This window comes from Heterodontus francisci, chromosome 29 (assembly GCF_036365525.1).
Source record: "Heterodontus francisci isolate sHetFra1 chromosome 29, sHetFra1.hap1, whole genome shotgun sequence".
Taxonomy (NCBI): Eukaryota; Metazoa; Chordata; class Chondrichthyes; order Heterodontiformes; family Heterodontidae; genus Heterodontus; species Heterodontus francisci.
In genome coordinates this window covers 10,531,261-10,598,824 of record NC_090399.1, presented here as the reverse complement: position 1 = coordinate 10,598,824, position 67,564 = coordinate 10,531,261, and the positions used below count along the sequence as shown (strand labels likewise).

Below are 67,564 nucleotides of genomic sequence, written 5' to 3'. Positions count from 1 at the left end.
CACACATATACAAACACAGACACGCACAAAGACATATACATACACAAAAACACACATGCATACGCAGATCCACACACATGCACAGAGACAGATACATACACATATATATAGGAAAGAGGGACTCTTCTCACTGTGTTAAAAAGGTCACTAACACACAGATACACACACACACACACACAGACAGACAGACATACGTACACACATACAGATACACATGCTTACACAGACCAGAGGGAATCTTCTGCTGAGTTTTTAATGTCACTAACACACACATATTCAACACACAGAGCAGAGGGAACCTTCCTGTTGAGTGTATAATGTCACTAAGACACACACAGACACAAACATACACAGAACAGAGGGAATCTTCCCACTGTGTTTATAATTTCACTAACACACACACACAAACAGATACACAGACGCACAGATAGACACATACACAGACACAAACATTTACACAGATACACATTCACACATGCATACACGCACAAACATAGAAACATAGAAAATAGGAGCAGGAGTAGGCCATTCGGCCCTTCAAGCCTGCTCCACCATTCATTATGATCATGGCTGATCATCCAACTCAGTAACCTCTTCCCGCTTTCCCCCCTTCCCCCCATATCCTTTGATCCCTTTCACCCCAAGAGCTATATCTAATTCCTTCTTGAAAACAGACAATGTTTTGGCCTCAACTGCTTTCTGTGGTAGCAAATTCCACAGGCTCATCACTCTCTGGGTGAAGAAATTTCTCCTCATCACAGTCCTGAAAGGTTTACCCCTATCCTTAGACTATGACCACTGGTTCGGGACTCCCCCACCATCAGGAACATCCTTCCTGCATCTACCCTGTCAAGTCTTGTTAGAATTTTATAGGTTTCTATGAGATCCCCCCTCACTCTTCTGGTCTCCAGCAAATATAATCCGAATCGACTCAATCTCTCCTCATACGTCAATCCCACCATCCCAGGAATCAGTCTGGTAAACCTTCGCTGCATTCTCTCTCTCACAAGAACATCCTTCCTCAGATAAGGAGACCAAAACTGCACACAATATTCCAGGTGTGGTCTCACCAAGGCCCTGTATAATTGCAGCAAGACATCCCTGCTCCTGTACTCGAATCCTCTCGCTATGAAGGCCAACATACCATTTGCCTTTTTTACCGCCTGTTGGACCCGCATGCTTACCTTCAGCGACTTGATATACACATATAAAAACACACACAGAGAGTCATATACAAATATACACACATACAGATATACACAGACACAGATACACATGCACACATAGATAGTTGGTTTAACTTCCTGTTTTACTGCACTTCTTAATTGGTTTGCATTAAAACCCTGTATATGACCATTTGATCTGTTTACATTGGTGCTGTATGAGAGAGGAATGTTGCCCAGGGTACTGGGAAAAATCCTTGCTCTGTTTTGTAAAAGTGCCATGCGATCTTGAACATCGATATACAAACAGGATCAACATCTCAGTTAGATGTCGAAAATTCTTACATGTAGCTATCACTTGATAAGGCTCTTGGGTTCCATTTCAAACTTCCTGCACCAACCATTCAGAAACCAGACTGTCTGGTCCAAAGCGCGGTAGATTGCTGTATGATCAGTGATTGATATCCTAAGACACAGGCCTATTCTTCCAGTAATAAGGCTTTCATAGAATCAGAAGGAGCCATTCAGCCCATCCTGTCTGTGGTGTCTTTCAGGTGAGATGTTAAACCAAGGCTTCGTCTGCCCTCTCAGGTGGGTATTATCTCAAAGAAGAGCGGGAGCGTTCTCCCAGTGTCCTGGTCAATATTTATCCTTCGGCTAACATTACTAAAAGTGGATGATCTGGTCATTATCACACTGCTGTTTGTGGGAGCTTGCTGTGCACAGATTGCCTGCCATGCCTCCTACATTACAATAGTGACTGCACTTCTAAAGTAACTCATTTGGCTGTAAAGTTCGTTGGGACACCCTGAGGTTGTGAAAGGTGCTATACAAATGTAAGTCTTGTCATCTTTCTTTGACAGAGCTATCGCATTAGTTTTATGCCCATAGGCGTTAATTTTGCCAACAAGTCTATCATGTGGTGCTTTGTCAAGAGGAAGTGAAATGGGGGATTTTTTAAACTCGCCCTTTCATGCCCAAGACTGGAGAATCCCAAGATGTTACTCATGCCTTTTCTGGGAGAAAATGGAATGGAAAATGTGAATGCTTGACACATTGCAAATTTCCTTCTTTTTCCTCCCACGCATTAATTCCTCTCTGCCTGATCTTTCCCCTCGTATCTGCTTCTGTCCTGCAGTGGCAATTCCATGTTGGGCTATTGCTATGTGTTCAGCACTGATTGGCCATGCCCAGTGCACACTTTCTATGGGAAAACCTGGAGCAATGTGACTTACCGAGGGCCAAGTAGCTCGAGATCAGCTGCCAGGCACGTCCAGAGGTGCAGCCTCCATTAAACTGCATGGAGCTGTCTGAGGGCACAGGAATCTTCGCCATTACAAGATTGCCTCCCTACCCCTACAGTCTCCTCCAGTCTTTCACGACACCTAGATTTCCACACTGCTCCAATTCTGGCTTCTTGAGTATTGGTCATATTCATCGCTCCACCATTGGTGGCTGTGCCTTCAGCTGCCCAAGCCTTAAACACTGGAATTCCCTCCCTAAACGTCTCCGCCTCACTCCCCTCATTTAAATTGCTCCTTAAAACTTCTACGAGCAAGGTTTTGGTCATCGGTCCTACATCTTACATGGCTCAGTGTCAATTTATGTCTGGTAACGTTCCTGTGAAGCGCCCTTGGAAAGGTTTACTATATTAAAGATGCTATATAAATGCAAGTTATTGTTGGTTAAGCCGCCGGTTTAAGTCGAAGAAATATATTTTAACAATACAGTACGTACAAGTTGTTATTTGGAAGACAATGAGAAAATATGAGTAAGAAGGAAGGCTCGAGAATTTATATGACATCGTTCATAGCCTCAAGATTCCTTGAAGGTGTTCATAGCTAGTGGATTCTTTATGAACTGTGGTCACTGGTGTTTTGTAGGCAGACATGGCAGTCAATTTGTACACAGCAAGATCCCACAAACAGGGATGAGATGAATGAGCAGTTAATCTGTCTGGTTAAGGGATGGTTGACCAGAAAGAAAGATTACTGTTGGTGAACTGAAGAATAACTCCAGGGCTTGGAAACAGGAAGTAGAAGCATGAGCTGCTCCAGTAAGCCAGGAGTTCTTTGAAAGAATGACATGGATGAAGAGAAGCCCGTTGATGTACTGTACATGGATTTCCAGAAGGCATTTGACAAGGTGTCACATAATAGGTTATTGTTCAAAGTAGGAGCTCATGGTGTAAGCGGTAACATATTAGCATGTATAGAAGATTGGCTGGCTGGCAGAAAACAGAGAGTATGCATAAATGGGTCCTTTTCTGATTGGCAGGATGTGACGAGTGGAATCCCGCAGGGGTCTGTGCTGGGGACTCAACTTTTTACAAACTATAACAATGACTTAGGTGAGGGGAGCAATGGCATGGTCGATAAATTTGCAGATGACACAAAGATAGGTATGAAAGTATGTTGTGAAGAGGTCATAAGGGGCTTGCAGACCAATAAAGATAGGTTGAGTGAGTGGGCAGAAATCTGGCAGATGGAATTTAATATGGGAAAATGTGAAGTTGCTCACTTTGGCAGAAAGAATAAAAAAGCAGAGTATTACTTAAATGGAGAACGACTGCAGAATTCCGAGGTGCAGAGGGATCTAGGTGTTCTAATGCACGAGTCACAAAAGGTTAGCAAGCAGGTGCAGCAGGTAATAAAAAAGGCTAATGGAATGCTATCATTTATTATGAGAGGAATTGAAAATAAAAGTAAGGATGTTATGCTTCAGTTATACAGAGCATTGGTGAAACCACATCTCGAATACTGTGTACAGCTTTGGTCTCCTTTATTTAAGGAATGATGTAAATGCATTGGAGGCGGTTCAGAGGAGGTTTATTAGATTGACATCTGGAATGAGCAGGTTATCTTATGAGGAAAGAGTGGACAGACTGGGCTTGTTTTCACTGGAGTTTAGAAGAGTGAGAGGAGACTTGATTGAAGTTTGTAAGATCCTGAACGGTCTTGATAAGGTGAATGTGGAGAGGATGTTTCCTCTTGTGGGTGAGTCCAGAACTTGGGGTCACTGTTTTATTATTAGGGGTTGTCCTTTTTAGGACAGAGATGAGAAGAAATGTTTTCTCTCAGTATGTTGTACGACTTTGGAACTCTCTGCCTCAGATGGTAGTGGAGGTGGGGTCATTGAATATTTTTAAGGTGGAGGTAGATAGATTCTTGTTAGGCAAGGGAATCAATGGTTACCGGGGGTAGATGGGACTGTGGAATTCGAGACACAAACCGATCATCCATGATCTTATTGAATGGTGGAGCAGGCTAGAGGGGCCGAATGGTCTACTTCTACTCCTAATTGCATGTTTGCATGTTCGTATGTTCGTAATAAGCTAATCAAGAAGTCCTATATCATTATGTAGCTGCGAGGCTAGCAACCTGGTAGCATAGCGGTTATGTTACTGGGCTAGCAATCCAGAGGCCTAGACTAATCAGCCAGAGTTGAGTTCAAGTGCTATGGTAGTTACAGGGAAATTTAATTGCAATTAATTTGGATTAAAAAAAAGCTAGTGTCTGTAACGGTGACTATGAAGCTACCGGATTGTTGTAAAAACCCATCTAGCTCACATAATGTCCTCTAGGAAGAATATCTGCTGTCCTTACCTGGTCTGGTCTATATGTGACCTCAAACCTACAGCAATGCAGTTGACCCTTAACTGCCCTCTGAAATGGTCATTCAATGAAGACTGCTCACCACTACCCTCTTGAGGGCAGTTAGAGATGGGCAATAAATGCTTGCCTGGCCACTGATGCCCATATTCTATGCATTAATAAAAAGGATAATGTGGCACCCTTCCGTCTGTTACTTTAATGGAGGGGGGGATAACACCCTAGTTAAAAATTATATAGACCGTTCAACACAGAAACAGACCATTCGGCCCAACAGGTCCGTGCTGATACTCGTGCAACAAGCGAGCCTCTTTGCACCCACTTCATCTCAATCTGATCCTTCTATTCCTTTCTTTATCATCTACATATCTAGCTTTCCCTTAAAGGCATCGATGCTATTTGCCTCAACCACTGCCTGTGGTATTGAGTTCCACATTCTCACCTTCTTTGGCCTCTTTATCTCGAGAGACAATGGATACGCGCCTGGAGGTGGTCAGTGGTTTGTGAAGCAGCGCCTGGAGTGGCTATAAAGGCCAATTCTAGAGTGACAGGCTCTTCCACAGGTGCTGCAGAAAAATTTGTTTGTCGGGGTTGTTACACAGTTGGCTCTCCCTTTGCGCCTCTGTCTTTTTTCCTGCCAACTGCTAAGTCTCTTCGACTCGCAACACTTTAGCCCCGCCTTTATGGCTGCCCGCCAGCTCTGGCGAACGCTGGCAACTGACTCCCATGACTTGTGATCAATGTCACAGGACTTCATGTCGCGTTTGCAGACGTCTTTAAAGCGGAGACATGGACGGCCGGTGGGTCTGATACCAGTGGCGAGCTCGCTGTACAATGTGTCTTTGGGGATCCTGCCATCTTCCATGCGGCTCACATGGCCAAGCCAGCTCAAGCGCCGCTGACTCAGTAGTGTGTATAAGCTGGAGATGTTGGCCGCCTCGAGGACTTCTGTGTTGGAGATACGGTCCTGCCACCTGATGCCAAGTATTCTCCAGAGGCAGTGAAGATGGAATGAATTGAGACGTCGCTCTTGGCTGACATACGTTGTCCAGGCCTCGCTGCAATAGAGCAAGGTACTGAGGACGCAGGCTTGATACACTCGGACTTTTGTGTTCCGTGTCAGTGCGCCATTTTCCCACACTCTCTTGGCCAGTCTGGACATAGCAGTGGAAGCCTTTCCCATGCGCTTGTTGATTTCTGCATCTAGAGACAGGTTACTGGCGATAGTTGAGCCTAGGTAGGTGAACTCTTGAACCACTTCCAGAGCGTGGTCACCAATATTGATGGATGGAGCATTTCTGACGTCCTGCCCCATGATGTTCGTTTTCTTGAGGCTGATGGTTGGGCCAAATTCGTTGCAGGCAGCCGCAAACCTGTCGATGAGACTGTGCAGGCACTCTTCAGTGTGAGATGTTAAAGCAGCATCGTCAGCAAAGAGGTGTTCCCTGATGAGGACTTTCCGTACTTTGGACTTCGCTCTTAGACGGGCAAGGTTGAACAACCTGCCCCCTGATTTTGTGTGGAGGAAAATTCCTTCTTCAGAGGACTTGAACGCATGTGAAAGCAACAGGGAGAAGAAAATCCCAAAAAGTGTGGGTGCGAGAACACGGCCCTGTTTCACACCACTCAGGATAGGAAAGACATGACACATTCTCACCACTCTCTAGGTAACAACGTTTCTCCTGAATTTCCCATTGGATTTGTTCGTGGCTCCTCACAAGTGAAAGCATCTTCACTATCTCTATGCTATCAAATACCTTTGTATCTTTAAAGATCTCCAGCAAGATCACATTTTGATCTCTTTTCTGGAGAAAAGAGCCTCAGGCTGTTTAATCTTTCTCAATAGTACTAACCTCTCAGTTCTGGTATTCTTATAAATATTTTTACATCTTCTTCTGTTTTTTCTATATCCTTTTTGTGATATGGAAACCAGAATAGCACACTGTACTCCAAGTGTGGTCTAACCATATCACAGAATCATAGAATGGCTACAGCACAGAAGGAGGCCATTTGGCCCATCATATCCATGCTGGCAACTCACCTAGTCCCACTCCCCTGTCTTTTCTCCATTGCCCTGCAAATTTTTTCTCTTCAGATATTTATCTGATTTTCTTTGCATTCAGATAGAGAGTGTTTAATTCTGCCTTTTTACCATTTTTCCTGACTCTGACCCTATATGTTGGTGCATTCTTATGTTTGTATGCTCTGTCCCTTCCTGCCACAGTATCGCTACCCTGCAATATTGACTTGTCCTTTTGTGTTAACATTCTAAGTTTCCCCCCACCTGAACCCCCTCACTATTTAGTTTAAAGCCTTCTCTACCTCCCTCAATATACGACTCACCAAGACACTGGTCCCAGCACGTTTCAGGCGAAGACCATCCCAATGGTAGAGCTTACTCTTTCCCCAGTACTAGTGCCAGTGCCCTATGAATCGAAAGCCATTCCTCCCACACCAATCTTTGAGCCATACATTCATCTCTGTATCTTGTGGCTCAGGTAGTAATCCAGAGATTATTGCATTTGTGATTCTGCTTTTTAATTTAACCCCTAGCTGCTCATACTCCCTCAGAAGAACCTCTTTCTTAGTTCTACCTATGTCGTTGTACTCACATGGACCACAACAACTGAATCCTCGCCCTCCCACTCCAAGTTCCTCTCCAACCCTGAGAAGATCTTCCGAACCCTGTGTCGAAGAAACTGTAGTAAAATAAACAGACTTGGCACGGCGAGTACTCGCAACCTACTTTATTAACTTGTGCACAAGGAGAACAAACACAGTAGAGCTCACATTGAGACTCAGTGCGATGTTCTGAAGAATTTCAGTAAAACAATGGCAATTATACTATTCTGCAACCAATAATCTTACAACAATAGTTCAATCTTTAATTTGCACTCTAAAGCACCAATAATATTACAATTCAGTTTTTGCTCTAAACGAATAAGATACAGTAATTTTCAATCCTTCGTTTACATATCTATCTCACCATTGGCCTTGCAGCTGGTACAGTGCAATAACAGAAAGAGACATTATGCTTCAACAACACTCTTCTTATCTCATCACCCAGATATGACACATTCCTAAGGAACACTTAGTGTGAGAAATATACTGACCAGGCAAACCCACACCCCTTGTCCAAGGGTGGCTCGCCTCAGGTTCCACACCTGCCACAGGGCAGGCAACACAGCCTTCAGGACTCTCACTCTCAGCTGCAGAGAACAGTATCTATCTCCCTAATTATACTGCCCCCTACTACAAATACATTCCTTTCCTCCCCCCACTCCTGCACCACAGTGCTGTAGTCAGTTTGCTCATCCTCACTGCAGCCCCCACTCTCATCCATACATATTGCAAGAACTCAAACCTATTGGAGAATTGCAAGGGCTGAGGCTCCTCCATTGCTACCTTCTCAATCTCCATACCTCCCTCACTCGCAGTCACCCCCCTCCCCCCCCGCCGCCCGCCCCCGTCCCTGACCATGGACCGAATCAGAAGGCCCTAGTCTAAGGGATGTAACTGCCTCCTGAAACAAAGGGCTGGATTTTATAGGGGCCTCGATGTCAGGATCTGTGATAAGGGGGCATGAAGGTTGCCCCGGATGAGGCACGCCGCAGATTTCGACACCGGCAGGGCCCGTCCTGCCGTAATCAGGGAGGGTGGTCTGCCCCGGCCATGTTAATGAGCTGCCATACATAAGATCGCGGCACCTCCGCGAAGTGGAACCCGCGCCAGCAGGCCGCCATCTTTTATAGCCGCCGCTGAGTACGGCGGCGGCAAGATGGGATCTAGCCCAAAGTGTCCAGGTAACTTTCCCCCTCCCTGGTGCATCGCAGGGTCTGAAGCTCAGGCTCCAGCTCATTAACTCTGAGCCGGAGTTCCTCAAGCTGCAGACACTTACTGCAGATATGGTGCCTGTATCGTTACCACATTGATGTCCATCAGCTCACACATACTACAGCTGCAATACATCACCTGCCCCGCCATCTGTATTGTCTTTTATTTATCTAATTAAGGTTTCAAGTTTAGAAATATCACTCAATGATAATTTGTAGTTATATTAAGTATTTAACGAGTTATGCTATAAAGTTGATACAATATTGATATCTCCCCAGTACTAGTTTAAACTATTGCCCCAGTTTAGTCTTCTGTCCCTGCCACAAATTCCACTCCCTCGCCACTGACTCCATCCCTTTTCCTGGCAACTGTGGGAGGCTGAATATGACTGGTCATGACCTGGGTATCATAGTTAAACCTGAGCTGAATTCCCTGAGACATATCCATGCCTACACCAAGACTGCCTGTTTCCAATTCCGTAACATCAGCCGACTCTGCCCCTGCCTCATCTCTTCAGTCAGTGTGGAATTCTGATAAATTGATATCAACATTGACGTCACAGTGAATATGGAAGAGGAACTCTGAGGATGAGTATACCGACGAGTCAACAGTACTTCCCTTAGATACAAAAACAGTCTTTAAATGGAGAGCCCAGAGGTAAGGAAGTACGAGGTGATTGGTGAGTAGTGGTAAGTTTTTTTTTGTCCAGATCAGGGACAAGTTTTAAGTTTATTTCTGGTAATTTTGGCCAGTCATCTAATAATTTTAGCTAGGAGGAAGGATTGGATAGGCTGAGTTGTTTTCAGAGGAGGCTAAGGGGAGATTTAATAGAGGTGCATAAAACTATCAGGGGCCTAGATAAAGTGGATAGGAAAGGCCTATTTCCCTATGCAGAGAGGTCAATAACCAGGGAGCAGAATGTAATTGAAGGAAGGATTAGAGAGGAGTTGAGGCGTATTTTTTTTCACCTAGAGGATGATGCGGGTCTGGAACTCATTGCCTGAAAGGGTGGTAGAGGCAACAACCATCATCCCATTAAAAAAAAACCACTTGGATATGCACTTGAAGTGCTGTAACCTACCAGGCTACAGACAAAGAGCAGGAAAGTGAGATTAGATGGGATATCTAGTAATCTAGAGGCCCAGGCTAGTGCCCTGGGGACACGGGTTCAAATCCCACCATGGTAGCTGGTGGAATTTAGATTCAATAAAATAATAAATTCAATTAATTAATAAAAATCTGAACTTGAAAGTTGTCTCAGTAATGGTGCCACTATCATTGATTGTTGTAAAAACCCATCTGGTTCACTAAGGTCCTTTAGGGAAGGGAATCTGCTGTCCTTACCTGGTCTGGCCTACATGTGACTCCAGACCCACAGCAATGTGGTTGACTCTTAACTGCCCCTCTTAAAGGGTCTAGCAAGCCATTCAATTGTCAAGGGCAATTAGGGATGGACAACAAATGCTGGCCTTGCCAGCGACACCCACACCCCATGAAAGAAGGAAAAAAAGCTTTTTGGCCAGCACAGACATGATAGACTGAATGGCCTCCTTCTCTACTGTAAATTTTCTATTTTTCTAACTGCTTCTGAAACTCCCACCCAGGCCATTCTACCTTCAGACGTAACTGTTCTGATGCACTCCGTCATAGAGTCATAGAGAGATACAGCACTGAAACAGGCCCTTCGGCCCACCGAGTCTGTGCCAACCATCAACCACCCATTTATACTAATCTTACATTAATCCCATATTCCCTACCACATCCCCACCTTCCCTCAACTCTCCTGCCACCTACCTATACTAGGGGCAATTTATAATGGCCAATTTGCCTATCAACCTGCAAGTCTTTGGCTGTGGGAGGAAACCGGAACACTTCTGGCCAGTCTCCCACATTCTAACCTCTATAAACTTGAACTCATCCAAAACTCTTCTGCCCATGTCCCGATTCACACCAAATCCACTATCACCCCTGTGCTCGCTGACCTACATTGGCTGCCGGTCAAGCAATTTAAAAGAAAATTCTCATTCTTTTTTTCCAAACACCTCCCTATCTCTGTAATCTCCACCAGCCCCACAACCCTCCTCGATATCTGCACTCCTCTAATTCTGACGTCCGGAGCATCCCTGATTTTAATCACTCGACCATTGGTGGCCGTGCCTTCAGCCGTCTAGACCCTAAACTCTGGAATTCCCTCCCTAAACCTCTCCCAGCCTCTACTTCTCTCCTCCTTTACCATGCTCCTTAAAAATGACCTCTTTGACCAAGCTTTTGATCGCCTGTCCTAATATGTGACTCAGTGTCATATTTTGTTTGATAATCCCTCCTGAGAAGCACTTTGGGACATTTGTCAAAGGTGCAAGATAAACGAAGGTTGTTATTGTTTTGCCTTTCGATAGTCATTTAAAGTGACAGGATTACAAGGTGCAGCAGCACCACCTGGGGGCAAAGAGTAGGAATTACACCAATACACTCCTCCTTAAAACCAGGGCCACTGAAAGTCACATAACACTCGGGTGAATCGTCAAATACCTTCAAACCAGAACAACCACCAAGTTTTAAAAAATCATAGTATTGAATTTAAACAGGCATCAGGGTACCAGCTCAAAGCTTCATTTACTTGCCTGTACAGATCAGATATGGGGTCAGCACAGAGACTTCCATTCAGTCCTTCTAATGGACAGACAACCATGGGTGGCAATGTGTAACGGACAGACCCTGACAGGAATCAAGTAAAGGCCAGCGAGTGACAGCGGGAATTCTGACTTTGGGAAAGGTACCGAGCAGTCGGATAAGTTGGTTGGACGGCGAGGGGGACGGGGAGGGTGGGTGGGTGCGGGCTGGAAGCCTGGGGCACTGTTGCAATGTAGGAAGCGTGGCAGCCAATTTGTGTAGAGCAAGATCCCACAAACAGCCATGTGATAAATGGTCAGATCATTGGTGACTTAGTGACGCTTGTAGAGGGGTAAATATTGATCAGGATGGGATCTTTAATGTCCACCTGAGAGGGCAGACGGGGCTTTGGTTTAATGCCTCATCCAAAAGACGGTACCTCTGACTGTGTAGTGCTCCCTCAGTACTGCACTGGTTGTGTCAGTCTAGACTTTGTGCTCAAGTCTCTGGAGTGGGGAATTAAACCTTCCGACCCAGAGTCAAAAACATGACCCACTGAACTGACGGAAGAGAGCTTCTGGGTGGGATGCAGAGTGGGCGGCCGATTCTCTCCTGCCTGACATCGATTTACTCCCCACCAGATTCACGCCACTGAGCAGCATTCGAGAAACACAAATGAGCCGTCAGGTCCAATTAACATGTGATGGCCACTCCTCAGACCTATCCTTGTTATCAGCCAGTTAGAGTTCTCCATGTCAAGGGAACATTAAGAGTTACCATGATCGTCAGTGAGACCCTTTTAGAGGCAGGGGGCCACGTTTATTTTTAACAGCGATAAGTTTCAAGCAGATTGGCCGTCTTTAAGCTGAAACTAAACAAGTATTTTGAAGCGAGTATACATTATTTGTTACATTTCGGTAAGAAAAACATAGTATTCAGAAGATAAGAATCTAAGTGGGGTAGAGGAGTAAAGGGATCTCAGAGTAAAAATACACAAATCACTAAAGTTAGCGATGCTGTTGATAAGGGCATTTTCTTAAAAAAGCAAATCGAGCACCAGAGTTTATTTCTAGCGGGAAATAATTAAAAGTTAAGGTAATTTCACTGAACTTGTGTACAGTTCAGGTCACCATGTTATAAAAAGGATATAGAGGCACTGGAGAGAATGCAAAAAAGTTTTACAAGGATGATACCAAAGCAGCGAGGTTACACCTATACTAGCTACCCCTCACAGGTGAGGATGATTGTGTTCCATGAGTCCAAAGATGTTTGATGAGGCCGATTTGGGATCTAAAGACTTTATTGCATGTGGACATTTGTTGTCATGTGGGGTGTCTGGTCGTGTATTATTAGTTGGGATCATGGCTTGTTCTTTTCGCTGCTCTCAATTTTCCTCTTCAGTTTGTCATCGTTGGGTCTCAAAATGCTGGGATCCTTCCCACAGATCCTGCCTCCATTTGGTTCGGTCCAGGGCGATGGTCTCCCAGGAGTTGACGTCAATGTTGCATTTCTTCATGTTGCCTTTCAGCACCTCCTTGAAGAACTGCTTCTGTCCTCTGGTGCTTCTGCCCTGCCTGAGCTGGGAGAAGACCACCTGCTCTGGGAGCCTGGTATCTGACATTCAAACTATGTGACCAACCCAACGAAGCTGCTGGTGGATAATCATAGCCTCGATGCTTGTGGTACCTGCGTGTGACAGGACACTGATGTTGGTGAACCTGTCCTCCCACTTGATATGTAGGATCTTCCACAGGCAGATGAAATGACTCCAGTGCTTTGAGGTGCCTTCTATGTTATCCATGTTTCAGCCCATAAGGTAGGGATCACGACCGCATGGTAGACCATGAGCTCGCTTTCAGTTTTGATGTCGTGATCTTCAAACATTCACTTCCTCAGGTGGCCAAACGCTGCACCAGCAGATTTCAGGCAATGCTGGATTTCTTCATCAATGTCATCCTTCTGTGAAAGATAACTTCCACACTTTCCAGGCACTCATCGTGAATCCTAATCAATGGGGCTGGGGCGTATGTATTTGGAGCTTGTCGATGGAGGACTTTGGTCTTCTGAATTACACAGGTTTGGTTTCTTTTCTCTTCAAAAAGGAAGGCTGAGGGGTGACGTAATAGAGGTTATGAAAAGTTTTGATAGAGTAGACCCCGAGAACATGGGTTGGATTTTGTGCTGGAGGCGGGGCTCCCAGCGCTGGGTGGAAAAGGTGGGCCCACTTCTGTTTTTGTGTGCCTTTCACACCCCCAAGCGATCCTCCGGTCTTTTGAAATCTAAGTTTCAGGAACCGGGATCTCCATCCCGTTAGTGACAGAGATCCCACTACCAAGAGATGTCAGCCAATCAGAGGGCTGGCAGCTCAGCAGCGCCAACAGGAGCTTTGGCCACTGCTGGTACTGCAGATGCCTTGCACCCAGGCCCGGCGGTGGAACGCTGGAGCTCAGGAAAGTGAGGCGAGGTCACCGGGGCCAGTACAAAAGGTGAGCAGGCATGGGGTGGGATGGTCTTGCAGTCCAGAAGGAGGAGGGTGCTGGGGATAATATGGTTCCCAGCGGGGTCCTCCGTGGGCCACAGATTGCCCACATAGGAGGGACTTCCCCAGACTTGCAGGGAGGGCATCTCGTGTTAGAAAGCACTCTCCCTACGTGGCGGAGGCCCTCCCCCACCGCTGGTAACATCCCAGCAGCAATGGGAAGAGGCCCTTAATTGGCCGTTAATAGCCATTTAAGTGCTTCAATTAGCCTCTAGGTGGGAAGGCCATCATCAGCCTATCCCACCCCCCGGTAAGATCGCCCGGTGACGGGCCCTCCCCCCTGCCACCCATGTTCCCTGCAGCCTCCAAATCTGCCTCAGAGCGGCCCACCAAATCCAGCCCAATGTTTCCACTTGTGGCGAAAAGCAAAGCTAGAGGCCGTCAATATAAAAAATCCAATAGGGAATTCAGCAGAAACTTCTTTAACTAAACAGTGGTGAGGATGTGGAACTCACTACTATGGGAATGGTTGAGATGACTAGTGCAGATGCATTTAAGGGGAAGCTAGAAAAATATATAAGGGAGAAGTGAATAGAGGGTTACGCTCATAGAGTTAGATGTGTAACAATGACAGGAGGCTCGAGTGGAGCATAAATGCTGGCATGGACTGGTTGGGCTAAATGGCCTGTTCCTTTGCTGTACATTCTATGTAATTCTATATCATATTTGGGTAGCAGAAAAACAAATTTATGAGAGTAGGTTTTCCCGAATGGAAGTACACTGGGTATTTGACTAGTGCTGTGTGTCAGTGGTACACTCTGCCTGTGAGGTGTTACCACCGAGGTGGAGGAGTGCACTGTTATTTCAGTCCCACTTCTCCACAGGTCACAACATATATTGAAATTTTCCCACTTACCGAAACAGTCAATCAGATACTCTCTGCTTCCCCAGAATAAAGCACACCAACCAGGTTTCTTTAATAAACAACAAAATTATCAATTTATTATAAACCAGGTTTTAACCAGTAATTAAATAAAACTTACACACAAATTGAAATATTAAAGACCATTATTTATCCTAGCCCTCACATACACACACACACAAAACTGGGTAACCAGGAAAAAAAGGATTTTTGTTTACAGCTGTTGCAAAGAAATAGAAGGAAGAATAAAAACAAACACTTAGGAAGAAAAAAATTTCTGGAAAGATGTTCTTTGTGTTGGTTCAGCATCCCAAATGCGAATAGGTGGGTGTCACTAGGATCTTCCAAGAACAGTTCCTTCCAGGCGATGTTGAAGATCAGTTTGAGTAGGCTTTCCAAGAGTGCAGCAGTTAGGTCTTAGAGCAGAAATGTAGCAGTAAAGGTTTCTTCAAATACAGGAGTAAATAGAAAATACACTTGGATGTAGGATTTCTTTTCAAGAGAAAAAAACTGAGCTTCTTCTGTTTCAGGCAAACAATTGGCTTTTTTAACAGTTCAAATTGAAACCAAAACTTTCCAGAAATAAGCCTCATGACAACCATAAATCTTGGCTTGTCATTGCTTTGTAAACATCTCTCCAAGTCAAAAACAGCCCCTGATGTGTTATTTGAAAGCAGGTGCCTTCCAGTAACTGTTTACAGTTCAAACTCAGTCCCAAACCTTCTGGTGAGCTCCTTTCAAAAAAAAACACCCAAAGTTCCAGTATCTATGGAATCTGTCAATTTTAAAACACAAATTCTCAAAACTTAACAAAAAAATGGAAACACTCGTTACAGAGGACACGCTTGCCCTCATCTTTCCTCCCGACACTCGCGGTTTAGATGGCCTGGCCTCAGCCCAGTTACAGTCCTTCCACCTCGGGCTGGTCTGAATGCCTGGTTATCGGGCATGGAGTACGGGTGGAGCTGTAGCCCCAAGAGACCCAAAGTTGTGCTCTTGAACCCACTACCCTTGCGTCACACCCACTGCTGCTTTCAAGAGGCAGCAGGGGGCACCAAGGGCTATTTTTATCTGTTTTGGCTTTAGTCTTGCCCTCCCCTCCGAGAGGACCAGGCACAGCCTCCAGTCATGGAGATTTAGGACAAGAAAAAAAAACCTTTTGTAAACTAATTCATGACAAAATGCATGACTATATTACCCATCATGCTTTGCAGTGCAATGAACTGGACTGAGAAACCGATTCCCTTGTTTTTTTCAGCTTTTTGAAAATGCTGAACTAGCCAAGAGACCAGAAAATTGACTGCACGAGGCAATGGAATAATGGAAGGTTACTGGAGAAAGTGGAAGAAAGAGGGAATGCCTTCTGGGCTGATTCAAATCACAGTTTAAACAAAGAACGCAGAATATAATTAGGTACTGTGCTTTTAAAAAGAAGCTTCATAGGCCTCTGTGGCCTGTCCATTTAGAAAACTAGCCCCATCCCCTGAGAAAGGTTATAAAGGTGAAACACAGAAGAGTTCTTAACTGCAGGGGCAAGAGACCACCACTGCAGTTGAGGGTAGAGTAAACACGACTGAATGCCGGGAGGAGGAATCCAACCAAGCATTGGAAGCCCAAGCGAGCTTCAGAAGTAGAGTCTGCAATCAGCAGGAATGGCCACTTTGGGTGATTGTACGACTAGTTCGTAACATATTTGAGATTTCTAATGCTAGATATTGTTGAAATATTTTACTTGCTGGAAGAACAAAATAAAGCTGTTGTTTTTTTTTCATTATTACTTTCTTTTCTTTCTCAACCTGTTAAATCTGTAAGCATTTTCATTTTTCTGTAATCGTTTTAAGTAAATCATAACCCCATTAAGCATAGCAACCTTTTAACTGAGTCACCAGTTTGCTCTCTTGTAATTCAAGGGTCAAAACCAACTATAAGTCTGTGCTGGTGTTTTCAATACCTACAGAGGGCCAGGGGACAGGCCCTTACACTAGTTTTTGGCAGGAGACACAGAGATCACTGTCCTTTTGTTGGCTGCCCTGTCTTCAGGCAATTATTACAAGCAGGTGGAGAAGTTGCACAAACATTGACCACAGGTTAAATTGTCTTGTGACAACAGCAGTGTGAGAAATTGCCCGTCTTCCTATTGCTGATTTTTCTACTGCCTCACCTCAATCACCACAATAACAATCTTCTCCTTCAGTTTCATGATTTATTGGATGAATTTGCATTCTTGACACAGTGTGAATCCACAGAGTCAACAAAAGTAATTTGCATTTTCATTGCACACTATTTTTCCTGCTAGCTAGCTAATACAGTTGTGCCGCTCTCTATTGATGTTTGTATGCTTAGCTACTTTATTCATAGGGAGAAATGTGTTTTAAATCAGACTGTTTTGATGGCAGTAGATTGGCTATATGTTTTATATTCAGTTTAATTTCCCCCACATCTGTGGTTGGGGAAATAATTTTGTCAAATGCCCATGGTACAACATGTTGGCGCCTATCCCTGCCATAAGGAATAAGATGATAGGAAGTGGTGAGAAAAGTGATTGGGTGGGGATGGGAAGAGAGGTACTGAACAAGACATTTTCCTTGCAACCCTACTGGGAAATGTGGCCTGCGGCCACCAGCAGCTCCTTTCCCTTTGGTAATGTCCCATGTCACTAACCAACCCTCAGGTAAAGGAAAAGAAGGAAAAAAACATAAAGAAGAAGGAAAAGAGTCAGAAAGTGTTAGAGAAAGGCAGTGAGGGCCATCAGCAGCAGCAGTATTACATTCAACCACAATCTGTAACCTTGTGGCACAGCATATCCCCCACTCTACCATTATCATTACGCAAACCCAGGTTCAATGTGGAGTGTAGGAGAGCATGCACCAGGCATGCCTAAAAATGAGGTGCCAACCTGGTGAAGCTACAGCACAGGACTACTTGCGTGCCAAACAGCAAAAGCAACATATGATAGACAGGGCTAAGTGATCCCACAACCAATGGATCAGACCAAAGCTCTGTAATCGTATCATATCCAGTCGTGAATGGAGGTGGACAATTAAACAACTAACCGGAGGAGACTCCTCAAATATCCCCATCCTCAATAATGAGGGAGCCCAGCACATCAGTGCAAAAGAAATGGTTGCAGCATTTGCAACAATCTTCAGTCACAAGTGCTGAGCGGATGATCCATCTTGGCCTCCTCTTGAGGTCCCCAGCCTCACAGATGCCAGTCTTCAGCCAATTCGATTCACACCACCTGATATCAAGAAACAGTGGAAGGCAATGGATACTACAATGACTATGAGTCCCGACAATATCTCGGCTGTAGTACTGAGGATTTGTGCTCCAGAACTAGCTGTGCCCGTGGCAAAGTTGTTCTATACAGCTATAGCACCGGCATCTACCCAAAGATGTGGAAAATTGCCCAGGTATGTCCTATCCACAAAAGGCATGGCAAATCCAATTTGGACAATTACTGCCCCATCAGTGTGCTCTCAATCATTCATTCACAGGATGTGGATGTCACTGGCCAGGCCAGCATTTATTGCCCATCCCTAATTGCCCTTGAGAAGGTGGTGGTGAGCTGCCTTCTTGAACTGCTGCAGTCCATGTGGTGTAGGTACACCCACAGTGCTGTTAGGAAGAGAGTTCCAGGATTTTGACCCAGTGACAGTGAAGGAACGGCGATATAGTTACAAGTCAGGATGGTGTGTGGCTTGGAGGGGAACTTGCAAGTGGTGGTGTTCCCATGCATCTGCTGCCCTTGTTCTTCTAGGTGGTAGAGGTCACGAAGTGATGCATGGTATTGTCAACAGTGCAATCAAATGACACTTACACAGGAATAACCTGTTCACTGATGCTCAGTTTGGGTTCTGCCAGGGCCACTCAGCTCCAGACTTCATCACAGCCTTGGTTCAAACATGTTAGCATATTCTGAAAAGAGCTGAACTCAAGAGGTGAGGTGAGAGTGACTGCCCTTGACATCGAGGCAGCATTTGACCGAGTATGGCATCAAGGAACCCTAGCAAAACTGGAGTCAATGGGAATCAGGGGGAAAACGCTCCGCTGGTTGGAGTCATACCTAGTGCAAAAGAAAATAGTTGTGGTTGTTGGAGGCCAATCATCTGAGCCCCAGGACATTGCTGCAGGAGTTCCTCAGGGTAATGTCCTAGGCCCAACTATCTTCAGCTGCTTCATCAATGACTATCCCTCCAGTATAAGTTCAGAAGTGGGGATGTTCGCTGAGGATTGCACAATGTTCAGTACCATTCGCAACTCCTCAGATACTGAAGTAATCGTGCCCGCATGCAGCAAGACCTGGACAACATTCAGGCTTGGGCTGATAAGTGATAATTTATGTCACACAAGTGCCAGGCAATGACCATCTCAAACAAGAGACAATCTAACCACCTCCCCTTGATGTTCAACGGCATTACCATCGCTGAATCCTCCACTATCAACATCCTGGGGGTTACCATTGACCAGAAACTTAACCGATATAGCCATATAAATACTGTGGTTGCAAGACCAAGTCAGAGGCTTCTGCAGTGTGTAACTCATCTCCTGACTCCCTTCCTAACAGCACTTGTGGTTCAAGAAGGTAACTCACCACCACCTTCTCAAGGCCATTTAGGGATGGGTAGCAAATGTTGGCCTTGCCAGTGATGCCCACATTCTATGAAAGAGTGGGAAAATGAGAGAAATAATAGTATCAGACATGTGACATGGAAACAAATCGCAAAATGAAGACAGTAGAGACAAGCAAGAGACGGACCCATATTATTCAGTGTAGCCAGGGTATCTGCCAACTGGTTAAAGAGGAGAAATGGATACCCAATTGGAAGGATCACACACCCCATGATCAAAACCACTGCACTGCAGCAACTGATATTGAACATACTGACAGAATGTAGTAGAAAGTAGCATATCATTTTCTTTATAAATTGAACCATTCATTTTTTTCTGCTCAATCACTGGTTTCTTCACTTCTTCTGCCTGGTTATTTGATAAACTTCTTCTAGTGAATTCCAGCCTCCTTATAGCACTAATACAATCGATTTATATTGTGCACTAATTTATGTATATTAACGGTACATTCATGCATGTCAACCTTCAAATCAGCTGCTTAGAATTATTAAGAAACAATTTAGCAGAGATGTTTGATGTTTTATTTGAAGCTTGCAACATCTCCAAGATTAATTCCTATTCCTTAGAGGTCAGTAGTTCATAAGCTAAAATTGTCCATTTTTTATTAACAGAATATTGAGTTAAATCTCCAAGGAGCAATATTATTATTATTATTTTGACATCAGGTATCTATAACAAGCGGATAAAATACATGTTAACTACAAACATTTTTAACTATGAATGTCATTCCGGTACTTAGTTGATTCAGACTGTTGAAAATTTCAGGCGGTTGGATTCTTCATCAGTAGATCATCAACTGAAAGAGAAGAATTGGTTCAATAACAAACTCATAAGAAGCTAATTGATGGAACTGAATTTATAACTTAATTTCTACGCGGATGTAATAAGCTGAGAGTGTCACAAGTGAGTATGACCATTAAACTCTACACTGTAATGTGATAAAGCCATTGAAAAAAAATTCCAATGAGACCCCCTAGCATTATAAATAGAGGCTGAGGTAGGGAGTGAGTGGCGGGGGCTGGATTGAGTTTGGGAAACCTGAAAGAATGGGTTTCCCTCAGACCCTGTCAAATTTAAATAGCAGGATGTGATTAATGTGTTTTTTTTTTCTCTCTGTTTCCCCATGACAGCCAGCCAGATTGATAGGCTGGAGGTCACAGAGTCATACAGCACTGAAACAGGCCCTTCAGCCCAATGAGTCTGTGCTGACCATCAATCACCCAATTATAATAATCCTACATTAATCCATTTTTCCCTCAATTCTTCTACCACCTACCTACACTAGGGGCAACAATGGCCAATTTAGCTATCAACCCACAAGTCTTTGGTATGTGGGAGGAAACCAACGTGGTCACAGTGAAAACTTGCAAACTCTGCACAGGCAGTACCCAGAACTGAACCTGGATCAGTAGAGCTATGAAACTGCGGTGCTAGCCACTGCACCACCCCGGGCTGATTGGTGGAATGGGGTGTAATGGGGGAGGGGAGTGGGGAGCGGAGGCCTGGATATGCAGTGGGAGGCCAGAGTTAGGTGGGAGGGATGGGAGATCGGAGGCAGGGATGGTGAGATTGGGGCAGGTTGACAGGAAATAGAAACTGTCATGGAGGGTTGTGTGATCCCAGGCAGATAAACTGGATTCTGCAGGTAAGTGGAAAATTTAAACTCTCATCACCACTATCACAGGGCAAGGGAGAGGTCAAAAAGATAGCCGCAGTATTGACATTCCTTAATTGTTAGTAGCCTTGTGTGTCATTTAGTCAACTCCAGAATAGAACTATTTTCAAGATCGAAAACATTTTCAAAATCCATCGAGTTCAGGAATTTACCTTATTTGAAACCATTTTTCTATTGGAAAAGTAAGAGACTCGTGTCCAACTACACACACATATGTAAGTGTGTGATCCATGTCTGATAGGGGGATGGTCATCTGACTGACCGTACTATACGTCCCGCTCGTGTCCCGCAACACTGGGAAGTTTGTCACGCTGCCCAGCACTTGCATACCCCTTTCAGTTCTCCAGGTCACGTAAATATCAGCCGGATAAAACCCTGACACAAAGCAGGCCAGTGTCACTGTTTGTAGCCGGCGAGTGTCATCTGACTGCAGCTTGATGGGGGTTATTGTCGGTTGACGGAACACAACTTCTGTTAAAGCATAAATAAGATACTTAATCAATGGATATTGTCCATCAAGGTGCTCGCAGCCATAACATAACTATACAATTGGAGACAATTTTCATTGATTGACTAGACTTGCTATAGCCATGAATATCAAATCAGCAATCCGCTGGAGATGTGTCTAACACATTAGGTAGAAGGGATGATTTCACACTGGTTGCCCACCTGATAGTGAATTCCACTGATGTAGTGGAACTGAGATAGAACATATGGCAGGCTGTCAATGGATGAATATAAGGCGGGATGTGTAACAGGCGATCAATACATGGATATAATGCGGGATATGTAACAGGTTGTCAAATCATGAATACGAGGTGGGATGTGTCTTTGGCCTCCTTATCTCGAGAGACAATGGATAAGCGCCTGGAGGTGGTCAGTAGTGTGTGGAGCAGCGCCTGGAGTAGCTATAAAGGCCAATTCTAGAGTGACAGGCTCTTCCACAGGTGCTGCAGAAAACTTTGTTTGTCGGGGCTGTTACACAGTTGGCTCTGCCCTTGCGCTTTTGTCTTTTTTCCTGCCAAAAATGTGTAACAGTCAGTCAATGCATGGATATATTGTGAGATGTGTAACAGGCGATGAATGCACGGATATGTTGTGAGGTATGTAACAGTCAGTCAATGCATGAATATGAGGCGAGATGTGTAACAGGCAGTCAATGCATAAATATGAGGCGAGATGTGTAACAGGCGGTCAATGCATGAATATGAGGTGGGATGTGTAACAGACAGTCAATGCATGAATATGAGGTGAGATTTGTAACAGTCAGTCAATGCATGAATATGAGGAGAGATGTGTAACAGGCGATCAATGCATGTATATGAGACGGGATGTGTAACAGGCGGTCAATGCATGGATATGAGACGGGATGTGTAACAGGCGGTCAATGCATGAATATGAGACGGGATGTGTAACAGGCTCTCAATGCATGAATATGAGACGGGATGTGTAACAGGCAGTCAATGCATGAATATGAGAGGGGATGTGTAACAGGCGGTCAATGCATTGATATGAGACGGGATGTGTAACAGGCGGTCAATGCATGAATATGAGACGGGATGTGTAACAGGCTGTCAATGCATTGATATGAGGTGAGATGTGTAAAAGACGGTCAATGCATGAATATGAGATGGGATGTGTAACAGGCTGTCAATGCATTGATATGAGGTGGGATGTGTAACAGGCGGTCAATGCATGAATATGAGACGGGATGTGTAACAGGCAGTCAATGCATTGATATGAGGCGAGATGTGTAACAGGCGGTCAATGCATGAATATGAGGTGGGATGTGTAACAGTCAGTCAATGCATGAATATGAGGAGAGATGTGTAACAGGCGATCAATGCATGTATATGAGACGGGATGTGTAACAGACGGTCAATGCATGAATATGAGGTGGGATGTGTAACAGGCAATCAATGCATGAATATGAGAGGGGATGTGTAACAGGCGGTCAATGCATTGATATGAGACGGGATGTGTAACAGACGGTCAATGCATGAATATGAGACGGGATGTGTAACAGGCTGTCAATGCATTGATATGAGGTGGGATGTGTAACAGGCGGTCAATGCATGAATATGAGACGGGATGTGTAACAGGCGGTCAATGCATGAATATGAGGTGAGATGTGTAACAGACGGTCAATGCATGAATATGAGGCGAGATGTGTAACAGACGGTCAATGCATGAATATGAGGTGGGATGTGTAACAGTCAGTCAATGCATGAATATGAGGTGGGATGTGTAACAGGCAGTCAATGCATGAATATGAGGTGAGATGTGTAACAGGCAGTCAATGCATAAATATGAGGTGAGATGTGTAACAGTCAGTCAATGCATGAATATGAGGAGAGATGTGTAACAGGTGATCAATGCATGGATATGAGGTGGAATGTGTAACAGGCGGTCAATGCATGGATATGAGGTGGAATGTGTAACAGGCGGTCAATGCATTGATATGAGACGGGATGTGTAACAGGCGGTCAATGCATGAATATGAGACGGGATGTGTAACAGGCTGTCAATGCATTGATATGAGGTGGGATGTGTAACAGGCGGTCAATGCATGAATATGAGATGGGATGTGTAACAGGCGGTCAATGCATTGATATGAGATGGGATGTGTAACAGGCGGTCAATGCATGAATATGAGACGGGATGTGTAACAGGCTGTCAATGCATTGATATGAGGTGGGATGTGTAATAGGCGGTCAATGCATGAATATGAGATGGGATGTGTAACAGGCGGTCAATGCATTGATATGAGGTGGGATGTGTAACAGGCAGTCAATGCATGAATATGAGGTGGAATGTGTTACAGGCGGTAATTGCATGGATATGAGATGGGATGTGTAACAGATGGTCAATGCATGAATATGAGATGGGATGTGTAACAGGCAGTCAATGCATTGATATGAGGTGGGATGTGTGTTAATGTTCTACTGCCCAAGATGAATTTCTACCCCATTATTACAATGCAAATTTACTGTACCAGCCTAATTTTGCAGCACTTAAAACAGTGTCTGGTTTATATGATTAGGTAACTTAGCCTTTCTCACCCAGTCGTCTTGTCAATATGAGCTGTGCAATTGGAAATTATAACTTTGGATTGCAACTTCCATATCGTAATGTTGTGCTGCAGGAAAAGGAACAGATATTTTGTCATTTGGAAGACGTATTACAGTTGTTTTAGGGATCCCCAAATTACTGCAAAATTGCATAGTGGTTTAAAGCTGATCTTGAGTGCCTGCAATCTGTCCTTCTGATATCCTTGCATTGGCTGCCTGTTATACATCCCCTTGATATCTGTGCATTGGCCCCCTGTTATAAATACCCCAATATCCCTGCATTGGCTGCCTGTTATACATCCCCACGATATCTGTGCATTGGCTGCCTGTTATACACCCCGCCCGATATCTGTGCATTGGCTGCTTCTTATAACTCCACCCAATATCCGTGCATTGGCTGCCTGTTATACAACCCCCCTGATATCCATGCATTGGTCTCCTGTTATACATCACCTGATATCCATGCATTGGCTGCCTGTTATACATCACCTGATATCCATGCATTGGCCGCCTGTTATACATCACCTGATATCCATGCATTGGCCGCCTGTTATACATCACCTGATATCCATGCATTGGCCGCCTGTTATACATCACCCCAATATCCATGTATTGGCTGCCTGTTATACATCCCCACGATATCCGTGCATTGGCCGCTTGTTGTACATCCCTGTGATATCCGTGCTTCGGTTGCCTGTTATACATCCCCCACAATATCCATACATTGGCTGCCTGTTATACATCCTCCTTGATATCCATGTATTGGCCACATGTTATACATCCACCCCCAATATTCATGCATCGCCACCTGTTATACATTACCCCACCCCCCAATATCCATGCATTGGCTGCCTGTAATACATTCCCCCATGATATCCGTGCATTGACCACCTGTTATCCATTCCCCCCCACACCAATATCTATGCATTGGCTGCCTGTAATATATACTCCCCCCCCCATGATATCCGTGCATTGGCTGCCTGTATGACATACCTGCCCCGATAACTGTGCATTAGCCACCTGTTATCCATTCCCCACCAATAGCCGTGCATTGGCCTCCTGCGAAACATCCCGCTCCCCCCATCCCGATATTCTTGCATTGGCTGCCTGTTATACATCACTCCTATAATATCTGTGCACTGACCGCCAATTATCTGCCGCTCCGCCCCCCCCCCCCCCCCCCCCCTTCAATTCCTGGATATCCGTGCATTGACTGTCTGTTATATGCCTAGTTTTATATTCTTGCATTGACTGCCTGTTATCTGTTCACCCCTGCATATCTGCACATTGACTGCTTGTTATCTGCCCTCCACCCCGGAAATATCTGTGCATTGACTACCTGTTATCCACCCAACCCCCCTTCTTTTGGGCCTCCTTATCTCGAGAGACAATGGATACGCGCCTGGAGGTGGTCAGTGGTTTGTGAAGCAGCGCCTGGAGTGGCTATAAAGGCCAATTCTGGAGTGACAGGCTCTTCCACAGGTGCTGCAGAGAAATTTGTTTGTTGGGGCTGTTGCACAGTTGGCTCTCCCCTTGCGCCTCTGTCTTTTTTCCTGCCAACTACTAAGTCTCTTCGACTCGCCACAATTTAGCCCTGTCTTTATGGCTGCCCGCCAGCCCCCACCCCCCCAAAATCCATGCATTAACCATCTGTTATCCATCCACCTGATATCTGAGCATCGACTATCTATTATACATCATCCTCGATATCCATGCATTAATGATCCAACCCCACCAATATCCATGCATTGACCATCTGTTATCGGTGTCCAATATTCAGTTCCACTCCCTGATGTGATCCCACCCCTTCTACCCAATGTGCTAGACACATCTTTAGTGGATTCCTGATTTCATGTTCATGGCCATAAGCAGGCCAGTACTTCTTGAGCAGAAATTTCCTAGCATTCGATATTGGAAAGGCTGAAGCCAGTTTCTTTGGTCCCCGCTGCAAATTCCATTCTCTAGCTATCAACTTCATTCCTCTCCCTGGCAACTGTCTGAGACTAAACCAAACCTTTCGCAACCTTGGTGTCATATTTATCCTTGGCTTCAAGGAGCCTTAGCAAAACTGGAGTCAATGGGAATCGGGGGAAAACTCTCCACTGGTTGGTGTCATACCTAGCACAAAGGAAGATGGTTGTGGTTGTTGGAGGTCAATCATCTCAGTCCCAGGACATCACTGCTGGAGTTATGCATGGTAGTGTCCTAGGCCCAACTATTTTCAGCTCCTTCATCAATGACTTTCCCTCCATTATAACGTCTGAAGTAGGGATGTTCACTGATGATTATACAATGTTCACCTCCATTCACAACTCCTCAGCTACTGAAGCAGCCGAGTCCATATACAGCAGGACCTGGACAACATTCAGGCTTGGGCTAATAAGTGGCAAGTAACATTTGGGCCACACATGTGCCAGGCAATGACCATCTCCAACAAGAGAGAATCTAACCACCTCCCTTTGGCATTTAATGGCATTACCATCTCTGAATCCCCCATGATCAATATCCTGGGGTTACCATTGACCAGAAACAGAACTGGACCAGCCATATAAATACTGTGGCTACAAGAGCAGGTCAGAGGCTAAGAATCCTGTGGCGAGTAACTCACCTCCTGACTCCCCAAAGCCTGTCCACCATCTACAAGGCACAAGTCAGGAGTGTGATGGAATACTCTCCACTTACCTGGATAGATGCAAGTGCAACAATACTCAAGAAGTTCAACACCATCCAGGACAAAGCAGCCCACTAGATCGGCACCCCATCCACCATCTTAAATATTCATTCCCTCCACCATCGATGCACAGTGGCAGCAGTGTATACTATCGACAAGATGCACTGCAGCAAATCACCAAGCCTCCTTCGACAGCACCTTCCAAACCCCCGACCTCTACCACCTAGAATGACAAGGGCAGCAGATGCATGGGAATACCACCACCTACAAGTTCCCCTCCAAGCCACGCACCATCCTGACATGGAACTATATCATTGTTCCTTCACCGTCGCTGGGTCAAAAACCTGGAACTTCTTTCCCTACAGCACTGTGGGTGTACGCACACCTTTTGGACTGCAGTGGTTCAAGAAGGCAATTCACCACCCCTTCTCAAGGGCAATTAGGGAATGGCAAGAAATGCTGGCCTTGCCAGTGATGGTCACATCCCATGAAACAAATAAAATAAATCTTGACCCTGAGATAAGCGTCCAGCCACACATCGGCGCTATCGCTAAGAATGCCTGTTACACCTCCGTCTCATCACCCCATTTCATCCCTCTCTTGGCTCATATGGTCTGAGATCCTCAGTCATGTCTTTGTTACCTCCCAACTTGCCTATTCCAAAGCACCCCTGGCTGATCTCCCACATTCTACCCATTGTAAACTTGAGGTCATCCAAAACTCTGCTGCCCGTGTCTTAACTCGCACCAGGTCCTGTTCAGCCACCAGTCTTGTGCTCTCTGACCTACATTGGCTCCCAGTCAAGCAACACCTTGATTTTAAAATTCTCATCCTTGTTTCCAAATCTGATGGCCTCCTATCTCTGTAATTTCCTCCAGCCCCACAACCCTCTGAGGTATCTCCACTCCTCTAATTCTGACCTCTTGATCATCCCTGGTTTTAATTGCTCCACCATTGGTGGCCATGCCTTCAGCTGCCTTGGCCCTAAACCCCTCTGCCATTTCACATCTTGTTCTTTTTCTAAGATGCTCCTTAAAACCTACCTCTTTAACCAAAGTTTGGTCATCTGCCCTAATATTGCCTTATGTGGCTTGGTGTCTAATATTGCCTCATAATGCTTCTGTGAAGAGCACTGGGTTTTTTTTATTACATTAAAAGTGGTATATAAATAGAAGTTGTTGTTTATACAGCAGGCAATGTTTAGTTATTAAGTCAAAGGATTATCCTTTTACTTGTCAGATTTAGGATACATAAATTTCCATTTTATAACCAAACAGTGAAGGGAAAAAGGAGAAGCATTGGAACAGATTCTGCCTACCCATAGTTTTATTGATGGTTTGAATGATCCCATCGGGCACTGAAACATGCTGGATCTCACACGAATAGACAGAGCCAAGGTTCCACGTCTGAGCAGATGTAATCAACTCGCTTTGGGCACAATAGGTACCATTTATATTTAGAACAGGTGGATAGCTCTTGACATTGTCAACCACTGGACTGCCATTGATGAACCACCGGAAGGAAATTTCCACTGGATAAAACCCAGCCGCCAGACAGATGAGTGTTGCCTTCGTCGTCATGTCAATTTCTTCAAACCTCGGTGGTAAAATATACACCATTGGTGCCATTGGATATCGCTCTAAGTAACAATCAGAATTAGATAGGTGTCATGTCAGGATGTCAAATCAACTTAGCATCCGAGTGAGAACAACCAAATGCAAACTAAATACTTGAATGTCGGAGGCAATTCTAACTAACTCACCCATCAGGAACTGACAGGGGTTTTTACACCCTGCCCACTTTTATTCTCTATCAAAATCCTTGGAGAATAAAACTGAGATCTGGTGGCATTCCCAGCTGGCAAGCTCAGGTTAAAGTTGCAACTGCCATGATTAATTCACACAAATTCAGGAGTGGTCCATCTGATATCACCCATGTTATCCCATCACTGAAAGTTAAAATTACTCCCGCTAAGTTCTTGGAGGATTGGGTTTTAGCCAATTTTATTGCACCTTCCTTTCAAAAATATCCACCCTATGCTCATCCCATTATGGAATTGGAGTTGTTTCTGAAATAAATCCAGTGTCTGGAACCCAGTCACTTTCCCTCGCAAACAGCTGGTGATCACCCTCTCTGTAAGGAAACGTTCCATGATAAACATACCCTCCATGGGCCTTGTCATGTTTCAGATTGCTCTACTGCACAGTTCCAGGATGAGTTATCATCCAGTGTTAGTAACGTTGCTTTAACACAGACGAGGAGAACCAAAGAATTTGGAAATTATCTTGGACAAGTGGTGCAGAATGATCGGGTTGGAGGGCTGGTGGTCTACGGAATCGGCCACTCACTGTTTTCCATAGTTCGAACGCTGGAGATGAATTTCTACCCCATAGTATCTCTAAAGAAAAAACTTGGTGTTTAACTTACCAGTGCTACTTATGTGTTTGGTGATTGGTGAAGGTAGCATTTTATGTGATACTTGGCAGCTGTGAACAGACCCTGTGATCCACTGAGATGTAGCAATGATCAGCTTACTGATCTTTGTGTAGGTGTCGTTGGCACCCAATAGGGAAGCAGAATGTGAGACCCCCGAATGAACCTGATCACCATCCACATGCCAGGAAATGGAAATATCATCCGGGTAAAAGTTTTCTGCCACACAGAGCAGTGAGATGTTCTTCTGTTTAAAAATGTCCTCGGGGTGTGGATTGTGGAGATAAACCAATGGAGAGGACGGTGAGGCAGCTGAAATGGAAATAAAATGGTAACTAATCCACCAGCAACCACGTGTAAATACAACCTGACACAAATATTGACAACATTTACTGTGCCAAGCTTGGATTTACCCCTGCGTTCAATAACTCAAAGCTGACAACACATTAACATATTATTGCTATTAAATCTGGGCTTTCCTGATGGCTTTGGGAGTAAATGTGTTGCGTGGTGCAGCATTAAATCAGATCAAAGAGATTCCAGGAGACCTCCTTGAAGTATGGCGCAGTCACCTGAGGTCAGCGTTTGCAGCTACTGAGATTTCCTGGATGATAAGAAAGGGAAAATTAGCCAGAGAATCCAATTCTGATCATTGCTAACTGATCCACGCTGAAAATCATTGTCCTGTGGTTGGTGAAAAAGACAGGGTCACATTCGCATTAGCAGATGGTTCAAGGACTAGGGGATATACACTGAAGGTTTGGGCCAAGAGATGCAGGGGGATGTAAGGAAGTACTTTTCTACTGAGCGAGTGGTAATGACCTGGAACTCACTGCCCACAGGGGTGGTGGAAGCAGAGACGACGAGTGATTTCAAGAGGAAATTGGAAGGGCACTTGAGGGAAATAAACTTACAGAGCTACAGGGATAGAGCGAGGAAATGGGACGGATTAGATGGCGCTATAAAGAGCTGGCATGGATTTGATGGGCTGAATGGCCTCCTTCTGTGCTGTTATGACTCAGTGACTCTAGTATATGACAGGTGAGTATGTTTTAACTGGAACAGGAGCTGGCCATTCACCCCTGCGGGCCTCTTCCGCTATTCAACTGGCTAATGTAAAATCAAATGAAAAGGAAAATCATGCAGTTTCTACAATAGGTGTTCAAAACAAATGTTTTTGAATAGGGTATAAGGTAGGAGAACAAATTATTTGTAATTACATTCATTAAAAAATGAATGGGCCAGATTTGATTTGCTGACGGAATGTCACTAGTGGGTCTAATGGGATAATTATGTAATAAAAGGAGACTGCAGGGTGTTAGCTGTAGTTCAGGTGGTCGCACTTCTGTCCCTGAACGTGAAGGGTTCAAGTTCCACTCTAGAGACTTGATCATGTAAATCTAGGTGGACATGGTGGTGCTGACTTTTGGATAAGATACCATTCTGAGGCTCTGTCTGCTCTCTGAGGTGGATGTAAAAGATTGCATGGCACTATTTCAAAGAGAAGAGAAGCTATCTCCAGTCTTCTGTCAATCAACTTCACAAAATAACGGTGGGAGCTCACTGTGTGAAATGGGCTGCTGCATTTCCTAAATTGCAACAGTGACTATGTTCCACAAGTATTTATTGGCTATGTTTTGGGATGTCCTGAGGTCGTGAAAGGTGCTAGAGAAATGTAAGTCGTTTTTCTTTATCATTAACATATGCTAAATAGCTAGCACACGTTTTCTCAATGTGTGTTACCAAACCAATTGCTATTATAGAATTATAAAGAATGGTTACAACACAAAAGGCGGCCATTCAGCCCATTGTCTCCCTGTTGGCTCTCTGCGCGAGTAACTCACCTCGACCCACTTTCCCCCACCCCCAACCTGCCTTTTCCCTGTAACCCTGCATTTATTTCTCTCCAGATAATGATCCAATTCCCTTTTGAAAGCCTCTATCAAATCAGCCTCCACCACAATCTCAGACAGTGCATTCCAGATCCTAACCACTCGCTGTGTACAAATGTTTTTTCCTCATATCACCATTGTTTCTTTTGTCAATCACCTCAAATCGGTGTCCTCTGGTTCTCAATCCTTCCACCAACAGGAACAGTTTCTTCCTATCTACTCCGTCCAGACCCCTCAACATTTTGAAGTTATTAAATTAGCTTTATGGTGAATTCTCACTTATTATATCCATGCATACATACAAAGATACATACATACATTAATAGGCAGATAGAACACATAGATACATATATTCATAATTTGTGTTTTTACAGTGTCTGTCAACTCCACAGGATGTCACAAGGATAATTACATAGAATTACAGGGAATCTACAACATAGAACTGATGAAAGCCTCCTCCAACTTTATTTACCCCTTCTGATGAAAGGTCACAGACCTGAAACGTTAACTCTGTTTTTTCTCTCCAGAGATGCTGCCAAACCTGCGGAGTATTTCCAATATTTTTGTTTCAGATTTCCCTTCTCCCTCGGGAATCAAGCCCCCATCTCCCTTGTGTCATTGGTATTTGGAAATCTGTCAGTCTCTGCTTTGGACGTGCTCGGTGACTGGGCTTCCGCAGCCCTCTGGCGTGGAGGATTCCAAGGATTCACAACCCTCTGAGTGGAGAGGTTTCTCCTTATCTCTGTCCTAGGTGGCTTCCCCCTTGTTTTGAAATTGTGTCCCCTGTTCTGGACTCCCCAACCAGGGGAAACAGCTGCATCTACCCTGCCCATCCCTTTTGGGTACTTTGTGGGTTTCGATGAGGTCGCCTCCCATTCTTGGAAATTTGAGAGTACGGGCCCGGTTTACCCGGTCTCTCTTCGTGGGATGGTCCTGCCATCCTGGGAACAAGTCATAGAGTCTGGTGAATCTTGGTTGCACTCCTTTTAGGGACCAAGGCTGCACACAGTACTCCAGGTGCGGTCTGGCCCAACTTCTGTACAGTTGAGGCAAGACTTCGCTACTCCTGTCCTGTCATCCTCATGTAATAAAGGTTAACATTAAGCCTTCGTGATTGCATGCTGCACCTGCATGTTGGTTTTCGGTGACTTATTGGCGGGGGCACCCAGGTCCCTTTGTGCATCTGCACTTTCTGATCTCTTGCCGTTTGGGAGGTGCTCTGCACATCTGTTCCTCCTACCAAGGTGGGTGACCTCATATTTTCCACATTCCATCTGCCGCGTTCTTGCCCATTCACTAGGTCTGTCCAAGGCCCCTTGAAGCTATTTTGCATCTTACTCACAAGACCCATTCGCGCTTAGTTTTGTGTTTAGAATATTAGAGGAAATTAGCTAAAAATGCAAAAACGGATAGCAAGAGTTTCTACAGGTATTTAAAAAGGAAAAGACTAAGTAAGGTGAGTGTTGGTCCTCTAGGGAGTGGGAATGAGGAGCTAATAGCAGATAATAAGGAAATGGCAGATGAAATGAACAAATATTTTACTTCTGTCTTCACTATAGAGGATACAAAGAACATTCCAGTAATAGCTGTAAATCGCATGGTGGAAGGAAGGAATTTGATGAAATTACAGTCACCAGGGAAGTGGTACTGAGCAAACTGATGGAGCTGGGGTCTGACAGATCCCCGAGTCCTGATGGGCTTCATCCTAGGGTCTTAAAAGAGGTGTTTAATGAGGTAGTAGATGCGTTGGTAATTTTTCAAAACTCACTAAATTCTGGAAAGGTTTCATCAGACTGGAAAATAGCAAATATAGCCCCTCTATTCAAGAAGGGGTGAGAGGCAGCAAACAGGTAACTATAGGTCAGTTGGCTTTATGTCTGTCTTGGGGAAGGTGTTAGAATCAATCTTTAAGGAAGCTGTGTGGAGTTTGCAAGTTCTCCCTGTGTCTGTGTGGGTTTTCTCCGGGTGCTCCGGTTTCCTCCCACAAGCCAAAAGACTTGCAGGTTGATAGGTAAATTGGCCATTATAAATTGTCACTCGTATAGGTAGGTGGTAGGGAAATATAGGGACAGGTGGGGATGTTTGGTAGGAATATGGGATTAGTGTAGGATTAGTATAAATGGGTGGTTGATGTTCGGCACAGACTCGGTGGGCCGAAGGGCCTGTTTCAGTGCTGTATCTCTAATCAAATCTAATCTAAAACGATGCATGACCAATTCATTACTTTTTGGTGTGTGTTTGTTTTGTAGCCAAACAGGAAGTTAAGGTATGCACTGTGACAAGGGGGGACAGGTTTAATCTCTCACCCAAAGGAAGGCACCTCCGACCATGCAGCACCCCCTGGGCACTGCAGCAAAGTGTCAGCCTGGATCATGTGATGATGTCCTGACAGATAGACAGCCATAAAGAGAGAGAGAGAGAAAGAGAGAAACCTACCGGCGTTTACATTGAGAGTAACTCCACAGCCGCTCCAATCGGTGCTGAAAGGGAAGTATGTGTTTGAGCTGCCGCAGTAATATCTGGCGGAATCCTCCTTTCGAAGATCCCTTATTGTCAGAGAGAATTTCTTGCTGGTCCAGTCCTTCAAGCCGGTAAATCGATCGGTTACGGTGGACGGGTAAAGTGCTGCGCTTGAGCCTGGGGTCCAATAGAGAATCCACGAGATCATGAAATCCCCGGGCTTTGCAGATCCCCAGATAAAGTAATAATTATCCAGGTTTCTGGAAGTGAAACAGTTCAATGTCACCGTCTCATTCTCCCGGCGAGTCAGAGATATGGGGGATATATAGAGAGTGTCATCAGCAGCTCCAAGACCTGCAGTAAAATACACAGGATAATATAGGTATGCAGAGGGCACAGCTTTCAGGTCCATTGGCTAATAGAGGCAGACAGCTGTTATGATGTACAATTCACTGGCTGAAATCAGATACAAGAGCAACTTTCAGAAGGAGCCTTCCATCAATACGTAAAGGGGAGAAGACTGCAGGGCTGGTGGGGGGGGGTGGGGTGGTTGTGGTGGTGGTGAAAGAGCGAGGGGAAGTGGGATAGTGGCGCAGTGGTTAGCACCGCAGCCTCACAGCCCTAGGGACCCGGGTTCAATTCTGGGTACTGCCTGTGTGGAGTTTGCAAGTTCTCCCTGTGTCTGCGTGGGTTTCCTCTGGGTGCTCCGGTTTCCTCCCTATGTAGGTTGACAGGTAAATTGGCCCCTTGTATAGGTAGGTGGTAGGGGAGTATAGGGACAGGTGAGGATGTGGTAGGAATATGGGATTAGTATAAATGGGTGGTTGATGGTTGGCACAGACTCGGTGGGCCGAAGGGCCTGTTTCAGTGCTGTAAAATAAAACAAAGAGCCGGAACAATGGGCCGAATGGCCTCCTTCTGTGCTCTTCTAGCAGCGCGACGTACAACAAATAATGCAATCAGCATGACTTAGTGGGTGAAAGCAGCCCTGGGTGTCAGTCCGCAGATCCAGATTTTAACCCCGCACTCTGCAGTCACGCTGCAACTCATGGCCCTGAGGCTGGGGGAAAGAATCACTCAGGTTCCCCTGTCTCTCTCATCGCTGTTCAGTGACTCCTCTGGACCTCAGGAGAGGGTAAGTCAAGCCTGTCGGGTCTCCCCTGCAGATTGCCCGGCCTGCCGACCATCGCTTTCTCGACCCACACCAATTCTGGTCACTTGCCTTTAAGCCCCACTGTTGAGCCATCGCCTTGTCACACCTCCGTGTCTCCACGGCAGGGGAAGGGAGGAGACTGGAAGAATGATACAAAATGACCAGCATACCTGCGTGGATCGTGAGCAATATCAACACTTGCCACATTTTCTGAGCCTCACAGCTGAATCCAGGAGACACGAGCTGCCTTAGCGCCGGCTAACGGCGTGTGCTAAACTTCGGTTCAGACGTTAAGCAAGTTTGAGCTAATTGAGAGACATTGGCCGCTTCTGACTGGCTGAACGCATCGACTGGAAGAAACTCAAGTGACTGAATCTTGACCCCGCTGCCGTGGACACTTTCCCCCAGTGCCATCCACTTATTGCAACAGTCTAGTGTACAGGTTAATTATTCACGTGTAAATAACCCAATGTTACCTTGGGCAGCACATGCAAAGTTTCCTCTAAAACAGGCCCATTCATTTCATTATATTCATTGTGTGTGTTTTGGAACACATGTGGATCGTTTCTCTGGTTGCATTTTATGCTTGCACTGAAATATAAACATGTATCAGTGTGCAGAATATTTCAGGTACTGAAAAACTACTGTTGGGACATTATTTTAATAGCTAATTTGACAGAGTACAGAGAGACTTCCCATTGGCTGAAGGATCGAGATCCAGATTTGTAAACTTCCAGTGAGTCTGGAACTTGGAGTTACAGAGTCAGGATAAGGGGTCGTTAGCCCTTTAAGGACTGAGATGAGAAGAGATTTCTTCACTGAGAGGTTGTGAATTTTTGGAATTCTCCAACCCAGGGAGCGATGAGGATGGGACAGTTGAGGACTCAGTCATTGAGTATATTCAAGACTGAGATCATGAGATTTTTGGGCACTAGGGGAATTAAGAGATATGGGGATTAGGCAGGAATGTGGAGTTGAGGTCAAAGATCAGCCATGGTCTTATTGAATGGCAGAGCATACTCGAGGGGCAGTACAGAATCATACGATCATAGAATGGATACAGCCCAGGAGACCTATTAGCTGTCGAGCCTATGCCAGCCCTCTGCAAGAGCAGTTTAGCTAGACCTACTCCACCACCCTTTCCCCATATCCCTGCAAATTCTTCCCCTTCAGCTGCTTCTCCAATTCCCTTTTAAAGCTACAATTGAATCTACCTCCACCACCCTCAGGCAGTGATTTCCAGATTATAAACACTTGCTGCATAAAATGTTTGTTCCTCCCGTCACCTTTGGTTCTTTTGCCAATTACTTTAAATCGGTGTCCTCCAGATCTCGATCCTTCAGCCAATGGGAACAGTCTCTCTCTACTCTGTCCAGACCCCTCATGACCTCATGATTTTGAACACCTCTATCTAAACTTCTTTCAGCCTTCTCTTCTCTAAAGAGAACGATCCTAGCTTCTCTAATCAATCCACGTAGCAACTATGACCTATGCCTGCTTCTATTTCCTACATTTTTTTAGTTTTAAAAGTGACCTACTTCAGTAACAGCCAATAGTAGCATAGTGGTAGTGTTCTTGGATTAGTAATCCAGAGGCCCAGATTAATGAGCTGGAGACATGAGCTCAGATCCCACCATGGCAACTAGAGGAATTTAAATGTAATTAATTTATAAATTTGCAATAAAAAGTTGGTTTCATTAATAATGATAATGTAACTACTGGATTGTTATAAAACAAAACCCTCTGGTTCACTAATGTCCTTCAGGGGAGGAAATCTGCCATCCTTACCCGGTCTGGCCTACATGTAACTCCAGACCCACAGCAATGTGGTTGACTCTTAACTGCCCACTGAAATGGCTGAGCAAGCCTTTCAGTTGTAGGCAGCTCGCCACCTGCTCAAGAGCAATTAGGAATGGGTAATAAATGCTGGCCTTGCCAGTGATGCTCATATCCCAAGAATGAATAAATAAAAAATGTGAATGAGGGCATCAATTATTCTTTTAATTAACTACTTCCAGGTCATGTGAGGGACATGCCAAACTTAAAATTTTACAATCTTTCCATTCTACCGCACAATGTATTTGAACTCCAACTCATGATTGGTAATGGCATTTAAGTGTCCACATCCATCGTGCTTGTCAAAGGTTGGTGTTGTACCTACTTGAACCGTGGTAAATGCATTTCAGGTCTTACCTAATTACCAGCTATAGTTACCCCAGCAGTCTGGGTTGGCATGCTAGCTTGTAACATTGCTCATACCAAATCCCTTTCATCCATCACTCTGTGCTCATTAACTTACATTGGCTCCCAGTCTAACAACACCTTGATTTGCAGATTCTCATCCTTGTTTCAGATTCCTCCGTGACCTTGCCTTTCCTATCTGTGTAATCTCCTCCAGCCCCATAACCCTCTGAGATACCTGCCCTCTTCTAATACTGGTTTCTTGTGTATCCTCAATTTTCATCACTCCATGATTGGTTGTCATGCCTTCAGCTCTGGAATTCCCTTCTTCAGCTGTTGCAGTTCTCTATACATCTTTCCTCCAGTAAGGCATTCCTTAGAATCTCTTTGACCGAGCTTTTGGATGTCAAATGTTGTTTGGGAACCTTCCTGCAAAGCACCTTTGGGCATTTTGCTACCTTAAAGCCACTATACAAATAGAAGTTATTGTGTGGCGTTATGTGGATTCCTTTTGATAAAATGACTGTAAAGGGTAGAAAAGAGGAACTATTTCCTTTTGGTGAGGGAATCAAGAACAAGGGGGAGTAATTTTAAATTACAGCCAGACTATTCATGAGTAAATTACAAAGCATTTCATCCCATCGAGGCGTCTGCAACCTGTGTCTCTGGAGCTGCATGCAGCTCTTTAACATCTCATTATAGCAGCTCCCAACCTTTTCCAATTGGATCGCATTGACATGAAAAAAATGTCAAGAAAAATAAAATATTTTTATTGTGGGCAATTTTTTTTAAAAGGAGGCTTTGCAGGGAAATAGGTTGTCGACCCCTGTCCTCGAGGGTAGTGGAAATCTGGAACTCTCTCCCCCAAAAGACTGTGAAAATTAATATTTTCAAGGCTTGTGTTGGCTGAAGGTGTCAGTGAGAATGGAGTAAAATCAGGTAAATGGGATTGAGATAGAGACCAGCAATGATCTAATAGAATAGTGGAACATGTTCAATGGGTGTTTAATTCAATGGGCTGAATGGCCTACTCCTGTATCTGTTCACTGCAGTAACAAAATGAGCTGATGCCGCAAAATTTGTCTCCACCTGTTAACTTAGTATACAATTGAATCAAAGGCACTGAATCTAAAACTGCATTCACCTTTCGCACTCGCTCTGTGAATGACATCCTTAGTTAATAGTTAATGGGACGGGATCACAAGGTGCTCAAATATCATTCAGAGTATTTGACTTTCTACTGACCTGTCAGACAATTTATACGTTCGGTACAAAGTGTGATGTTAACAAAATGTACGATCTCTGTATTTGTCCCAAACAAAAGTACTTTTTTTTAAAATAAATCCTTTTAGGAGTCCATCATTTAAAAAAAAAACAATTTACTGACACAAACAAGTCGGTGCAATGCATAGTTGGACGTTGAAGGTCCAACAAAAGATTAGAAAAGTTTGTCGACTTCTGATCTTAATAGATAGTGCGCTTGCTGCAGATGGGACGTCGGTGACACGTGGAGCAGAGGCTCAGGGTTCCATTTACTATTACAGTGCTCAGTATCCCTGAGTAAGCTCCTTCATTAACAGAACATGTACTCCAGTTTTCACCCGAGTCAATGTGAAATGGAACTGAATGTATTACAGGCACTGGCATTGTTATTACTGCCCGTAGATTCCTTCAAAAGTCTGGTGTCTATTATGCATCCTTTTAATTAGGTGGCGTTGTACATGTTTATTTGTAAAGCAGCTTTGCAAACCTCATGAGCGTGAGCAACATCTGAATGTGACTCATTCGATACGAGGGCGTGGCTGAATGTGGTTTTTACCTCTGTCGATTCAGCAGTATCGTTTGTTTTATTAACGATTATTGTTAATTATAGTGTTTTAATAATTGCCTTTAATATGAAGTCAGAGAGAGGATTGAGGCCAAAATGAGGATGAAACTGTAAGGCAAGTGAAGACATTCGTTGAGTAATGGTGATGAAGCTAAACCTTGGGTTAAAAATTTGCACCTTCAAAGGACGAGTAAATTGAGAGATATTCATCATAGAAACATAGAAAAATTAAGGCACAAAAGAAGGCCATTCCCTCCATCGTATCAGTGCCAGCCTAAAAAGAGTTGTCCAGCCTAATTCCACTTTCCAGCTCTTGGTCCATAGCCCTGAAAGTTACAATACTTCAACTGCTTTTCACTGCTTTTTAATGCAATGTGGGTTTCTGTCTCTACTCCCTTTTCAGGAAGACCCCCAACAACCCTCTGGGTGAAAGAAATGTTTTCCAATCCTCTCTAATTATTCTACCAATTTCATTAAATCTATTCCCCCTGGTGTTGCCCTCATGAGAAGGCAAGTAAGTCCTTTCTATCCACTCTATCTAGGAACTTCATAATTTTATAAATCTCACTGAAGTCCCTCCTCAGCCTCCTCTGTTCCAAGAAAACAATTCCAACCTATCCAATCATTCTTCATTGCTAAAATTTGCCATTTCTCACAACATCCTCTGTAAATGTTCTCTGTACCCTCTCTAATGCAATCACATTCTTCCTTCAATGCAATGACCAGAACTGTATGCAGTACTCTAGCTATAACCTATCTAGTGTTTTATACAATTCTAGCATAACCTCCCTGTTCTTATATTCTGTGTCATTTGCCTTCTTAACCACTTTACCTGTCCTAATACCTTCAGGGATCTGTGGACATGCACACCAAGGTCTCTCTGTTCCTCTACACTTCTCAATATCCTGCCTTTTATTGTGTATTCCCTTGCCTTGTTAGCCCTCCCCAAATACATTACCTCACTTTCCATTTGCTACTTTTCTGCCCACCTGACCAGTTCATCGATATCTTCCTGCAGCCTGAAGCTTTCTTCCTCACTATCAACCACACACCCATTTTATATCATCTACAAACATCTGAATCATGCTCCCTGCATTTAAGTCTAACCACTTACCTTGAATGTGCACACATACCTGGTGGTGTTGGTGAGATAGATCTTTGATATTTCTTATCATGTTATCTTCTCTTTTGATTTTAGATATGTCTTAGTCAAGCAATCTTAAAAATACTGTTGCAATCTCGCTACATTTATTCATTTCTCCTTCACAGAATTTTGACTGATCTCACATTCCTGCATAATGTCTGTTCCGAATGGTGGTGCCACTTTTTAATTCGGTGGGAAGTTCCATTAATTAAGTGGCAGGCACTTAGATGCCAGGCTTGGCTCAGTGGTTAGAACGCTAGATTCTGATGGTAGAGGGTTGTGTGTTTAAGTCCCACTCCAGGAGTGTCGAACTCAAAACCAGGCTGGTACACCTGGATGTTGTGGGCAAACATTGGTCTTGGGCACAAACCAGCCAATGCTGCATTTAATATTTGAAATATCGTTTAAAACTAAGCAACTGAACAACATGTGTAATAAAGTAACTTACTGGAGTAACAATGTTATTGTGTGGCATCATTAGAAATACATTAGTGATGAAGAGTCAAACCACAAGGGGCTGGATTTTACGTTGGGCGGACGGGAGCTGGCCACCGACGTAAGAGTCCGAGCCTGGAGATCCGTCCCGCATTTTACAGCCCCCAGGCTTTAATTGTTCCGAGGCGGGACTTCCACCCACTTGATGGAGGAAGTCCCACCTCACTGAGCTGTCAGCCAATCATCAGGCCAGCAGCTCTTAGTCCCAGCAGCGCCATCGGGAGCAGTAGCCGCTGTTGGGACTGCAGCCCAGCCGAGGTCACAGAGCCAGGAGTGCAGGTAAGTTTGGCTTGGCTTGCCGGGGAGTAATCAGTCGGGCCACAGTGAGGCAAGGGTGTTCGTTTGGGTAAAAGGGGGGCATCGTGGGTCCTGGGGGCGGTTGGGGAAGCGGGGGTGGCCCTCAATCGGTCAACTTGTCGGGGCACAACCCGGGGCGCTGAGAGGCCGCCAGCTTTTACCGGGCTGCCTTTCCCGGTTCCAGGACGCCTGCTTGCCACACGTAAAATCCACTTGGAAGCGGGCAAGGGCCTTTAAGTGGCCGTTAATTGGCAACTTAAGGGCCTTAATCGGCCTGGGGTGGATGTCCTTTTTTTGCCCCCCCCCCTCCACCCCACCCGCCCTACGTATAGTGGGGCGGAGGCCGGAGCAGGTCGGGAAAGCCTCCGAGAGCCTCCCGCTCCATTTTATGCCACCACCCCCCTCCCCCCACCCCTCACCCCACCACCATCCGGCTCATTGGGGTGGTGTAAAATTCCAGCCAAGGTGTCTTTTTGGAGCAGTGTTTATAATTTTGCCAGAATTATCGAACAAGGAAATTATTCAGATAGTTTCCGATCTATACTTAGAGGCTATTGGATTTTTATTTTAAACTGTATGGATATGGAATAATAACAGAAAGAAAGAAATAATATACTTATTTGTCGTTATAAATTATAGAGTTGATTGTAGCCATGTCTGTGTGACTTTTTGGAAGAATATTTCATGTTTTAAAATTCTTGTACACATACACACCAGTGGACACCCAATAATTATACCCGTGACTCCGTGATACTGGATGTAACGTCTTGACTTTTAGCTATTGATAACAATGCTACATTTACATGATCAATTCCTTCAGGATGTATAAGACTTGTGATGTAAGTCAATACGACACCAAGTCCACAAACAGCAAACATGTTGACGGGCCAGTCAGTCATTTTGTTTCTTGGCTCCAGAATGGAGTCTATTCAGTTTTTTTTTGGCTGAAGTTGGTTGGGGGAAGAATGTTGGCCAGGACATTCTCCATTCTTCCCAGAGAAGAATATCTTTAAGGATATCTAACAGGTAAGGCACAATGGGTACCGCAAGGATTCCTCAGTGCCATACTGTAGTATTAGTCTCCCTGTAGGAGAAGGGGAGAATTAAACCCACAACCTATTAGTATAAGAGTGTTCCTAACACTGGGGCTTGAAGGCAGAAATCTAACCCTCTAGTCTGGGTGCTACTTGGTGCCAGAATACCATGAGTGTTAATCTCACTCAGGGGAATTAATACTGTAAATTTAACATTGTTCCTGATGCACAGTGAAGTGAGTATTTGTATCCTGTAGTATACAGAGTCACTGGTGGATTATTGTGTGCCTGACTCTGTATTGTCCAGTATTTTCGTTGCTTTGTGTTAAGGGTAAAACATTCAATATTCTTCAGCTACATTACTCAGATAAAGCACTATTCAGACCTAGGGCTGTAATTGGACATTGGTGGGGAAGCATTTGCTGACAGTGACACAATATGCCTGATAGTCAGTTCCACTGTAATCAACCAAACTGGATATTGGGCAGTCCAGTGTAGATTTCTCATCTAAAGACATTAGCTTGGAATTGCTTGTGAGTCACACTAGAGAAAGGGATCAAAGGAGATTGTTGCCAGGACAAATGTGAGGTAATGCATTTTGAAAGGTCTAATGCAGGTGGGAGGTATACAGTAAATGGCAGAACCCTTAGGAGTATTGACAGGCAGAGAGATCTGGGCGTACAGGTCCACAGGTCACTGAAAGTGGCAACGCAGGTGGATAAGGTAGTCAAGAAGGCATACGGCATGCTTGCCTTCATCGGTCGGGGCATAGAGTATAAAAATTGGCAAGTCATGTTGCAGCTGTACAGAACCTTAGTTAGGCCACACTTAGAATATTGCGTGCAATTCTGGTCGCCACACTACCAGAAGGACGTGGAGGCTTTGGAGAAGGTACAGAGGAGGTTTACCAGGATGTTGCCTGGTCTGGAGGGCATTAGCTATGAAGAGAAGTTGGAAAAACTCGGATTGTTTTCACTGGAACAACGGAGGTGGAGGGGCGACATGATAGAGGTTTACAAAGTTATGAGCGGCATGGACAGAGTGGATAGTCAGAAGCTTTTTCCCAGGGTGGAAGAGTCAGTTACTAGGGGACATAGGTTTAAGGTGCAAGGGGCAAAGTTTAGAGGGGATGTGCGAGGCAGGTTTTTTACACAGAGGGTGGTGAGTGCCTGGAACTTGCTGCCAGGGGAGGTGGTGGAAGCAGATACGATAGCGATGTTTAAGAGACATCTTGACAAATATATGAATAGGAAGGGAATAGAGGGATACGGTCCCCGGAAGTGCAGAAGGTGTTAGTTTAGGCAGGCATCAAGATCGGCGCAGGCTTGGAGGGCCGAATGGCCTGTTCCTGTGCTGTACTGTTCTTTGTTGTTCTTTGTTCTTTGACTGGAGAATTTTAGCTGTGAAACACTCATCACATTTAAAAAAATACTTGGATATGCACTTGAGGTGCAGGAACCTACAGGCTAAGGGCCAAGAGCTGGAAAGTGAGATTAGGCAGGATAACTATTTTTCAGCCAGAACAGACAAGAAGGGCTGAATGGCCTTCAGTGCTGTAAATTTCTCTGTGATTCTGTGTCAGAAAAGTTAAAGTTCGTGGAACATAAGGGACAATCCCAGCCTGGATATGAAATTAGTTGAGTGACAGGAAACAGAAAGTAGTGGTGGATGGTTGTTTTTCAGGCTGGAGAAAGGCATATTGTGGGGTTCCCCAGGGGTCAATGTTAGGACCACTGCTTTTCTTGATGTTATTAATGACGTAGATGTGAGTGTACAAGGTACAATTTCCAAATTTGCAGATGACACAAAACTTGGAAGAGGACATAGGCTGGTGGATTGGGTGGACAAGTGACAGATAAAACTTAATGTGGGGAAGTGTTAAGTGATTCATTTTGATAGGAAGAATGAGAAGAGGCAATATAAATTATAGGGTACAGTTCTAAAGTGGGTGCAGGAGCAGAGGGACTTGGGTGTATATGTGCACACATCATTGAAGGTGGCAGGAACGGTCGAGAAAGTGGTTAATAAAGCATACCAGATCCTGGGCTTTATAAATAGGGGCATAGAGTACAAAAGCAAGGAAGTTATAAGCCTGTAAAAACACTGGTTTGGCCTCAACTGGAGTATTGTGTCTAATTCTGGGCACCGCGCTTCAGGAAGGATGTGAAGGTTTAGAGATGGTGCAAAAAAGAGTCACGAGAATTTTTTTTATTTGTTCCTGGGATGCGGGCATCGCTGGCTAGGCCAGCATTTATTGCCCATCCATAATTGCCCTTAAGAAGATGGTGCTGAGCCGCCTTCTTGACCCGCTGCAGTCCTTGGGGTGTAGGTACACCAACATTGTTGTTCGGAAGTGAGTTCCAGGATTTTGACTCAACGACAGTGAAGGAACGGCGATATAATTCCAAGTCAGGGTGGTGTGTGATTTGGAGGGGAACTTGCAGGTGGTGGTGTTCCTGTGTATCTGCTGCCCTTGTCTTTCTAGGTGGTAGAGGATACGGGTTTGGAAGGTGCTGTCGAAGGAATCTTGGTGAGTTGCTGATTCCAGGGATGAAAAACTTCAGTTACGTGGATAGGTTGGAGAAGCTGGGGATGTTTTCCATGGAGAAGGGAAGGTTAAGAGGAGATTTGATAGAGGTGTTCAAAATCATGAGGGGTCTGGACAGGCTAGATAGAGAGAAACTGTTCCCATTGGCCTCACGATCCAGAACCAGAGGACACTGATTTAACATGATCGGCAAAAAAGCAATGGCAACATGAGAAAAACGTTTTTATACGCAGTGAGTGGTTAGAATCTGGAATGTACTGCCTGATGAAGCCAGTTTCAATCGAGGCTTTCAAAAGAGAACTGGATAATTATCTGAAGATAAAAATGTTTTAGACATACAGGGAAAACGCATTGGAGTGGGACCAGGTGAGTTTATGTTGCAGAGAGCCTGCATAGACATGATGGGCTGAATGGCCTCCTTCTGCTGTAACCATTCAATGATTCTATGAGTCTTACTTGTGTAAGTATATAAAGTAAAATAGATTATGGAAATTAAATGTGTGTCGAATTGTTCCCTACTCAGTGAAAGTGGGGTATCTGGGTATCTGTGCTGACAGTGACCCATATAAGGTGATATTAATACTTCAATCTACGCTATAATTCCACAGAAATATAAAGAAATGCATAATTAAAGACAATATTCTGATTAATAGCAATACTTTGCAATGGAATGTTTTGGAACAAAAAATGATTTATTTTAAACCCTTAGCTGATCTCAGATATTCTGTTTCACGTGTATCAATGCCATAGATTGGGGTAAAATAACCCAGATGTTTTGCAGCAGCACTTAAAACATTGCAATCAATCATCTTTGAGTATTATGGTCACATTCCTCTCGATAGGTGTCCTTGCCAGTTGCTTAGCCTCTGCATTATTGTGAGGTACATAAGACATACAAATGGGCAGAAACTGGACATGGTCAGGGCCTTGAACCAGTATAATAGCGGGTGCCTGTTATACACTCCACTCGATATTCAGTTCAGTTGATGTGTCCAAAACTGGCAGCGAATTCGATTCCACCTGTTTTGTGACACTGCCTATGAAGAAACACAATAAAGACTTGCATTTAAATAGTGCCTTTAACAACCTCAGATGTCCCGAAGTGCTTTGCAGCCAATAAATTTCTCCTGAAGTCGCTGTTGTAATGTAGGAATTGTGGAAGCCAATTTGTGCACAGTAAGCTCCCACAAACAGCAATCTGATAGTGACCAGATATTCAGTTTCCAGTTAAACTGATTGAGGGACAAATATTGGCCAGAACACTGGAGATAACTCCCCCACCCTTCTTCGAAATAGTGGCTGTGGGATCCTTTACGTTCACTTGAGAGAGCAGTTGGGGCCTTGGCTTACGTCTCATCTGAAAGACGCCACCTCCAACAGTACAGCACTCCCTCAGTGCTGCAGTGAAGTTTCAGCCTGGATTTTAGTGCTCAGGTCCTGGAGTAGAACTTATGCCCACAGTCACCCCCAGGTCTAGCAAGGGTGGGGGGGGGGGGTGGAGGGGAAGGGGTTGCGGTGTGAGGGGGTGGGGGGGGGTGCGGTGGGAGACACAGTGGTGATAGAGAATAGGTTTTGAGATGTTGCTATGGTGTACAATGGCTGATGGGGGAGTGGGGAAGCCCATATTGAATCTCACCCAATCTTTATTTCCATTGAAGTCAATTAACATGTAAAGCGGGAGAAGATGTTAAACGAGCTTCTGATTCGCTACCAGTTGTTTTACACCATTGCGGAAGATCTGAGTCTACAATCTGAACTCTTGCAGTGTGTTACCAAATTCAGCAGCACCCAACAAGCTGAACAACAATTGAAAGTTACAGTGAAGCGGAGATTATAATGTGCCACGATGCAGAACAGTCGCTACTTCCAAAACTCAAGGTCACATGGATAAATAACAGCCTGTAGTTGGCATTGACCTATTGGAGTTCATGGTTCAACACAGCAGGAAAATATACAATCAGCAAATAGAAAATCCTGGCGTCCGTTGACTGATAAATTAAAGTTCAATTTGCACAGTGTGTTTATTAAATAGCTTTGATGCAAAATAATTCTACAAACTCACTGCAAAGATACTCCCACGGGATATTTCAGCAAACTAGACCATTGATGAATCATTAGTTGTTAATTTATTGAGGGCAATACTTGCAATGTCAGATTGAAAGATTTAGGTGGATGAGAAAATAAATGTCATTAGACCCAGGAAGGTCCCTCCATCAATGCATGGACACTCTAACAGTCTCGTTAACTGCACCGCACCCCCCCCCCCCCCCACTGTCCCCCCACAAAGGAGTGCTAACTTTCCCTCCCCGACTAAAAATCGAGGAGTGCTATTTGTTCTCAACATGTCCAGACCAGTACACTTTTTCTTAATAGCTATCAATTGGCCTGAATCATGAACCTTCACTGGTAGTTTGTTCTTTATCCCCAGGCTAAAAGGTTCTGTTTTTTAGTTAACCTTGCTGCCAGTTTGTACAATGCAATAGTTGTGTTCTCTAACTTTGTGCTCTTTTCCCAGTAAAATAGGAGAATGTTGGAGGGGTTTTTTCCACCAAGGACCCCAATCTACATGTCAACAACCCACTCACTGACCTGCAGATAGGTCTCTAACATGTTCTGCTCCATCCGCAGCTGACTCACAGTGGAATTAAACAAAGATTTGCACATACATCCTGATGCTGGCGCACCCTCTAAGACAACATATAGTTTCCTGCTTGGTTATTCGCTCACTCCCCAAGATACTCACCATCAATTGGATTGTCTCCAGCCTTTAAGTGGACAAGGTGGAAGCTAGGCCATGTTGGCCAGCTCACCTGCTCTCCTTACAACCACAAACTGGAGGTGGAGGAGGAGGGCAGGAAATCTCACAAGTAAATCTCCAATTCCTCTTGGCAACCAGACAGAAAGTGCTTGCCCTGTTAGGATTGCCAACCCTCCAGGGTTACCCTGGAGTATCTTTGAGCACTTTGGTATAAATATTGGAGATTGAGAGAAAAGAAAAAGACTGCTTCATTGAGAGTCAAGAATCATCCAATGGGGTCAAGAAAATGATTTTGCTTTCCAAATGGCATAGAAATCCAATGGACCATGAGGATGGACATGCCTTAGAATCATAAAATCATAGAATAATAGAATACAGGAGACCATTCAGCCCTACATGCCTGTGCTGGCTCTTTGGTAGAGCTATCCAATTAAATCCACTCCTACCTGCTTTTTCCCCATAGTCCTGTTATTTTCCCCTTTCAAGTATTTATTCAATTCCCTTTTAAATATTACTGTCGAATCTATTTCCACCATCATTTCACGCAGTTCATTCCATGTTAACCCACAGTGTAAAAAGTGTTTCCTCATGTTACCTTTGGTTCTTTTGTCAGTTAAACTTATGTCCTCTGTCACTGGAAATTGCTTCTCCTTAGTGAATATATCAATACGAACATACTAACACACGAATTAGGAGCAGGAGTAGGCCACTCGGCCCCTTGAGCCTGCTCCGCCATTCAATAAGATCATGGCTGATCTGACTGTAAACTCAACTCCACATTCCCACCTACCCCGATAACCTTTCTAGCCCTTGCTTATCAAGAAACTATCTACCTCTGCCTTAAAAATATTTAAAGACTCTGCTTCCATCGCCTTTTGAGGAAGAGAGTTCCAAAGACTCACAACCCTCTGAGAGAAAAAGTTTCTTCTCATCTCTGTCTTAAATGGGTGATTCCTTAATTCTAGATTCTCCCACAAGAGGAAATATCCTTTCCACATCCACCCTGTCAAGACCCCTCAGGATCTTATATGTTTCAATCAAGGTGCCTCTTACTCTTTCAAACTCCAGCGGATACAAGCCTAGACTGTCCAACATTTTCTCATAAGACAACCCATTCATTCCAGATATTAGTCTAGTAAACCTTCTCCGAACTGCTTCCAATGCATTTACATCCTTCCTTAAATAAGGAGACTAATACTGTACACAGTACTCCAGATGTGGTCTCCCAATGCTCTGTATAACTGAAGCATAACCTCTCAACTTTTATATTCAATTCCCCTCACAATAAACAATAACATTCTATTAGCTTTCCTAATTACTTGCTGTACGTGCATACTAAACATTTGCGATTCATGCAGTAGGACACCTAGATCCCTTTGTATCTCAGAACTCTTCAATATCTCACCATTTAGATAATATGCGTCTTTTTTATTCTTCCTGCCAAACTGGACAATTTAACATTTCCCACATTATACTCCATTTGCTAGATTTTGCCCACTCACTTAACCTATCAATAACTCTTTGTAGCCTCCTTATGTCCTCTTCACAATTTACTTTCCAATCTATTTTTGTGTCATCAGCAAATTTAGCAACCATTTATCTGGTCCCTTCATCCAAGTAATTTATAAAAATTGAGGCCCCAGCACAGATCCCTATGGCACACCACTCATTACATCTTGCCAACCAGAAAATGACCCATTTATGCCTACTCTCTGTTTCCTATTATCTAGCCAATCTTCTATCCATGCCAATATTGTACTCCCTACACCATGAGCTCTTATTTTCCACAATAACATTTGATGTGACACCTTATCAAATGCCTTCTGGAAATCTAAGTATAGTACATCCACCGGTTCCCCTTTATCCACAGCACATGTTACTTCTTCAAAGAATTCCAATAAATTGGTTAAACATGATTTCCCTTTCACAAAACCATGTTGACTCTGCCTGATTACCTTGAATGTTTCTCAGTGCCCTCCTATAATGTCTTTAATAATAGCTTCTAACATTTTCCCTAAGGCAGATGTTAAACTAACTGACCTGTAGTTTCCTGCTTTCTGACTCCTTCCCTTTTTGAATAAAGGAGTTCCATTCACTATTTTCCAATCTAACACAACCTTCCCCAAATCGAGGGACTTTTGGAAAATTAAAACTACCACATTGACTATCTTACTAGCCACTACTTTCACCCTAGGACTAAGTCCATCAGGGACTGGGGACTGGTCAACACGCAGCGCCAACAATTTGCTCAGTACCACTTCCCTGGTGATTATAATTTCCTGATTTACAGCTATTTCTGGGATGTTACTTGTATCCTCTATAGTGAAGACTGATGCAAAATACCTGTTCAGTTCATCTGCCATCTCCTTATTTTCCCTTATTAATTCCCCAGACTCACTTTCTATAGCACCAACGCACACTTTGTTAACTCTTCTCTTTTAAATATATATAGTTTTTTTTAGTTTTTTTAGTTTTAGAGATACAGCACTGAAACAGGCCCTTCAGCCCACCGAGTCTGTGCCGACCATTAACCACCCATTTTATACAAATCCTACACTAATCCCATATTCCTGTCACATCCCCAACTGTCCCTATATATTTCCCTACCATCTACCTATACTAGTGACAATTTATAATGGCCAATTAACCTATCAACCTGCAAGTCTTTTGGCATGTGGGAGGAAACCGGAGCACCCGGAGGAAACCCACGCAGACACAGGGAGAACTTGCAAACTCCGCACAGGCAGTACCCAGAATCAAACCCGGGTCCCTGGAGCTGTGAGGCTGCGGTGCTAACCACTGCGCCACTGTGCCGCCCTAGTATTTTAAATTTAAATAAGGGCAAAGATGAGGGCAGCAGAGCTAGCTGAAGTGAACTGGCAAATCAGGTTAAGGGATAGGTCAATAGAGATGCAGTGGCAGATATTTAAGGGGATATTTCAGAATACACAGAATAGATAGGTTCAAACGAAAAAGAATAATTCGAAGGGAGGACCCACCATCCGTGGTTAACTAAAAAAGTTAAAGGTAGTATCAAACTTAAACAAAAGCATATAATTGTGCAAAGATGGGTGGCAGGTCAGAAGATTGGACAGAATATAAAAAAACAGCAAAGAATGACTAAAAGATTGATCAGGAGTTTTTAAAATTCTAGCTAGCTTTCTCTCATACTTTAATATTTCCCTCCTGATCAATCTTTTAGTCATTCTTTGCTGTTTTTTTATATTCTGTCCAATCTTCTGACCTGCCACCCATCTTTGCACAATTATATGCTTTTGTTTAAGTTTGATACTACCTTTAACTTTTTTAGTTAACCACGGATGGTGGGTCCTCCCTTCGAATTATTATTTTTCGTTTGAACCTATCTATTCTGTGTATTCTGAAATATCCCCTTAAATATCTGCCACTGCATCTCTATTGACCTATCCCTTAACCTGATTTGCCAGTTCACTTCAGCTAGCTCTGCTGCCCTCATCTTTGCCCTTATTTAAGTTTAAAATACTAATCTTTGATCCATTCTTCTCTCCCTCAAACTGAATATAAAATTCATTACCCTACATGATTTTGAACACCTCTATCAAATCTCCTCTTAACCTTCTCTGCTCTAAGGATAACAACCCCAGCTTCTCCAACCTCCCCACATAACTGAAGTCCCTCATCCCTGGTACCATTCTGGTAAACCTGTTCCACACCCTCTCCAAGCCTTGGTGTCCTTCCTAAAGTGTGGTGCATACAATTGAACTCAATACTCCAGCTGAGGACTAACTAATGTTGTATAAAAGCTTGACATAACTTCTTTGCTTTTGTGTACGATTCCTCTCAATATAGTCAATCTCATATGCTCCCTTAACTGCCTTCTCAACTTGTCCTGCCATCTTCACAGACTTGTGTACATACACCCTCCTCCCCCTCCCCACCAAGGTTTCTCTGTTCCTGAACTCCCTTTAAAATTGCACTACGGTTCTCAGTTTTGTGTGATCTGTAAATTTTGAACTGATGACCTGGATACCCAAACCCAGGTAGTTACACACACACATGAGCTGTGATTCCAATACTGACACCTGGGGACACCACTGTACGTCCGGCCACCAATGACAAGAGTGTTGGCCGGGGAGGTGGGTGGAGCGATTGCAGGCAGGAGGAATATGTCCTACCACAGTTGCAATTCTCTTCCCAGTCGAACTGTCTGATTTTAGGCAGTAAGTGAAATTCATAGCAGCATCTAAAGCAAGAGGCTCATTGGGAGGAGGCTGGATAAAGCCTGAGGGAGGGGAGGCGGAGGCGGGGAGCAGTTCACAGCAGTTTGCCATCAGGAAAATAGTGAAGCTGAAAATGGCATCGAAAGAGCAAGCCGAGAGCCTGACTAAATACCTAAACTGCCCCATCTGTCTGGACCTGTTCAAGCAGCCAGTCATACTAGACTGCGGACACAACTTCTGCCAGTCCTGCATCAAAGTGTACTGGGAAAACAGCGAGAGAAACTCATGCCCGGAATGCCGCAAAGTGTTGAAGGAGAGCGGCCTGAGGATGAACAGGGCTTTGGCCAATCTGGCGGATAAAGTGAGGGACCTGAGTTGGCTGACTCCGGTAAAGAATGAGCACTCCCTGTGCAGCCCGGAGCGCCTGCAGGCTCCGAACCTGCCTGCAAAAGAGAAAAAGCCAGAGATTAAACTGTACTGCAGCGAGCATCGGGAAGAGCTGAAACTCTTCTGTGAGACAGACAAAGAACTGATCTGTGTGATGTGTCTGGACGGGAGAGGAGGTCGGAGTCACAAGTTCCACGATTTTATGCTTATTCACGAAGCGGTTGTTAAGTACAAGGTAAAATTTGGGGCTAATTTTGTATCTGATTCATCAAGGCAGGGGCGTTTTTAACATTGGTACAAAACAGGCGATATCAAATTAGTTTCCCATTATACTCACCGGAAAAATCAGGCGTGGGATATAATAAAGGCTAATTCAATATGGCTTGTTTGCTCCATTTCTCAGAGTTAAAATTGCTCCCCGATTTCACCTGCACATATAAACACTTCTGCAACATGCTGTTTTAACCCTAGGATAGACTGAAATCATCCTTGGACAAGCTGAAGCAGAAGATCAAACTTCTTGAAGCTAGGTTAAGAGAAAAACAGAGCATTTCAGAAATTGGGGTAAGTTTCCCAGCACACTGCTTTCTGCCTGTCTGCCCCACCTGGTACTCTGACAGTAGATTTACCCCTCTTTTTTGTGTGTTGTGTTGTCAATTCCTGCAGGAAAAGTCGACCAGTCTGCAGAACCTCATTTCGTCAGAGTTCGCTAAAATGCACCAGTTCCTCGATGGAAAAGAAGAGAGTTTAATTCGAGAGTTGAAGGACCATGAAGAAGGAATTGCAGAAGCGATGGAGAAGAATCTTCAAGAGATAAAACATCATTTAGATTCCATTCAGCAAAAGCTATCGCGATTACACACAAACATGGACCAGACAGAATCCATCAATTTCTTGGAGGTACATGGGTCATGGGAATTGGGGAAATCTTCGGGTAGTTATATTCATCCACGTTCGGCTGTTAAAATTTGGCTTGAGGAATCTTCAGGACTTTTAAGCTCTTCATATTTTGACACCATTCAGCAAGACTACAGGTTGTCAAAAAAGTGGGGAACAGGGACAAGTTTGAAGTAAAATTTCTCAAACTGGTCTTAGTTTGTCTACTGTTCAGCATCATTCCTCAGTAAATGAGACACACCCGTCAGGGGATCAAATCTCTAAATGTCTCAATATTGGCACAATTAAGATAGGAATATCCTGATTCTCATGACCTGGGTCAAGAACGTGAGCTACAAGTGACTTTGTAATCCATTCGGAGTAATGCTTGTAATCTTACCCATCTGAACCTCACTGAGATTGTGAGGTTGTAATTTTAACCTAATTCGCCAGCTGAGAAACACCCGAGAGTGGGTCGGAAGGCCGATTTCACACCCCTCCCAGTATGACTCTCCGTGACTTCATTGATTGTAATGCGAAACCAGCCTGACACACAATCTGGTCAGTTTCCTGATAGGTGGGCTAGGGTTAAGATCGCTCCCCCACTGGAACTGTGAAATTCCAGTTTAGAAATGGTTAAGCAACTATACTGAAATTCTGTATCTATGAGACACACTAAATGGACTAATGCCACTGTTGAAAAAGTGGGGTGGGGAATTTGAAACCAAGATATTTGTGTGCCAGTATTTCATGATGTCATTTCGGAGCCCCAGAAATTACTGTTGGCATGCCAGCCCTTGGCGCAGTGTCATGGCATGTCTATATTCATTTAGTCTGCTTAGTTGTTAATCAGGCTAAAATAAAGAGGCTAAAATATGGATAAAGGGGTTGATAAATGGGAATGTCAAGCATTCTAGTGCCAACAGAAGTCCCTAGGCTTGTGTGTCTTCATCACCAAGGTTACTTCTGTGGCATAGGAACAGGAGGACGCCATTCAGCCCCTCAAGCCTGGTGCACCATTCAATCAGAATATGGATAATCTGTACCTTTACTCCATCTACTCATCTTAGCTCCATGTTGTCTGATACCCTAACCTAACAAAAAATCTATCGAACTCAGTCTTGAAAGCTCCAGCTGTCCCAGATTCATTTTTGGGAGAAAGAGTGCATTTGTGCCTCCGTCTCTGCTCTCTTCTAATGGTATAAAAGGTATTTGATTATTTTGATGACGTGTTTGCTGGTTCCTGCTGTCTCAGTTTCGTTCTGTCCTAACACTATCACCAGTACTATACGATGGACAGCTAAGATACCTCTTTTATATTATCTTTAGGAAGAAACTTGTCGAGAAAAGAGGTATGGGAAGTTCTTCACAGAAACTCTATATATAAGCCAAAAAGTAATATTGTTTAAAGTCACTTTGTAATGCCAACTATTACATGTTTACATTATTAGTGAAGACCACATATTAACCAGTGGAAATCTGCCGCTGGGACTGTTCAAAGGACCTTTACAGTACACTGTTTGGAAACAAATGATAGACACCATCTGCCCAGGTAAGAGGTTATTCTTGATCTGTTACATGCTCAGATAACAACAATTTTAAATAAGATACATTATTATGATGCATACGTTTTCACCCAGAGACTGGATACAACTATTACTAATGGTTGGATTATATCGGGACAGATTTTCAAATTGTCACCCAGCCTCAAACCTGACTGTGCTATTAATCCACTCAATGTAGAAACCGCCAGATTGTAATTCAGTCTGGCCGCTGAAAATCAGGCGGATTCTATAACAGGCCGCCAGTCTGAATGGCACAAATCTGTCCCATTGTGATGACAGTGAAATGATACCAGCACTCTGTTGTTTTATAATTACCATTGTTCTCACTGTCAAGGTTGGACGATAATTAGTTGAATGGAAAGAAAATGTTTTCTGGTCCCGGTTATAACTGATACACTTTGAGTGCAAGCATTACAGCAGTTAGGACGCACTGTCCTCCCAAGCTATGTAACCATCAAACAGTCTGATTAAAAATAAACATTGTAGACCAATAGAGCAAAATGTGCTTATGATGCAGCTGTAACCAAAGTGCCCATGGGAGCAATTTTAGTCCATTCAACTCCAACTATAACCATCTATTTGTTGTTCCTTTCAGTTACGTAGATACTGAACAGTCCTTGCTTGCATTAGACAAACTGATACATTTGCTCAGCGTGTTTTCTCATTCTGTTCTCACAGTCATGTTAACATCAGCCTCTGTTCAGAGTGCTAGCTGGAGCTCATTGCAGTGCTGTACTGGACTGTCTATTTGGGAAAAGCAGCAAGCAGCGACTCCTCCTAACCACCAGAAAACCCTCGGGTGAAATCACTTTGAGCCCAGTAGCGCGAAGGACTCGTAGAATATTGGCAGCCTGTTTTATACCAGGCTCAATGTTATTTTCCATTGTGGATGAAATTGGACATTGGGCAGAATCACATTGGCCATCAGGTTATACCACATGCTTGATATTTAATTCCGTTGAGGTTAGCGGAATCGAATATAGGTGGAATGTGTAATGGGCAATGAATATGATTCTATAAGGGTGAAATTGGTCTACACTAATAGAATGAAACAGGCTCATAGCGAATCAGCAGGCAGTTTTACACTGCTCACAGTTGTAATTTCCATTGACTTCGATAAATGGACCAGACATAAAACGGGCTATCGATTCCCTATTGCCTATTTTTTTAACCTGGGCATAAAAGTTATCATTACCTTGCCTTAGTCTTTTTACTAGAGTTTAACACCTTTCTCGCTGAATCCCCAACCATTTGAAATAGTGTTTCCCTATTGACCCAATGAAAACCTTCTGTAATTTTGAAACACCTGTATACAGTCTCCCCATAGTCTTCTGTGCTCCTTTTTGAAATAAGCCCCAGTATCTGAAGTCAGTCCTCATAGCTCCCTGTGATAAAGTACAGTACGAGTGCATGGAAGGAGATTCACACTGAAGCTTCTCCTTACACCATCAGTGATTTATAGAATAGAATAGGTGCTTAGATAAAGGTGATTAAATAATTCAAATAGCCATTGTTTTTTTGTCCCTCTCTCTTCCAGCTCCAACTTGTCTGACTCTGGATCCCAACACAGCGCATTCCTGGCTCATCCTGTCTGATGACCTGACCAGTGTAAGATATGGAGATCAAGGACAACTGCTCCCTGAGACACCAGAAAGGTTCTACCCCTGTGTGTGTGTCTTGGCGTCCGAGGGGTTCACATCGGGGAAACACTACTGGGAAGTGGAGGTGGGAGACAGTGCCGAGTGGGATCTCGGAGTGGTCGCCGAATCCATCAACAGGAAGGGAGACATCACGGCAATGCCAGAGGCTGGCTACTGGATTGTGTGGCTGAGAAGGCGTGAATATAAGGCTGGTACATTGCCTCGTACCCTCCTGACTGTGAGTGTAAAACCCAGGAAGATCGGGGTGTACCTGGACTACGAGGAGGGACAGGTATCGTTTTACAATGCGGACAGCATGTTCCATCTCCACACTTTCATCGACATCTTCACGGAGAAAATCTATCCCTTCTTCAGTCCATGTTTGAATGGCCATGGAAAAAACACAGAACCGTTGAAGATCTGCTCTGTTAAAAGTCATTAACAGTAAAACGTTAGGTTTCGTGCCATTTGTAAAACAAATTCTGTTTAACTAGTTGCTTTCAAATGTTATCACCAGTAGAAGTGCAAAACCAAATCTAAAACTTCATGGGAATGCCATTCAATAGGGACTAAAGGGAAGTGAACAGGATAAATAGAGGGGGAAGGGAGTTATTGATCACTTCATCACTTCATTCTACCCCTGTCACTGCTTCCCTCTTTAAAAGTCCAAACAGATAAGCCCTTCACCCACCATGTGCAAACCAAAAGTTGTCACAATCAGTGAGAGTAACCCAAATATGATATATTCTAAGTCCAAAGCATCTAGGCACAGAATTTACAAATGTAGAAGATATAAGATCAATGGTAGCAATCATATAACTTCCTATAGTGCTCCTCACATCAAGAGAGATCTTTAAGCACTCCTTACAATGCAGTATACAACTGCTAGACTGGGAGCAGGAAGGAGAAAGGAAGGCGGAGGAGTAGGAATGGGGGCTTTGGTGAGCTGAGAATATGGGCGCTTGGGATGTCTTGTTGTTCGTAGAGGTGGTGTGGCCAGGAAGGGGAGTGTTCAGGAGCTAAGCTCTGGAGTAGGGCTGCAGCAGCAGAGGTCGGAGCAGAGACGTGCCATGGTCAGCTGGTGAAAGAAAGTGGTCCTGGCGTCCCGTCACATGTCCAAGAGGAAGTTGAGCTGCGATCATAGCACCGTTCTCCCAGGACAGAGACAGTAGTGACAGAACATAGACTATCAGCCGAGTTCTTCTTTATTCATCCGCGGGATGTGAGGGTCACTGACAAGGGCAGCATTTATTGCCCATCTCTGATTGCCCATGAGTAAGTGGTGGTGAGCTACCTTCTTGCCAACTGAGTAGTTTGCAAGACCATTTCAGAGGGCAGTTAAGAGTCAACTACATTGTTGTGGGTCTGGAGTCACATGTGCACCACTGGGCAAGGACCTGCTTGAGGAAGAATACATTTCTCTAAATGTTATTAAGGGTGTTTTTACAACAATCTAATACTTACATGGTCACCAATACTGATACTAGCTTTTTAAAAAAAAATTCCAGATTTAATTAATTAACTGAATTTAAATTCTTCAACTGCTATGGTGGGATTTAAACTCATGTTCCTGGATTATTAGTCCAGGCCTCTTAATTATTATCCCAGGAACATAAACACAATTATACCATTCACTGACTTGGGCATGAGGTGTGGAACATAACTTAGAAGAATACATTAAACTTCCTCGCCATCTTCTGCAGCGACGCCATCTTCCTTTTCCACATCATCATATGGTTTTTGAACTCAAGGTTATAGAAGCTGTGAATGACAAAGCTTAATAAAACAACTTTACATAGGACTCCATTAACACATTGGACACAATTGACAAAATATAATTCAATGCAAAGATAAACAGAAATCTCCCTCAGCCTAAGATGAAACACACCAACCAGCCAAAAACCCCTCCACAGAACATGGAATATTTTCAAATGTTGGGCAGCACTTTTTTTTTAGGGGGATTGTAATGTCAATATTACCATGATTCCAGATCAAACTAATTCACCACTCAAACTCTCATTAACAGACTGAGCCAATATAATGAGTTAGACTGGGACTACCATAATTGGCTTCCACTATTTAGTCTCATTAACTAATCAGAATTAAATTGAAAGACACACCTTTACTACACTGAGATATTAGTTGTTGTCAGTCTATAATTAAATTCACATGTCATAACTGGGCCAAAGACACACAACACAGTTAAAACAAAGAAGGAAAGAACTTGCATTTGTAAACCACCTTTTCATAACTTCAGGACATCGTTTACAGACGACGACATAATCTATTGTAGTCACTGTTGTAATATAGGAAAAACACAGCAGCCAATTTGCACGCAGCAAGTTCCATCTTACAGCAATGAGATAATGCCCAGATCATCTTTCTTTTTTAATGGTGTAAATGTTGGCCAGGACACCAGGGTGAATGTCCCTGCTCTCATTCCAATTGTCCTGTGGTTGACCTTCCAATGTCTTAGTTTGAGGTCTTGTGGAAGACAGTGTCCGTGACAGTACAGCACTCCCTCAGTATTGCACAGCCAGCCTAGAATTACTATTGGTGATATTTGTTTGTTTAATTGATACAGTGGAACAAACTCATGGCAACTGCTCCAGAGACTCCTTAAAATTAAATAAACTCAATAACATCAAGAATCATCAAAGCACAGAAATGGAGAACTAAAATGAGTGTAGTGCTCTCTCAGCACTACACTGGGAATATCAGCTTTGATTATGTGCTCAAGTCTCTGGACTTACAGAACCTCATGAAGAGACCCATCCTGGAAAAAATGTATATGCAAAGTCTGATGGAGCTAGGGTTTTGGGAAATATCACTTGCAGGGTATGGGCTGCTATATAATTGGCTTGGATCTTTTAAGACCAGAATGGCTGATTTGGGCATCGCAGATTCTTCCGATACTCTTCCATTGGAACGTCAACAACATCAAAGGGCAATTAAGGCAGTCATTCATTCAAGACGTCAGCATCTCACGAGATTAACAATTTGCTGAGCTAACTATTCAGTGAAATTGGACAGCTCTTTCAAAGCATCAGCACATGCATGATGGGCCGAATGGACTCTTTCTGTGTGGCATAATTCTATGAATTGGATCATTGGAGAGGTGGGGAGAAGTAACCTGTCTAGTCATTACAGGTAGTGCTGTAATAAATGCTTCAGTTTATATTTCCTCCTTCCATATTTTGGTAAAGCCAATGCAAACAGGAGCTGCAAAATTGACATCAAGACTTCCGTAAACCTCGCCGATTGCCAGCATTCACTCCCAGGGACCTGTTTGTTTTGTATTTTCCTTTCTTTTTCTCTCTCTTTTTCTTTCTCTTTCTCAGTAAAAACTATAAATAAACATTATTTTGTTGAACTCCCTGAGAAGATATGAATCCAGGGTGGTTCCTCTGCTTTTGACACATTCTCCAGAAGACATTAGATTTCTGAGTTAACTTTGTTCTTGTTCTTTCACACTGCATCATTGTAAGCACAAATTTGCAGAAGTAACTGACTTAATATCGGTATAGTAATACTGGGGAGTTCTATAACTGTATCATTTGAATGAGCAATAAATTTAATTCCATGGGGATGGGGCAAGCGGAGGGGGGAATAATTGATACAGTTGTTATATAGTGATCTCATTATTCATTTCTGCTGGTAGAAAGAGCCTATTCCCATTTTCCTATCGCCATCTCCATGCTGCCTCAGCCTATCTGCTGCTGAAACCCTCATCAACGCTGTCATCACCTCTACACTCTGCTATTCCAATGCTCTGGCGTTCAGCCTCCCGTCTTCCACCCTCCATAATTTTCAGCTCATCCAAAAACTTTGCTGCCTGTATCCTAACTCATGCCAAGGCCCATTCACTTATCAACCCCTGCGCTCGCTGGCCTACCTTGACTCTTAGTTTTAAAACTCTCATCCTTGTATTCAGATATCTCCATGGTGCAGCTCCTCCATATCTCTGTGACCACCTCCAACTTACAACCCTCCGCGATCTCTGCACTGCTCCAATTCTGGCATCTTTTGCATCCCCCACTTGCTTCACTCTACCATTGCCGGCTGCGCCTTCAACTGTCTGGGACCTAAGTTCTGGAATCCCCTCCCTTAGCCTGCCTGCCACTGCCTCCTCTCTTAAGAGGCTCTTTAAAACCTACCACTTTGACCAATCGGTCCTAATGTCTCCTTCTTTGGCTCCGTGTAGATCTTTGCACGTTCATGCTCCTGTGCAGTTTGTTTTACTATGTTAATGGTGCTAGATAAATATATGCTATTGTTTTGTCTTGATCTGATGCAAAATTATAAATGTGTCATAAATCTGAAGTCCCTTTGGACTGCTGTATATTCAGTAGGTACCAGTTATAATTTTATTTAAGGGTAAGTAAACCTCAATGCATTACAGTGTTCGAGCAGCCGTTTAAAAAGAACCATTGAGAATTATATATTATGTGGTATTGTCCTTTAGGTAGAAGGCGTGACCCAGTTCCCTGTTCCTCTTATCATGTATACCTGTCTGGTATCCATGCTACCCATTCAATACTGAGAATGATTCAAACCTTCTAGGATATACCCCGAACTGTGGAACTGTGGAGAAATACATCCAGTCATAGGCACAATAAACTCTGTGGTCAAGCATGAACCTTGGACCTCCCTTATCTGCTGTATAGCCTTAGCACAAGCTCTTTCTGTACTTATATTTTGTTTCCATGGTTCATCATGCAACCCAGGACCTTGAGGATGACAAGAGTTCTAACTGTAAATAAAATGTAGATTTTAACATACTAATTCTAATGAAGAGAAATAAACTAAACCAATAAACCTATAAACTAGCAACCTTTATATTAAGCTGCAATCTAGCAAAGCTTAATGCTGAAAAATAGTAAAAGGGAATTATACTTGATTATATTTCACCAACTTCCAGAAGTTCATGCATTCCCACAGGCGTTGAGAGGTAAGCAATAAGCTGTAGACAGCTCCGAGTCCCACCCTGTTCTTTTCCCTTTTTTTTCAGCAATAACACAGCCACTTGTGACACTGCACCTGCCAGAAGTCAGCAGACAGTCCAAATCAGTGCATTTTTACAGAACAGCAGCTTTAGAGAAAAGCTTGAGGCCATTTCATTCCTGCAATGTCTAATCCCTGAAAATACCCTCATAAACCCATATTCTTACGCATGTCCTTTGATAAGGAATAGGCATGATGTGCTGAATGGCCTCCTTCTGTGCTGTCTCATCTTCTGATTCCATGGCACCCTTACTAATTTGCAACATTAGCACCCAGATGAAGTCTTATCGATATCACTACACGCAGCAACCAATAGAAGCCTTTACATCTTCAGGAACGAGAATGGATGAAGAAAAACTAAGCTTTACACCATCATAGACCAAAGGTGGGTACTGTTAGTTAGGCTTCTTCTAAATATATTGGGATGGAGCTTGCAGGGGGGGCAGGGAGGTCACGGTGAACTCTCATCCTTTGCCGTCTTCACCCCTCTGAAACTGACCGCAACTTACAGATTGGAGTGGAAATGCTGAAGTTGTGGCCTGTCACTCAGTGCACCATCAGAGGCTGCACTATGGAAACCCAGAGCTGGCAATCACTGAAACCAGCAGGAATTTCAACTTCCCTGCTCCCATATCGCCGTTTGAAACCCCTTTAAAAAGTTGCACTTTGTTCAATCAAATATAACCGAGTTTTTGTAACGATGATGTGATTAATGCAATTTGAATAACAGAGCTGGCCATGAAAAAGTAATTTTATATTCATGGAGTGCTGTTAACTGTAATATTCAGCTTACTGTTAAACTAGTATCAAATTCTGAACAGTCAGATGGGTTAAAAGAAATGGGAGTTTTATTAAACACTTCTTACTACAACGGTTTACATCTTTGAAGCCTGTTCACGTGGTATTACATCACTTCCTGTGATGAGGTATGCAGCATGATTAGCATATTTAACCCAGTAACAACACAATGTCCAATATACCACATTATACAACATCTCCCCCCCAAGTGTGTGACTTCCATTTTTTACATAGACAATCACTGTGGTGCTTTCACAATTCTACCGTAACGAGTCCTCTTTTCCTTTGAAAGGGAATTGAGGTTTCCAGTCCTCTGAGTAGTCTCTCTGACTCTGTTGTACAAGAGTGGATTTGGTAGAATACTCAGTTTCATCATTCAAGTTGTCCTCTGGATTGGTGGATGAATGCTGCATCTCTGGTCCATTAGATTTTGGAGATAACTGACTTCCTGGATAGGAGGCTGCTTCTGTATTGCCACCAACGCACGTCTATTTAGTCTCACCATACCATGCTCTGTCTGGATAATGCAGCACCTTGGATGTGGTGTCTGCTTTTTTTTTAACAGTACAGCACAGGAACAGGCCATTCGGCCCTCCAAGCCTGCGCCGATCTTGATGCCTGCCTAAACTAAAACCTTCTTCGCTTCCGGGGTCCGTATCCCTCTATTCCCATCCTATTCATGTATTTGTCAAGATGCCTCTTAAACGTCTCTACGGTACCTGTTTCCACCACCTCCCCGGGCAACAAGTTCCAGGCACTCACCACCCTCTGTGTAAAGAACTTGCCTCGCACATCCCTCCTAAACTTTGCCCCTCGCACCTTAAACCTATGTCCCCTAGTAACTGACTCTTCCACCCTGGGAAAAAGCTTCTGACTATCCACTCTGTCCATGCCGCTTATAACTTTGTAAACCTCTATCATGTCGTCCCTCCACCTCCGTCGTTCCAGTGAAAACAATCCGAGTTTATCCAACCTCTCCTCATAGCTAATGCCCTCCAGACCAGGCAACATCCTGGTAAACCTCTTCTGTACCCTCTCCAAAGCCTCCACGTTCTTCTGGTAGTGTGGCGACCAGAATTGTACGCAATATTCTAAGTGTGGCCTAACTAAAGTTCTGTACAGCTACAGCATGACTTGTCAATTTTTATACTCAATGCCCCGACCGATGAAGGCAAGCATGCCGTATGCCTTCTTGACTACCTTATCCACTGCGTTGCCACTTTCAGTGACCTGTGGACCTGTACGCCCAGATCTCTCTGCCTGTCAATACTCCTAAGGGTTCTGCCATTTACTGTATACTTCCCACCTGCATTAGACCTTCCAAAATGCATTACCTCACATTTGTCCGAATTAAACTCCATCTGCCATTTCTCCACCCAAGTCTCCAACTGATCTATATCTTGCTGTATCCTCTGACAATCCTCATCACTGTCCGCAACTCCACCAACCTTTGTGTCGTCCGCAAACTTACTAATCAGACCAGCTACATTTTCCTCCAAATCATTTATATATACTACAAACAGCAAAGGTCCCAGCACTGATCCCTGCGAACACCACTAGTCACATCCCTCCATTCAGAAAAGCACCCTTCCACTGATACCCTCTGTCTTCTATGACCGAACCAGTTCTGTATCCATCTTGCCAGCTCCCGTCTGATCCCATGTGACTTCAGCTTTTGTATCAGTCTGCCATGAGGGACCTTGTCAAAGGCTTTACTGAAGTCCATATAGATAACATCCACTGCCCTTCCTTCATCAATCATCTTTGTCACTTCCTCAAAAAACTCAATCAAATTAGTGAGACACAACCTCCCCTTCACAAAACCATGCTGCCTCTCGCTAATAAATCCATTTGTTTCCAAATGGGAGTAAATCCTGTCCCGAAGAATCCTCTCTAATAATTTCCCTACCACTGATGTAAGGCTCACCGGCCTATAATTTCCTGGATTATCCTTGCTACCCTTCTTAAACAAAGGAACAACATTGGCTATTCACCAGTCCTCTGGGACCTCACCTGTAGCCAATGAGGATGCAAAGATTTCTGTCAAGGCCTCAGCAATTTCTTCCCTTGCCTCCCTCAGTATTCTGGGCTAGATCCCATCAGGCCCTGGGGATTTATCCACCTTAATGCTTTGCAAGACACCCAACACCTCCTCCTTTTTGATAATGAGATGACTGAGACGATCTACACTCCCTTCCCTATGCTCATCATCCACCAAGTCCTTCTTCTTGGTGAATACTGATGAGTACTCATTTAGTACCTCACCCATTTCCTCTGGCTCTACACATAGATTCCCTTCTCTGTCCTTGAGTGGGCCAACCCTTTCCCTGGTTACCCTCTTGCTCTTTATATACGCATAAAAAGCCTTGGGATTTTCCTTAATCCTGTTTGCCAATGACTTCTCATAACCCCTTTTAGCCCTCCTGACTCCTTGCTTAAGTTCCTTCCTACTGTCTTTATATTCCTCAAGGGATTCGTCTGTTCCTAGCCTTCCAGCCCTTACGAATGCTTCCAGCCCTTACGAGTGCTCTACCACTTCTCCATACCAATTTTGGTCTCTTATCCAAACTGGCTCTCCTGGTTGGATATCTGGTAGGTTTCATGCTTTGTGACATCTTTTCATAATTCCACCTTTGATTGGAACAATCCCAATTCTCTCTCTTCATTTTTTCCAAGTCATCCTCTCTTACTTATGGCATACATGTATGTGTGAGATTAGTAGTTGGATTTTCAGTCTTCTTCCCATTAGGTGTTCACATGGTGCTAACCCATTTTGTAGTGGGGATGAATGATAGCTCAAAAGTGCAATTAAAAGATCATCATTCTTCTTTAGCAATGCTTTTACTGTATGTACTCGTCTTTCAGCTTCACCATTAGCCTGACGGTATGAATTGGTGGCGAGAACAAATCCATATGATACTGTGAACTCTTTGAAGTATTCATTTGGCAAAAGGTAGTTCATTGTCTGAAATTACAAGGTCTGGGATTCCATGTGTTGGGAATATCACAGAATCACAGAATAATACAGTGCAGAAGAGACCCTTCGGCCCATCGAGTCTGCACCGATGCATTAAAGACACCTGACCTGTCTACCTAATCCCATTTGCCAGCACTTGGCCCATGGCCTTGATTGTTACGACATGCCAAGTGCTCATCTAGGTACTTTTTAAAGGATGTGAGGCAACCCGCCTCTCCCACCCTCCCAGGCAGGGCATTCCAGACCGACACCACCCTCTGGGTAAAAATGTTCTTCCTCAAATCCCCCTTAAACCTCCTGCCCCTCACCTTAAACTTGTCTCCCCTAGTAACTGACCCTTCAACTAAGGGGAACAGCTTCTCCCTATCCACCCTGTCCATGTCTCTCATAATCTTGTACACCTCGATCAGGTCACCCTTCAGTCTTCTCTGCTCCAGCGAAAACAACCCAAGCCTATCCAACCTCTCTTCATAGCTTAAATGTTCCATCCCAGGCACCATCCTGGTGAATTGCCTCTGCACCCCCTTCAATGCAGTCACTTCCTTCCTATAATGTGGCGACCAGAATTGCACACAGTACTCCAGCTGTGGCCTTACCAAAATTCTGTACAACTCCAACATGACCTCCCTGCTTTTGTAATCTATGCCTCGATTGATAAAGGCAAGTGTCCCATATGCCTTTTTCACCACCCTATTAACCTGCCCTTCTGCCTTCAACAATGTAATAATTCTCCTTCAATAACAATATCTCCTTCAACAATGTAATTACTGCTTCAGAAGTATGACCCTGCAGTTGCTTGACTTATATCCATCTTGAGTAACAGTCTACTACCTCTGTGTTCAAAAAGATCCATCCCATGGTATTCCCATGGTCTTGATGGAAAGGAAGATGACATCAGTGGTTCTCTTGTCTCCTGGTGAGAATGGCACAAGTAATACATTTTGATATCATCTCTTATGATTTTGAGACCTTACACTGTGGTCTTTCCCCATTGAGCCTTTGCAGCAGCTGCCCCAAGCTTTAGTGTGTCCCTCAGCACGTAGTCCTGGACCTTGAAATGTTCCAGTTTGCAACATTCGGTCGTGGACAACTCTTTGCTCTGGAAGACCAGCAAGTTTCGGGCAGACCAAAGGGCGTCTTTCACCGAATTGATAGTCCTCCAGCAGCAGTTGATGTTTGTCTCGGTGTGCGTCCCTGGGAACTGCCCATAGAGCACAGACTCCTGTGTTACAGAGCTGCTTGGGATGAACCTCGACAAAAACCACTGCATCTCTTTCCACACCTGCTTTGCAAAGGGACATTCCAGAAGGAGGTGGGCAACCGTCTCTTCCCCACCAAATTCTTGAAATTCTGGTGTTCAGGTATGGTCCCAGTGCAAAAAACAAATGGATCTATTAGAATTTGTGTTGATCTCAAACAGCTAAACAAAGCAGTGGAACTCAAAGTCCATCCGATGTCGTCTGTAGATAAGTCTTATTTTCCTCTTCACTTCCCTCTCAACTTATTGTATTTAACCTGTTTCTCGTTTGAAGAATTCACCTGACTTGCATCATACACCATATTTTTTTTTTTGTTTCATCATATTCGTTCGTGGGATGTGGTTGTTGCTGGCCAGGCCAGCATTTATTGCCCATCCCTAATTGCCTTTGAGAAGGTGGTGGTGAGCTGCCTTCTTGAACTGCTGCAGTCCTTGGGACCAGCTTTTCTCTGTCTACCCTATTCAAACCTGCCATAACCTTGTACACTTCTATCAAACCTCCCCTCAATCTCCTTTGCTCCAAGGAGAACAACCCCAGCTTCTCCAACCTAACTTTGTAGCTAAAATCCCTCATCCCTGGAACCGTTCTGGTAAATCTCCTCTGCACCCTCTCAAAGACCCTCACATTCTTCCGAAAGTGTGGTGACCAGAACTGGAGCGAGTTCCAGGTCATTATCATCCGCTGTGCAAAAAAAGTGCTTCCTCATATTCCCCCAGCATCTCTTGCCCAAAACCTTCAATCTCTGTCTCCTAGACCTTGTACCCTTTGTTAATTGAAACAGTTTTTCCTTGTCTAACTCATCTAAACCTGTCATAATCTTGTACATTCCTACCAAATCTCCCCTCAATCTCCAACCATAGCTTGGAGAACAACCATAGCTTTTCCAACCTTATCTTGTGACTAAAATCCTCCATTCCCGGAACCATTCTGATAAATCTCCTCTGCACCCTCTCAAGGACCTTCACATCCTTCCTGAAATGTGGTGACCAGAACTGGATGCAATACTCCAATTGGGCATAACCAGAGCTTTATAAAGCTTCAGCATATTTTCCTGCTTTTGTACTCAATGCCTTTATTTATGAAACCCAAGATCCCATATGCTTTACTAACTGCTCTCTCAGTATGTCCTGCAACCTTCAAAGATCTATGCACATGCACCCCCAGGTCCCTCTGTTCCTGCACACTTTAGAACTGCATCATTAAGTCTATATGACCTTTCCCATCCCTTCTGTCAAAATGCATCACCTCACATTTCTCTGTATTAAATTCCATTTGCCACTTGTCTGCCTGTCTATCTATGCCCTGTTGCAGTCCGTTTGTATCATCCTCACTGTTTGGCACGCCTCCAAGTTTGGTATCATTGGCAAATTGGTAAATGTAATTCTCTATTCCAATCAAAGTCATTTCAAAAAATGCAGTGGTCCTAGCACTGACCAGTAGGGGACACCACTGTCTGAAAAGCAACCATTTACCGTGGATTGCTTTTTTCTATCTTCAAGCTGACACTGACCCTTCTATTTCATGAGCATCAATTTTGTTAACCAGCCTTTTATGTGGAATTTTGTCAAAAACGTTCTTTAAATTCATGTAGACAACATCCATTGCATTTCCTTCAGCAACCTTCTTGGCTACTTCATCAGTAGCCTGCCTTTACACCCTTTTTGAATATGGGTGTCACATTTTGCATTCTCCAATCCATTGCCACCTCCCCCATATTCGGGAAGATTGGAAGATTATGCTAAGCCCTTCTGCTATCTCCACCCCCACTCCCTTTGTAACCTGGGATACAAGCCATCTCGACCAGGCAATGTATCCACTCTAAACATAGCCAACCTTTCCAGTGCATCCTACCTACCAATTTTCACCCCATCCATTACCTCTACTCTCTCCGCTTCTAACTGATATTTGTCAGCATTCTCTTCCTTAGCAAACACCAATACAAGTACTAGGAATATTGGAACATGGGAG

At 44.0% G+C, this 67,564-nt stretch overlaps 1 gene segment (V, D, J or C); it reads right to left on the bottom strand.

The window, feature by feature from the left end:
- Positions 1 to 19,758: 19,758 nt before the first annotated feature.
- Positions 19,759 to 35,016, bottom strand: LOC137346113 (Ig gamma-2A chain C region-like). The segment is given in 6 exon segments: positions 19,759 to 20,047; positions 21,079 to 21,397; positions 27,987 to 28,307; positions 29,096 to 29,413; positions 33,430 to 33,807; positions 34,777 to 35,016. Coding segments are annotated over 6 exon segments (1,377 nt in total).
- Between the last annotated feature and the right edge of the window lie 32,548 nt (positions 35,017 to 67,564).